Raw genomic sequence first — 70,461 nt, forward strand, 5'->3', positions numbered from 1 at the left:
TTCTCTATGATGTCCAACTCATATGGGTAGAGGATCATGCCTTGGCACTGATCTCTCCTCCTTTTATACCTCTTTTAGACACTCAGTTTGGGGGAAGATGTTCGGGAGTAGAATCTATCTCAACACAGTGTGCCATTACATTACGTATTAAGTAGCACTTAGTCCAATGTTAGTTCCTTCAGCACTGATGCCCATAGTTATTAATCTGTTGGGGCGTTGTCTTGGTAGGTCGGTTCATACCACTCCTCCTCAGTCTCCCTGTAGGTTGGTTCATACCACTCCTCCTCAGTCTCCCTGTAGGTTGGTTCATACCACTCCTCCTCAGTCTCCCTGTAGGTTGGTTCATACCACTCCTCCTCAGTCTCCCTGTAGGTCGGTTCATACCACTCCTCCTCAGTCTCCCTGTAGGTCAGTTCATACCTCTCCTCCTCAGTCTCCCTGTAGGTTGGTTCATACCACTCCTCAGTCTCCCTGTAGGTTGGTTCATACCACTCCTCCTCAGTCTCCCTGTAGGTTGGTTCATACCACTCCTCCTCAGTCTCCCTGTAGGTTGGTTCATACCACTCCTCCTCAGTCTCCCTGTAGGTTGGTTCATACCACTCCTCCTCAGTCTCCCTGTAGGTTGGTTCATACCACTCCTCCTCAGTCTCCCTGTAGGTTGGTTCATACCACTCCTCCTCAGTCTCCCTGTAGGTTGGTTTTTGTTTAATTCCCAGTACTTGTATTTCTCATGCCTTTGGCTCCCTCTGCTGGTCACCTGCTGTTGTGGCAATTTCTTATTTTATCCCCCAGTCAACAGATGGCCTTAGAGCCCATAAATGTGGCCCTGGAACTGGACCGGCCACTGAGGAAGGGGTCTGTTCTTTTTTGCCTTTTGCCACACCCTCTCCAAGATCGGACCTTCCCTTGACTCTTTTCCTGCTTTTCCTCGTTGCTGGGCCTAAATATTTTATTGCTAGAGCCTTCCCATCCTGTGCCTGTACCATCCCATACTGGTCCTGTCTGTTTCTCCTCCCTATCTATTCGGTGCCTGCTCTTTACAAACCTCCAGTCTCTGGTAAGCCCTTTAGCTACTATTCTACCTCCTAGCATAAGCTGCGTAAATGTGCTTTCAAAGGGCCAGGCTTCTTCTTCTTCCTCCCGATACCATATGCCCTTATCTCTATGACAGGTCATGTTGCAGAAGCAATGCTTACAAAAGGGACTTGTTATTTTAGTCCCTGAGGCTGACTGCCTAGTCAACTCTCCATAGGTGCCCCTGTCACACCCGGTGCACCGAGGGGTCCATCCTGTGTAATATATTTCATTATTTAGTCCTGTCATCCTTATCCTACCTGAGTCTTTATCCCACTCTATCTCTTGTCCTAAGTACACTATTCTCAGTCTGGCTTCTTCCCTATCAGTTGTCACTTCCCATGTGTTCCCTGTCTTTACTATCAACCTCATTTTAGTCCTCTACCTTCTGTCAGGCAATCTAGGTCTCTCCCTCTCCATGCCAGTCTCTACCTTCTGTCAGGCAATCTAGGCACGTACTTTCTCAGTCTCTCCCTCTTCATTCCAGTCTCTACCTTCTGTCAGGCAATCTAGGCACGTACTTTGTCAGTCTCTCCCTCTCCATGCCAGTCTCTACCTTCTGTCAGGCAATCTAGGCACGTACTTTCTAAGTCTCCCTCTCCATGAAAGTCTCCCTTGCAATCTTCCTCTAAGCTTCTTTGCACAACCCCCATTTGAATTTGTAAGATTTGTTGTTTGCATAAAATAGACGCAGACCAGTCTTTAAATAATAGGTAATAGAATTTATTCTCGGAGCGCGCTACCACTCAAACACATGCATCAGTTTATATACAGATCATGACGTCATTTCACTGCCTTAACCGAACCCCCTCTTCTCGACCGGGACAAAGTAAGGTGAAAAGTTCATTCTAACTTACTAACACACTCCCAGATAACTTTTGACCCCTCAACATTATCGATCACCACTGAACTGACAGTTTTAATTAACAGAAACCCACTCACTGCCTAATCTAAAAACCCCAGAGCTAAGTTTCAGGTTGGGTCAACCATAGGCTAACAACCTTATGTGTTTACACAGTCCACAACCCATTTGTTCCTGCCCAGTTGGAATGGTGTTCATTAACATTTTATTACTCCTTGTCCTGTCACACAATTCCTTCTTATGAACTCATATTGTTAATCAGATATAATATAACAGAGTATAAGTTTACTTACAGTTCCATTTAAAATGATTTGTTCAGTCATATTAATCATAATTTCCTAACAGGCGCCACTCTTTCTTCCCCGTGGGCCCTGTCCTCCTTGCTCCGGCATCCAACAGTAGTTCTTTCCTAACCCTTTCTGCCATCTCTCCGTCTATTAGCTTGGAGAGGTTACCTCCCCCAGAGGTGGCTGTCCTGGGCCTCTGATCCTTTGTCTTTCTGTCCTGCTGCGTTTCTTGCCTGTGTCTATGGGTGAAGCTTTTTAATTTGGTTACTGCTACTCCTGCACCCTTTCCATGCTCTCGCTTACTGACGTTCTTTCGGTACACCTCTTCCTTTGGTACCCTTCCCGCCTTTCTCTGGAGTAGCCTATCCTCCTCAGTAGGTTCCCATTTCTTAACCTCGGGCCTATTTATCCAATCCTAAACCAGGTTCAAATCCTGTATCCAACCCTACTCCCTAAAACAGGAAATTAAAAAAACATAAAAATGTATTTCTGAGTAGGCTTTCTCCAATCTGATTTCATATGGCAATAAGGACATAAACAAAACCACAAAAGCACCAACTTTCAGTCCAAAATTAGACAAATGTGGGAGCAGTGTGTTAACTCATGAACTGTAAGTTTGTGTGAAATCTCTCTCTCCACAGTGGGAGCAGCATTGGTAAGGTTTCTCTCCCGTGTGGATTATTTCATGTCATTTCAGTTGCCTTAACCAGGTAAATGTCATTCAACAGTGGGAGCAGTTCCAAAAGGCTTCTCCCTAGTGTGTATTTTCTCCCGCTGCTTCAGTTTCCCTAACTTCTTAAACCTCCTTTCACAATGAGAACCCTGGAAATGCTTCATTACAGAGTGTGTTAGCTCATGTTTTTTCCAGTTACTTGAGTCAGTGAAATTCTTTCCACACTGGGAGCAATGGTAAGGCTTTTCTCCTGTGTGTGTCCTCTTATGCGTTGCCAGGGCCCTTGATAGGATAAAACTCTTACCACAGTGGGAGCAGTGATAAGGCTTTTCCCCTGTGTGTATTCTCTTATGTACTTTCAGGTTATATAACCGGTTAAAAGTTTTTCCACATTGAGCGCATTTGTGAGGCTTGTCTCCTGTGTGCATTCTCTCGTGTGCTTTCAGGTTCCATAACTGGGTAAAACTCTTTCCACACTGGGAGCAGTGGTGATAAGGCTTCTCTCCAGTGTGTGTTCTCTCATGCGCTTTCAGTTGCCTTGACCAGCCAAAACTCTCTTCACAATGGAAACATTGGTAAGGCTTTTTTCCAGTGTGTACTCTTTCATGATCTTTCAGGTTACTTAACCGCTTAAAAGTATTGCCACATTGAGAGCATTTGTGAGGCTTATCTCCTGTGTGTATTTTCTCGTGTGATTTCAGGGAACTTAACTGTGAACATCTCTTTCCACACTGGGAGCATTGGTAAGGCTTCTCTCCTGTGTGTATTCTATTATGCAATTTTAGGGTCCCTAACTGGGTAAACTGCTTTCCACACTGGGAGCATTGGTAGGGCTTCTCTCCTGTGTGTATTCTATTATGTATTTTCAAGCTCCCTAACTTGGTAAAACTCTTTTCACACTGGGAGCACTGGTGTCGTCTTGCTGGTTTGGACGTCTCTGGCTCCTCTGAGTCTTGTCTCTCTCCTGCCAAAGACAAACAAAGTATTTCATGTAACAGATATTGGTATCTTATTCACAAGAAACGAATGAAAACAGATGGGAAATGGAGAAGGACGAGAAGCGGAACTTGTCCAATAAGAAACGCTTCTATTTGTTTTCCGATGCAAAACATTTTGCTACGTTTTTCACTAATGAATATGACCTTGAATGAAACCTCCACATGATAAAACTGTCTTCCTATTTAAAAGGGGTTTTAATCCAAATCAGATCCCTCAACCTGAGGTCAAGTTATTCACTATGACAAAGTCAAAAGCTGTACAACATCTGGAAACCAAGTCTGGTCTATAAAAGTCTGAAAAATCTACTATAATATGATACATTTGATCCATTGTTACGTTTTGTTGGTGACAAATTATTGGTTCAAGAGTATGGATGACAGGAAGTTAGTTGGTGCAGTGTTGCTAGATTTCAGTGCTGCTTTATTTACTAAATAAATTGTGTAGGTTGTTTTTTTGTTGGTAATACACGCTACTGGCTGGGGGACTTGTTGACCCGGGATCATTGGTAACCCCAATCATGACCATTAGGACTGTTCAGATGGGGGAACGTTCCAATTCTCAATTGGTAGAGGACACTTTCATTCAACATGTGCCATCCCCGGACTGCAGGGAACATCTAAAATGTTGTCAGTCACCTTTTGCACTCTCATGATAAACAAAATATGTAGTGAACTCAACTCTTGACGAAATAATGTTCTCTAATGCAGTAATGTTTTTCTAGAGGCAGATGATCACCATATAGCTTGGAGGTTAAGACTTGGAGGAGATTTGTCTTAACAGGATGAAAGTCAGCCCGCTACATCTGCAGCAGACAGGAAGGAAGATTGACCTCTGACCCAGGTTAGTGACACAAAGAGTCTGAGCATGCGTGAGAAACTGAGCCATGGAGTTTCATGAGCACAAACTAATGTATTTAAAAAGAAGAGCATGATATAAAGATGTGAATCCTTCATGTTGAGTTGAAGAAGGAGGACAGAAACCTGCAGCAGCTGGTGTACCAATAGTAGGGTAGGTTTTACTAGGGTCTGCTAGTAGGGTATGTTTTACTAGTAGGGTAGGTTTTACTAGGGTCTGCTAGTAGGGTATGTTTTACTAGTAGGGTAGGTTTTACTAGGGTCTGCTAGTAGGGTAGGTTTTACTAGTAGGGTATGTTTTACTAGTAGGGTGTTTTACTAGTAGGGTAGGTTTTACTAGGGTCTGCTAGTAGGGTAGATTCTACTAGGGTTTTACTAGGGTCTGCTAGTAGGGTAGATTCTACTAGGGTTTTACTAGTAGGGTAGGTTTTACTAGGGTCTGCTAGTAGGGTAGGTTTTACTAGTAGGGTAGGTTTTACTAGGGTTTTACTAGTAGGGTAGGTTTTACTAGGGTCTGGTAGTAGGGTAGGTTTTACTAGTAGGGTAGGTTTTACTAGTAGGGTAGGTTTTACTAGGGTCTGCTAGTAGGGTAGGTTTTACTAGTAGGGTAGGTTTTACTAGTAGGGTAGGTTTTACTAGTAGGGTAGGTTTTACTAGGGTTTTAGTAGTAGGGTAGATTCTACTAGGGTTTTACTAGTAGGGTAGGTTTTACTAGGGTTTTACTAGTAGGGTAGGTTTTACTAGGGTCTGCTAGTAGGGTAGATTCTACTAGGGTTTTACTAGTAGGGTAGGTTTTACTAGGGTCTGCTAGTAGGGTAGATTCTACTAGGGTTTTACTAGTAGGGTAGGTTTTACTAGTAGGGTAGGTTCTACTAGGGTTTTACTAGTAGGGTAGGTTCTACTAGGGTTTTACTAGTAGGGTAGGTTTTACTAGGGTCTGCTAGTAGGGTAGATTCTACTAGGGTTTTACTAGTAGGGTAGGTTTTACTAGGGTCTGCTAGTAGGGTAGATTCTACTAGGGTTTTACTAGTAGGGTAGGTTTTACTAGTAGGGTAGGTTCTACTAGGGTTTTACTAGTAGGGTAGGTTCTACTAGGGTCTGCTAGTAGGGTAGATTCTACTAGGGTTTTACTAGTAGGGTAGGCTTTACTAGGGTTTTACTAGTAGGGTAGGTTTTACTAGGGTCTGCTAGTAGGGTAGATTCTACTAGGGTTTTACTAGTAGGGTAGGTTCTACTAGGGTTTTACTAGTAGGGTAGGTTTTACTAGGGTTTTACTAGTAGGGTAGGTTCTACTAGGGTTTTACTAGTAGGGTAGGTTTTACTAGTAGGGTAGGTTCTACTAGGGTCTGCTAGTAGGGTAGATTCTACTAGGGTTTTACTAGTAGGGTAGGTTTTACTAGTAGGGTAGGTTTTACTAGGGTCTGCTAGTAGGGTAGATTCTACTAGGGTTTTACTAGTAGGGTAGGTTCTACTAGGGTTTTACTAGTAGGGTAGGTTCTACTAGGGTCTGCTAGTAGGGTAGATTCTACTAGGGTTTTACTAGTAGGGTAGGTTCTACTAGGGTTTTACTAGTAGGGTAGGTTCTACTAGGGTTTTACTAGTAGGGTAGGTTCTACTAGGGTTTTACTAGTAGGGTAGGTTTTACTAGGGTCTGCTAGTAGGGTAGATTCTACTAGGGTTTTACTAGTAGGGTAGGTTTTACTAGGGTCTGCTAGTAGGGTAGATTCTACTAGGGTTTTACTAGTAGGGTAGGTTTTACTAGGGTCTGCTAGTAGGGTAGATTCTACTAGGGTTTTACTAGTGGGGTAGGTTTTAGTAGGGTTTTACTAGTAGGGTAGGTTTTACTAGGGTTTTACTAGTAGGGTAGATTCTACTAGGGTTTTACTAGTAGGGTAGGTTTTACTAGGGTCTGCTAGTAGGGTAGATTCTACTAGGGTTTTACTAGTAGGGTAGGTTTTACTAGGGTCTGCTAGTAGGGTAGATTCTACTAGGGTTTTACTAGTAGGGTAGGTTCTACTAGGGTTTTACTAGTAGGGTAAGTTTTACTAGGGTCTGCTAGTAGGGTAGATTATACTAGGGTTTTACTAGTAGGGTAGGTTTTACTAGGGTCTGCTAGTAGGGTAGGTTCTACTAGGGTTTTACTAGTAGGGTAGGTTCTACTAGGGTCTGCTAGTAGGGTAGATTCTACTAGGGTTTTACTAGTAGGGTAGGTTTTACTAGGGTTTTACTAGTAGGGTAGGTTTTACTAGTAGGGTAGGTTTTACTAGGGTTTTACTAGTAGGGTAGGTTTTACTAGGGTCTGCTAGTAGGGTAGATTCTACTAGGGTTTTACTAGTAGGGTAGGTTTTACTAGGGTCTGCTAGTAGGGTAGATTCTACTAGGGTTTTACTAGTAGGGTATGTTTTACTAGGGTCTGCTAGTAGGGTAGATTCTACTAGGGTTTTGCTAGTAGGGTAGATTCTACTAGGGTTTTACTAGTAGGGTATGTTTTACTAGGGTCTGCTAGTAGGGTAGATTCTACTAGGGTTTTACTAGTAGGGTAGGTTTTACTAGGGTCTGCTAGTAGGGTAGGTTCTACTAGGGTTTTACTAGTAGGGTAGGTTTTACTAGGGTCTGCTAGTGGGGTAGATTCTACTAGGGTTTTACTAGTAGGGTATGTTTTACTAGGGTCTGCTAGTAGGGTAGATTCTACTAGGGTTTTACTAGTAGGGTATGTTTTACTAGGGTCTGCTAGTAGGGTAGATTCTACTAGGGTTTTGCTAGTAGGGTAGATTCTACTAGGGTTTTACTAGTAGGGTAGGTTTTACTAGGGTCTGCTAGTAGGGTAGATTCTACTAGGGTTTTACTAGTAGGGTAGGTTTTACTAGGGTCTGCTAGTAGGGTAGATTCTACTAGGGTTTTACTAGTAGGGTATGTTTTACTAGGGTCTGCTAGTAGGGTAGATTCTACTAGGGTTTTGCTAGTAGGGTAGATTCTACTAGGGTTTTACTAGTAGGGTAGGTTTTACTAGGGTCTGCTAGTAGGGTAGGTTCTACTAGGGTTTTACTAGTAGGGTAGGTTTTACTAGGGTCTGCTAGTGGGGTAGATTCTACTAGGGTTTTACTAGTAGGGTAGGTTTTACTAGGGTTTTACTAGTAGGGTAGGTTCTACTAGGGTTTTGCTAGTAGGGTAGATTCTACTAGGGTTTTACTAGTAGGGTAGGTTTTAGTAGGGTAGGTTTCACTAGTAGGGTAGGTTTTAGTAGGGTTTTACTAGTGGGGTAGGTTTTAGTAGGGTTTTACTAGTAGGGTAGGTTTCACTAGGGTTTTACTAGTGGGGTAGGTTTTAGTAGGGTTTTACTAGTAGGGTAGGTTTTAGTAGGGTTTTACTAGTAGGGTAGGTTTTAGTAGGGTTTTACTAGTGGGGTAGGTTTTAGTAGGGTTTTACTGGTAGGGTAGGTTTTAGTAGGGTTTTACTAGTAAGGTAGGTTCTACTAGTAGGGTAGGTTTTAGTAGGGTTTTACTAGTAGGGTAGGTTTTACTAGGGTTTTACTAGTAGGGTAGGTTTTACTAGTAGGGTAGGTTTTACTAGGGTTTTACTAGTAGGGTAGGTTTTAGTAGGGTTTTACTAGTAGGGTAGGTTCTACTAGGGTCTGCTAGTAGGGTAGGTTTTAGTAGTAGGGTAGGTTTTACTAGCAGGGTAGGTTTTAGTAGGATTTTACTAGCAGGGTAGGTTTTCGTAGGGTTTTACTAGCAGGGTAGGCTTTACTAGGGCTGATCTTCGCACAATTTGAGGAGTTGCCACATAAGAATGGTATCGTGAGAGAGGTTAAAGTTCTCCTCTATTAAGGTCATGTCTCAATGTGTTTCAGTGTCCAAATGACCGTTTCTATTAGACCAAACCTCAAATAGCGAGTTGAAACTGCTTGTTGTCAGATAGGAAAAAGTGATCTTTAGTCTGTTGTTGTGAGTAACAGGGGGAGAGGCTTGGTGACAGGGGGGGGGGGGCTTGGTGACAGGGGGGGGGGGGGGGGCTTGGTGACAGGGGGGGGGGGGGGGGGGGCTTGGTGACAGGGGAGGGGCTTGGTGACAGGGGGAGGGGCTTGGTGACAGGGGGAGGGGCTTGGTGGCTGTACGGTGGGAAGGTGCACAGTGAACACAGAAGAAGCGAGTGTGAATACTTATGTAATTGAGATATTTCTGTAATTAATTTTCAATAAACTGGCAACAATTTCTAAAAACTTGCGTTCACTTTGTCATTATGGGGTATTGTGATGTCATTATGGGGTAGTGAACAGTGTGTGTAGATGGTTGAGAAAAGACAAATGTATTAAATTTTGAATTCAGGCTGTGACAACAAAATGTGGAATAAGTGGTATGAATAAGTACTGAAGGCACTGTAAATTGAGGGGCTTTCATTTGTAGAAAATAAATAGACAGATTGTTGATAAACACCTTAAATCATCTTTCTATTAAAACAACAGTTTTCATTTCAGTATATTTTCTAAGAGAATCCAATTGCTTATGGATGTTAATGATATCGGAACGCTGAAAAATGATACTGAAAAGAGAGAAACCAATTATAGACCATGTAAAACCTTGATGAAAGTTAAACTTTCTCTCTAAAGCTCAAGATGATCCGAACATTACATTGCCTGTCCCAGTCAACCCCCTATCTTTACAAGACTCCAGAACAGGCAAACTAAACTCAAGACACTTCAATTTGGCCTGTATGGCTTCATTAACATCTTCTTAACTAATACTGGAGGAAAGCTGTGATTGGGGGAAAAAAGAAGCTTTCTAAAAGCCATGAAATAGGATTGACTGAACGCCTCTTTATAGACTTGGCCTCCGACTCTGTAATAGTCCAAATTAATGCAATTTCCTACTTAAAACGTCTCAAATGAAGCCCAGAACATATCGTCCTTAAAGGATAATTATGAACATTGTTTCATTTGGAAATGACTCACTTTATTTGTGCATTGCTCAGGTTGAGCTTTCCACAGAATTAACCACAGACTTGTGCTAATATGTTCAGTCTGCCAAAAAAGCTTGTCCATTTCATGTAACATCCATAAAGCTTCCATTTGTTTTTATTTCTCCAACATGCCAAAATGTAGATTCCAGATTTCTTGGGTATACACTCTGCCCAAGGGGTACTACAGACCATTTATATTTTGCCTATCTATTCTGTGAGACATAAATAAAGTTTTGATTTGCGTACAAAATGTAATGTCCATAGAACTGGAATCACCCATAACTTCAGTAGAAATACCCTTTAAAATCACATTAGTTCGACAGAAAGAGATTTTCAGAGACATGGATTCAACAACAACATAGTTTGTGCCCCAGTTTAAGACAGTACTCACTGGTGTTAATCAGATCTCCATTATTCTCTTCTTCCTCTTCTTCTTCCTCCTCCTCCTCCTCCTCCAATGTGACAGTAATCTCCCCCTCCTCCTTCACTCCAAAAACTTGTTCCGTTTCTTTTACTAATACAGTCATATTCTCCTCCTCAACAAAAACGACATTCTCTTGTTTATCTTCCTCCTCTTTCACTCCGAAAGCTTCTTCTTCTTCTTTCACTGTAACAGCTTCGCCCTTTACTTCCTTTTTAACTGTAACAGACTCCTCTTCCTTCTCCTCTTTCACAATAACTTCTTTCTCCGTCCAGCAGACCTCCTCTTCTTTAGCAGGAGGGGAGTAGCTTAATGAACTCATGGTCGGGGATGTTAACTAGCTAGTTAGCTTTAGCGACTAGCCTAGTGCTCGGCTAATTTAACCAGTCAGCTAGCTGACTAACAACGTAAATATTAAATGGAGTAACTAGTAAAGACGCAGACACTATGTTAAAAACACTGAAGTTAATACAAACCCAATGATCTACAGAGCTTCAATGTTTCGGTTTTATGTTGGCAAGCAAGCTACCGAGGTGGTTGAATCAGCCGTTTTGTTGTTGAGGAAGCTGTTCCGTCCACTAGTTAATACGTCACGCAAGAAGCGCCACCTGAAAGACGCATATCGCCATTTGCTGACTGGAGTGAGTAACACAGTTTAGGAAAATATTCCCACGGTTGTGTTTGTTCTGGCATGCAATATCATAACAAGTCAATTCAAAACCTGTTGTTTATTGTATTTAGCCGATTGTAATACTCAAATGCTAGTTGTACTGTTCAGCATGTTGCTGCCATTTGTACAATGTTCTGTTGAAAAAAACATGTGAAAAACAACATTCCTTCTCTCGCTCCCTCTCAAATATATATATGTTTTTTTACAGTTATATATATATATATATATATATATATAAGAGGGAGCGAGAGAAGGAATGTTTTTTTTTTTTTTTTACTTTACAGTTTATATATGTGTGTGTGTGTGTGTGTATACATATATGTGTATATGTGTGTGTGTGGCCGTAACTAAGAATATTTGACTGTAGATATGCAAAAAACGCATATCTAAGTTTCCTAATGTCCCATCCCCTTCCGAAATGTGAAATATGCTAACGCCTGCAACGTCGTGAATTGAACAAATCGCCGGAAGTAATCGTTATCTCACGCAATTTGTAAATTGCAGTGCATGGAGAATTGTGTTATTTCGATCGAAAAAAAAGAAATTCGATGTTTTTCCACTTGCTCAACTTTATTCATGGTTCCCTCGCACAAAAGGTGGTGGAATTATGAGGGAATGAAGCCAAGGTCAGAATACACAACCCTTGCCACGACTCTGCGATCTCCACTCCAAACAAACAGTTCAACGTCAGAATGTGTGAGGAAACTGCGTGAAAAGGGAATGACGTTTCATTTTCGTGTGTGTTTCTCAGGTCTGAATTCCCTCCATTATTAATAAATACTCATTGTTTAAAAAAAAGTTATTTTTAACATCTAGATGTGACCATATTCCGTGCCTGACCGTGATACGGTTGCCATATTACGGTCATATCAATGAAAGGAATCGCTGGACCACGTTGTATAATGGATATTTATAACAAACATGGTACGGTAGCGGTGGCAATGAGAAGGCCTCCTGGTGACGTCTTCCCTCATGGTCTCCCAGGTCCTGGGAGGGGCCAGATATTTTTGAAGCGTTTAATCTGAATCAGAATGAACCAGATTCTGTATTTTGTAACATTGATTTTTCAGAAAATAAACTGACACGATCTGATACCACAATATCAAGATCACAGAATCCATATTTTCCAGAACTTTGAACAGGCCTCCACTTCGATATCTACTGTACAGGTGGTGGTACTAATTCTACATGGAGATTATTTTTATTTTTATTTAACCGTTATTTAACTAGGCAAGTCAGTTAAGAACACATTCTTATTTACAATGACGGCCTAGGAACAGTGGGTTAACTGCCTTGTTCAGGGGCAGACTTTAACCTTATCAGCTCGGGGATTCGATCCAGCAACCTTTCGGTTACTGACCCAAAGCTCTAACCATTAGGCTACCTGCTGTAAACTACATGAATAAAGATACCTTGATGGAACATAATAGAACCTTTCACTTATCAATATACCAACTGACCACATACCTTTACTGCAGTCAACTTAACACAATGAACCTTTCTGTTTTCACATGTAAGAACGTTTTCTAAACCTCCTCACCTTAGTTAACATCACAGAACTCTGTCATACACCCGATAATGACATCACAGAACTCTGTCATACACCAGATAATGACATCACAGAACTCAGTCATATACCAGATAGAAGGATAAACACATCAACATTCATACAGCCACTCTCTCATACTCAGCCCTCTCATCAACATTCATACAGCCACTCATACTCAGCCCTCTCATCAACATTCATACAGCCACTCATACTCAGCCCTCTCATCAACATTCATACAGCCGCCCTCTCATCAACATTCATACAGCCACTCTCTCATACTCAGCCCTCTCATCAACATTCATACAGCCACTCTCTCATACTCAGCCCTCTCATCAACATTCATACAGCCACTCTCTCATACTCAGCCCTCTCATCAACATTCATACAGCCACTCTCTCATACTCAGCCCTCCCTTCCAGATAGTGAAGCCCTCCCTTCTAGATAGAGAAGGCAGGGCACCAGTGAAGGTCTCCCTTCTAGATAGAGAAGGCAGGGCACAAGTGAAGGCCTCCCTTCTAGATAGAGAAGGCAGGGCACCAGTGGTGTTCTAGATAGAGAAGGCAGGGAATCAGTGAAGGCCTCCCTTCTAGACAGAGAAGGCAGGGCACCAGGGAAGGCCTCCCTTCTAGATAGAGAAGGCAGGGCACCAGTGAAGGTCTCCCTTCTAGATAGAGAAGGCAGGGCACAAGTGAAGGCCTCCCTTCTAGATAGAGAAGGCAGGGCACAAGTGAAGGCCTCCCTTCTAGATAGAGAAGGCAGGGCACCAGTGGTGTTCTAGATAGAGAAGGCAGGGAATCAGTGAAGGCCTCCCTTCTAGACAGAGAAGGCAGGGCACCAGGGAAGGCCTCCCTTCTAGATAGAGAAGGCAGGTCATGAGTGAAGGCCTCCCTTCTAGATAGAGAAGGCAGGGAATCAGTGAAGGCCTCCCTTCTAGACAGAGAAGGCAGGGCACCAGGGAAGGCCTCCCTTCTAGATAGAGAAGGCAGGGCACAAGTGAAGGCCTCCCTTCTAGATAGAGAAGGCAGGGCACAAGTGAAGGCCTCCCTTCTAGATAGAGAAGGCAGGTCATGAGTGAAGGCCTCCCTTCTAGATAGAGAAGGCAGGGCACCAGTGGTGTTCTAGATAGAGAAGGCAGGGAATCAGTGAAGGCCTCCCTTCTAGACAGAGAAGGCAGGGCACCAGGGAAGGCCTCCCTTCTAGATAGAGAAGGCAGGGCACCAGGGAAGGCCTCCCTTCTAGATAGAGAAGGCAGGTCATGAGTGGCCTCCCTTCTAGATAGAGAAGGCAGGTCATGAGTGAAGGCCTCCCTTCTAGATAGAGAAGGCAGGGCACCAGTGGTGTTCTAGATAGAGAAGGCAGGGAATCAGTGAAGGCCTCCCTTCTAGACAGAGAAGGCAGGGCACCAGGGAATGCCTCCCTTCTAGATAGAGAAGGCAGGGCACCAGGGAAGGCCTCCCTTCTAGATAGAGAAGGCAGGGCACCAGTGAAGGCCTCCCTTCTAGATAGAGAAGGCAGGGCACCAGGGAAGGCCTCCCTTCTAGATAGAGAAGGCAGGGCACAAGTGAAGGCCTCCCTTCTAGATAGAGAAGGCAGGGCACAAGTGAAGGCCTCCCTTCTAGATAGAGAAGGCAGGTCATGAGTGAAGGCCTCCCTTCTAGATAGAGAAGGCAGGGCACCAGTGGTGTTCTAGATAGAGAAGGCAGGGAATCAGTGAAGGCCTCCCTTCTAGACAGAGAAGGCAGGGCACCAGGGAAGGCCTCCCTTCTAGATAGAGAAGGCAGGGCACCAGTGAAGGCCTCCCTTCTAGATAGAGAAGGCAGGGCACCAGGGAATGCCTCCCTTCTAGATAGAGAAGGCAGGGCACCAGGGAAGGCCTCCCTTCTAGATAGAGAAGGCAGGGCACCAGTGAAGGCCTCCCTTCTAGATAGAGAAGGCAGGGCACCAGGGAAGGCCTCCCTTCTAGATAGAGAAGGCAGGGCACAAGTGAAGGCCTCCCTTCTAGATAGAGAAGGCAGGGCACAAGTGAAGGCCTCCCTTCTAGATAGAGAAGGCAGGTCATGAGTGAAGGCCTCCCTTCTAGATAGAGAAGGCAGGGCACCAGTGGTGTTCTAGATAGAGAAGGCAGGGAATCAGTGAAGGCCTCCCTTCTAGACAGAGAAGGCAGGGCACCAGGGAAGGCCTCCCTTCTAGATAGAGAAGGCAGGGCACCAGTGAAGGCCTCCCTTCTAGATAGAGAAGGCAGGGCACCAGTGAAGGCCTCCTTTCTAGAAAGAGAAGGCAGGGCACCAGTGAAGGCCTCCCTTCTAGATAGAGAAAGCAGGGCACAAGTGAAGGCCTCCCTTCACATTCCCTTAAAGCTGTAAGATACAGATCCAGCCACTGTAAACAATATAGCACCATGGAAACAGCATCATGGAAACAGCACTTGGAAACAGCACTTGGAAACATTGGAAACAGCACTTGGAAACAGCTCTTGGAAACAGCACTTGGAAACATTGGAAACAGCACTTGGAAACAGCACTTGGAAACAACACTTGGAAACAGCACTTGGAAACATTGGAAACAGCACTTGGAAACAGCACTTGGAAACATTGGAAACAACACTTGGAAACAGCACTTGGAAACAGCACTTGGAAACAGCACTTGGAAACAGCACCATGGAAACAGCACTTGGAAACAGCACCATGGAAACAGCACTTGGAAACAGCACCATGGAAACAGCACCATGGAAACAGCAACATGGAAACAGCACCATGGAAACAGCAACATGGAAACAGCACTTGGAAACAGCATCATGGAAACAGCACCATGGAAACAGCACCATGGAAACAGCACCATGGAAACAGCACCATGGAAACAGCAACATGGAAACAGCACTTGGAAACAGCACCATGGAAACAGCAACATGGAAACAGCACCATGGAAACAGCAACATGGAAACAGCACTTGGAAACAGCACCATGGAAACAGCACCATGGAAACAGCACCATGGAAACAGCACCATGGAAACAGCAACATGGAAACAGCACCATGGAAACAGCAACATGGAAACAGCACTTGGAAACAGCACCATGGAAACAGCACCATGGAAACAGCACATGGAAACAGCACCATGGAAACAGCACTCTTTGCCAGAGTTGAAGAAAAGGACCATTTAATCACAGTCCAATGTGCTCTACATTCACACTGAAATATATTCAATTCAATGAGATAAAAAAATATATTCAATTAAATGTTGAGATTATTATTTATTTTTTTAAACAGAAATGTATTTTTTTTTGTAGAAATTTGATTTCATATGGCACAAACAAAAGCACAACTTTTTAGTAAAAAATATGAGACAATGGGAGCCATGTCTTCTCTCATGAATTGTAAGTTTATGTGATGGTAAATATATTTTACACACTGGGAGCAGAGGGAAGGCAACTCCCCTGTGTTTCCTTGTGTTCATTTAGGTCTCTTAACTGGGGAAATATATTTTCCACACAGGGAGCATTGACAACACTTTTCCCAGGTGTGGATTCCTTCATGCTCTATCTGTTGCCGTAACCAGGTAAACTTCAATGCACAGTGGGAGCAGTGGAAAGGCGATTTCTCAGCTGTGTGTGTGTTCTCTTATGTGATTTCAGGTTTGTTAGCTGGTTAAAACTCTTTCCACGGTAGGAGCTGTAATGAGGCTTTTCTCCTGTGTGTGTTCTCTTATGTATTGTCATGCTCCTTATAACCTGTTAAGTCTACCCTCTCCTTTTTCGAACATTCTGTTAAAAATCGCGCAACATTTCAGCGTCCTGCTACTCATGCCAGGAATATAGTATATGCATATGATTAGTATGTGTGGATAGAAAACACTCTGAAGTTTCTAAAACTGGTTAAATCACGGCTGTGACTATAACAGAGCGTGTGTTTCATCGAAAAGCGCAAGAAAAACTGGTCACTAAAAAATAGAAAAAAAATCCATGCGCCACTTGCATGTATTGTTTAAAGGACACCAAATTAAATAGTGCCAAGGGTGCAATTCCTACAGCTTCCAGACGATGTCGCCAAAAACGTCATTTTCATTGACAAAAATCCTTTGTGTCATGACCAATGGATCCTTCATTCCATCCAGCCTACAGCAATCGATTTTGGAAGAGAGAAAAATGGACATTGTTTTCTTGAGTAGCTGCCATTGAATACAGATCGCCCAGTGATCAATTTGATCGCTTATTAACGTTTACAAATACCTAAAGTTGGGTTACAAAAGTAGGTTGAAGTGTTTTGTCAAAGAATATAGGCAACTTATATAATTTTTAAAAATGACGTTGCGTGTTGGAAGAGAGCTTTTTTCCTGAACCAGACAGGCTATACAAATGGATATTTTGGGCATACATGGACGGATTTAATCGGGAAAAAGACCCAATTGTGATGTTTATGGAACATATAGGAGTGCCAACAAAGAATATCATCAAAGGTAATGAATGTTTTACATTTTATTTCTGCGTTTTTGTGTAGCGCCGGCTACGCTAATTATTTTGTTTACGTCCCCTTCAGGTATAATAAATTATATAATATATATATATAAATTGTCCAATAAGAAACGCTCGTTTCCATTTTGCGCTAATGAATACGGCCTAGATGACTCACACCAGCACATAGTTTCCTTAACAAACCTTTATAAAACAGAACAGAAGAGTGTTGGAGTAGAGCCAACAGTGTTGCATGCTATCAGATAATAGCTTCTTTTTCGCCGAAAAGCATTTTAAAAATCTGACTTGTTGGCTAGATTCACAACGAGTGTAGCTTTAATTCAATACCCTGCATGTGTATTTTAATGAACGTTTGAGTTTTAACGAGTACATTTAGCGTAGCGCATTTGCATTTCCAGGTGCCTAGTTGAGACGTCTGCGTCTCAAGTAGGATCAAGAGGTTTTAATTAACTGGGTAAAACTTTTTCCACACTAGAAGCAATGATGAGGCTTCTCACCCTTGTGTCCCCTTTCATGCCTTTTCAGATTCCCTAACCAGGTAAAACTCTTTCCCCACTGGAAACATTGGTAAGGCTTTTCTCCCGAGTGTGTCCTCTCATGTGATTTCAAAAACCATGATGAGGGAAATCTCTTTCCATGCTGGGAGCATTGATGAGGCTTCTCTCCTGTGTGTAATCTCTCATGTATTTTCAGGCTGCATAACTTGGTAAAGCTCTTTCCACACTGGGAGCATTGGTAAGGCTTCTCTCCAGTGTGCATTCTCTCATGGTCTTTAAGGTTCCCTAACTTAGTAAAACTAGAAACTAAATGGAAGAAAACAGACCGAAATGGCAAGGGATGACTAGTGGAACTTGTACATTTAAGAAACGCTTGTTTTTTGTTTTCTGTTGCAGAACTTTTGCCACGGTGTGCACTAATTAATACAACCTAGCAACAGCTGAAAACCAAGCCAAATCTAGCATTGTCTTCATACATACACCAACCCGTAGCGTGAGTAATATCCAAGACATTGGTCACCAACCTTTTCTGAGTTAAGATACATTTCTCAGTCAAACATCAAGCTTTTAACATGAAAAATAATGTAATGCTATGCAACATTAACCTATCAAACAACAGTTCTGTAGCAATGAGGTTTGTGCAGTAGGCTAAAGTCCCAGTACAGATGTAGGATCTGCAATGCAGGAATTTTAAAACCTTTTTTTTTATTTTGAAGTTTATAAAGACTTCTGAAGTTTGTAGTTTCCACTTTTACATTTCAGACTTGATTTTCCCTTACAAACACTGTTTCAACCGCTACAAATATATTCATTAATTATAATCCACATATTAAATGGGTTAAATGCGGAAGACACATTTCAGTTGAAGGCATTTAGTTGTACACCTGACTAGGTATCCCCCTTTCCATAATTCACATTTCTTGTTGCTGCAGGATTACTACTTCCTGCTGTAGCAAACTGGCTCAAATTAAGATCCTACTGAAAGGACGAAGCACCCCATTTAGCCGCGGTAAAAGTCAAGTCAGGACTTATCCTGTTAATTGAAAGGACGAAACACCCCATTTAACCACGGTAAAAATGACTGCAAACATGGACGAGTATGAAACAGCTATGAGCTCCATAAGACAATCAAAGAGGCAAAACAGACAGTATAGGGACCAAACGACTCAGACATGGGATGTATGTGGAAGAGATTACAAAGGGAAAACCACACCGATGCCTCACCTCCCCAGCCAGCTGGTCTGCACATGCTCTGAGGACGCTATAAAGGTGTTTGTATGGACACCATTGTTCCTGTACGCAAGCAAGCAAAGGTAACAGAACTAAAAATGACTGTCACTCCCCCGTACTACTCACTTCTGTCATCGAGTGGCTCCCAAGTGGCGGCAGCGAGAGGCGTCACTAGAGACACCCTGGTTCTAGTCCAGGCTGTACCACAGTGGTCTGAGACACTGCATCTCTACAGTACCTGGTTCTAGTCCAGGCTGTATCAAAGTGGTCTGAGACACTGCATCTCTACAGTACCTGGTTCTAGTCCAGGCTGTATCACAGTGGTCTGAGACACTGCATCTCTACAGTACCTGGTTCTAGTCCAGGCTGTACCACAGTGGTCTGAGACACTGCATCTCTACAGTACCTGGTTCTAGTCCAGGCTGTATCACAGTGGTCTGAGACACTGCATCTCAGTGTTTGAGGCGTCACTAGAGACACCCTGGTTCTAGTCCAGGCTGTATCACAGTGGTCTGAGACACTGTATCTCTACAGTACCTGGTTCTAGTCCAGACTGTATCACAGTGGTCTGAGACACTGCATGTCTACAGTACCTGGTTCTAGTCCAGGCTGTATCACAGTGGTCTGAGACACTGCATCTCTACAGTACCTGGTTCTAGTCCAGGCTGTACCACAGTGGTCTGAGACACTGCATCTCTACAGACACCCTGGTTCGATTCCAGGCTGTATCACAGTGGTCTGAGACACTGCATCTCTACAGTACCTGGTTCTAGTCCCAGGCTGTATCACAGTGGTCTGAGAGACTGAATCTCTACAGTACCTGGTTCTAGTCCAGGCTGTATCACAGTGGTCTGAGACACTGCATCTCTACAGACACCCTGGTTCGATTCCAGGCTGAATCACAACCGGCCGTGATTGGGAGTCCCATTGGGCGGCGCACAATTGTCCCAGCGTCGTCCGGGTTTGGCCGGTGAAGGTCGTCATTGTTCTTAACTGACTAGTTAAATAAAAGGTTAAATAACAAAAAAACACATGAAGTCTTCTCCTTTATTTATTTATTGAACTGGGCACATTGGGCTCGGGGATGGAACAACTGTTTAAGTGCCTACATCATTATATTATTCATCAATAGTGGGAATATGGGTTAAGACATGCAACATCATTTTGTATATATAGTGTATGTAAGATTACCCCTTCAAATGAGTGGATTCATCTATTCCATCTAGTTAGCACTGACTCACAAACCTACCTCAAACTTCCCCCATACTGGACACGGACACCTAAAAAAATAATATCCACGAGTTCATCGGACTCTGGTGAGGTAGATAAAGGGCCTCGTTGCCAAAATCACAAAGTATCCCTTTAATGACTTGTATACGCCCACAACATTCTGTAGTCTGGATATGCACACCGTTCCAACACAGAAAAGCTACCTTTTTTAATATACTTAATTACCATTTTTTGGAAAATGATTTCACTCATATTGTAATTAATTATACGTCATAGAAATCTGGGAAAGCCATGCACTTACTCACTCCATATTTAATTTATATTTCAAAATAAAATAAATAAATCATAGAAATGTATTTTTGAGTCCACTTTCTATAATTAGATTTCATGTATAGCATAAACAAAAACACATTCTCAGTCAAAAATATGAGACAATTGTGGGAGCACAATGTGTGTTTTCTGATGAATTTTAAGTCCATGTGAGGTGCTATATCTCTTTCCACACTCGGAGCATTGGTATGGCTTCTCCCCTGTGTGTGTTACCTCATGGACTTTCAGGTGCCCTAACTGCATAAATATCTTTCCACACCGGAGGCACTGATAACTTTTCTCTACAATGTGGATTCTTTCATGCTCTTTAAGTTGTTGAAACCATGTAAATTTAATTCCACAGTGGGAGCATTGGAAAGGCTTCTCCATTGTGTGTCTTTGCTCATGTTCTTTCAGGTTCCATAAATTCCTAAAACTCTTTTCACAATGAGAACAGTGGAAAGGTTTTTCCACAGAGTGTGTCCCCTCATGTCTTTTCAAGGACCCCGATGAGAAAAAATTCCTTTCACACTGTGAGCAGTGGTAAGGCTTCTCTCCTGTGTGTGTCCTCTCATGTGATTTCAGGTCCCCCCGTTGGGTAAAACTTCTTTCACACTGGGAGCAGTGGTAAGGCTTAGAGTGTATTTTTTCATGTTTTTTCATATATTCTGATGAATTAAAATTCTTTCCACACTGAATGCATTGGTAGGGTCTCTCCTTTGTGTGTGTCCTCTCATGTCGTTTCAGGTTCCCAAACCAGCTAAAACTCTTTCCACACTGAGAGCAGTGTCGTCGTCTTTCTGGTTTGGACGTCTCTGGGTCTGGTTCCCCTGAAGCACTCTTCAAGCTGTCACAGTGAGAGTCTGTGTCTGGTCTCTCCCCTGCTGAAGACAAACAGAGAGTTTAGTTAAACAGAGAGACCTCAATGAAACCTCCACATAATAACAGTCTTCCTATGAGGTTTAATCTAGACTAGAGCTTGTCATCACAGAGTGGCTGTAGTGCTTTGTAAGCTAATAAAAACACTATTAAACTTAGTGGTGTTGTGCATTTATTAGACCTAATGGGTAAATAGACAGTCAGTATAGGATACATGTATTAGACTAGTCAGTATAGGATACATGTAATAGACCTAATGGGTAAATAGACTAGTCAGTATAGGATACATGTAATAGACCTAATGGATAAATAGACTAGTCAGTATAGGATACATGTAATAGACTAGTCAGTATAGGATACATGTATTAGACTAGTCAGTATAGGATACATGTATTAGACCTAATGGATAAATAGACTAGTCAGTATAGGATACATGTATTAGACCTAATAGATAAATAGACTAGTCAGTATAGGATACATGTATTAGACCTAATAGATAAATAGACTAGTCAGTATAGGATACATGTATTAGACCTGATGGATAAATAGACTAGTCAGTATAGGATATATGTATTAGACCTGATGGATAAATAGACTAGTCAGTATAGGATACATGTATTAGACCTGATGGATAAATAGACTAGTCAGTATAGGATACATGTAATAGACTAGTCAGTATAGGATACATGTAATAGACTAGTCAGTATAGGATACATGTAATAGACTAGTCAGTATAGGATACATGTAATAGACTAGTCAGTATAGGATACATGTATTAGACCTAATGGATAAATAGACTAGTCAGTATAGGATACATGTATTAGACCTAATAGATAAATAGACTAGTCAGTATAGGATACATGTAATAGACTAGTCAGTATAGGATACATGTATTAGACCTAATGGATAAATAGACTAGTCAGTATAGGATACATGTAATAGACTAGTCAGTATAGGATACATGTATTAGACCTAATAGATAAATAGACTAGTCAGTATAGGATACATGTAATAGACTAGTCAGTATAGGATACATGTAATAGACTAGTCAGTATAGGATACATGTAATAGACCTAATGGATAAATAGACTAGTCAGTATAGGATACATGTATTAGACCTAATGGATAAATAGACTAGTGATGGTATTAATGACAATTTTAAAAGCGTCTATGAAAATCTATATAAATCTGAATTAAACAACTGTTGGACTGATCCTACGGCATTATTAGACTCAATACCCCTGAACAACTATCAGCAGACAAAAAATGATCCCAAAATACCCCCCCAAAAAAAAATACTAGACACTTTTAAAACATTCACGTGGAGAAAAGCACCAGACTGCTTTGCCATAGAATTGTATTTAACATTCTGGGAAAAAATAGCACCCCTATTTACTCAGACTAACAACACACATGCAACTCAACAAAAATATGAACGCTACATGTAAAGTGTTGGTCCCATGTTTCATGAGCTAAAAATAAAAGATCCCAGAAATGTTCAATTTCTGCGCACAAAAAGCTTATTTCTCTCAAATGTCGTGCACTCATTTGTTTACACCCCTGTTGGTGAGCATTTCTACTTTGCCAAGATAATCCATCCACCTGACAGGTATGGCAAATCAAGAAGCTGATTGAACAGCTTGATTATTACACAGGTGCACCTTGTGCGGGGGACAATAAAAAGCCACTCTAAAATGTGCAGTTTTGTCACAACACAATACCACAAATGTCTGACATTTTGAGGGGGAGTGGAATTGGCATGCTTACTGCAGGAATATCCACCAGAGCTGTTACCAGAGAACTGAATGTTCATTTCTCTACCATAAAGCCACCTCCAACATAGTTGTAGGGAACTTGGCAACAGGCCTCACAACTACAGACCACGTGTATGACGTCGTTTGGGCGAGCGGGTTGTGAACAGAGTGCCCCATGGTATCGGTGGGGTTATGGTATGGGCAGGCATAAGCTACGGACAACGAACAAAAACTGAATTTTATCGATGCCAATTTGAATGCATGAAAATGCACGGCTCAATGTCGCAAGGGTCTGTACACAATTCCTGGAAGCTGAAAATGTCCCAGTTCTTCCATGGCCAGCAGACTCACCCAGAACATCACCCAGTTTTACTTCACATTATGGGGCATGTCTTACCTTGCTTCAAAGTAGCCGAGGCAAAATATAACCATAGAAACATGGAGGCTATTATTTATAAAGACTGTCTCATATGTCAGTGAAACCAGCATTTATAAAGTCTGCCTCATGTCAGTGAAACCAGCATTTATAAAGTCTGCCTCATGTCAGTGAAACCAGCATTTATAAAGACTGCCTCATATGTCTGTGAAACCAGCATTTATAAAGACTGCCTCATATGAAACCAGCATTTATAAAGACTGCCTCATGTCAGTGAAACCAGCATTTATAAAGACTGCCTCATGTGAAACCAGCATTTATAAAGACTGCCTCATATGAAACCAGCATTTATAAAGACTGCCTCATATGAAACCAGCATTTATAAAGACTGCCTCATATGAAACTAGCATTTATAAAGACTGCCTCATATGTCAGTGAAACCAGCATTTATAAAGACGGCCTCATATGTCAGTGAAACCAGCATTCATAAAGACTGCCTCATATGTCAGTGAAACCAGCATTCATAAAGACGGCCTCATGTCAGTGAAACCAGCATTTATAAAGACTGCATCATATGTCTGTGAAACCAGCATTTATAAAGACTGCCTCATATGAAACCAGCATTTATAAAGACTGCCTCATGTCAGTGAAACCAGCATTTATAAAGACGGCCTCATGTCAGTGAAACCAGCATTTATAAAGACGGCCTCATATGTCTGTGAAACCAGCATTTATAAAGACTGCCTCATATGAAACCAGCATTTATAAAGGCGGCCTCATGTCAGTGAAACCAGCATTTATAAAGACTGCCTCATGTCAGTGAAACCAGCATTTATAAAGACTGCCTCATGTCAGTGAAACCAGCATTTATAAAGACTGCCTCATATGTCTGTGAAACCAGCATTTATAAAGACTGCCTCATGTCAGTGAAACCAGCATTTATAAAGACTGCCTCATATGAAACCAGCATTTATAAAGACTGCCTCATGTCAGTGAAACCAGCATTTATAAAGACGGCCTCATGTCAGTGAAACCAGCATTTATAAAGACTGCCTCATATGAAACCAGCATTTATAAAGACGGCCTCATGTCAGTGAAACCAGCATTTATAAAGACGGCCTCATGTCAGTGAAACCAGCATTTATAAAGACGGCCTCATGTCAGTGAAACCAGCATTTATAAAGACTGCCTCATGTCAGTGAAACCAGCATTTATAAAGACGGCCTCATGTCAGTGAAACCAGCATTTATAAAGACGGCCTCATATGTCAGTGAAACCAGCATTTATAAAGACTGCCTCATATGTCTGTGAAACCAGCATTTATAAAGACTGCCTCATATGAAACCAGCATTTATAAAGACTGCCTCATATGAAACCAGCATTTATAAAGGCGGCCTCATGTCAGTGAAACCAGCATTTATAAAGACTGCCTCATGTCAGTGAAACCAGCATTTATAAAGACTGCCTCATATGAAACCAGCATTTATAAAGACGGCCTCATGTCAGTGAAACCAGCATTTATAAAGACTGCCTCATATGAAACCAGCATTTATAAAGACTGCCTCATGTCAGTGAAACCAGCATTTATAAAGACTGCCTCATGTCAGTGAAACCAGCATTTATAAAGACTGCCTCATGTCAGTGAAACCAGCATTTATAAAGACTGCCTCATGTCAGTGAAACCAGCATTTATAAAGACTGCCTCATGTCAGTGAAACCAGCATTTATAAAGTCTGCCTCATGTCAGTGAAACCAGCATTTCACTCCTATTCTATTGGTTTTCATTTCGTTGTCCAGAAGTCAAAGGCACAATCCTATAGACATATTAGCAACCCATCCTAGTTGTTGCAGCTTTACAGGCAGAATCCTGGTGGCAGAAAGTTGAAATGGTTCGCCTCATTTCAGTTTGTGGCAAAACAAGTCGATGAATAGAGGATCATCATCTAAACCGCCGGGAAACATCTTTTCATCAACTAAAAATATAGTATTTTCAGCTGTTCGAAGCTTTTGTGCGAAACCCCGAAAGTAAAACGAGCAAAAAAGCGATACTTAAGAGCGAGGAAGCATAGAAATAGATAATGTCGAACAGATCTACAGCTTCTTAGACTTGCTTTAAAATGAGAATGGACTATATTTCTACGTGAATTTGGTCAGCCTAAACAGCTTCCTACTGCCCCTGTACGTTTCCAACAGAGACTTTCATATCTGTCACATACACAGAGGAAGAAAACATTAGAAACGTTCTTTCCATCACAGACGGACCAGGTGGAGACAGATGAATAGTCTTGATCCCCTACTGATGGAGACAGGTTAAAGCTATGATCCCCTTACTGATGTCACTGATGGAGACAGGTTAAAGCTATGATCCCCTACTGATGTCACTGATGGAGACAGGTTAAAGCTATGATTCCCTACTGATGTCACTGATGGAGACAGATGAATAGCTATGATCCCCTACTGATGGAGACAGGTTAAAGCTATGATCCCCTACTGATGGAGACAGATGAATAGCTATGATCCCCTACTGATGGAGACAGATGAATAGCTATGATCCCCTACTGATGGAGACAGATGAATAGCTATGATCCCCTACTGATGGAGACAGGTTAAAGCTATGATCCCCTACTGATGTCACTGATGGAGACAGGTTAAAGCTATGATCCCCTACTGATGTCACTGATGGAGACAGGTTAAAGCTATGATCCCCTACTGATGTCACTGATGGAGACAGATGAATAGCTATGATCCCCTACTGATGGAGACAGATGAATAGCTATGATCCCCTACTGATGGAGACAGGTTAAAGCTATGATCCCCTTACTGATGTCACTGATGGAGACAGGTTAAAGCTATGATCCCCTACTGATGTCACTGATGGAGACAGGTTAAAGCTATGATTCCCTACTGATGTCACTGATGGAGACAGATGAATAGCTATGATCCCCTACTGATGGAGACAGGTTAAAGCTATGATCCCCTACTGATGGAGACAGGTTAAAGCTATGATCCCCTACTGATGGAGACAGGTTAAAGCTATGATCCCCTACTGATGTCACTGATGGAGACAGGTTAAAGCTATGATCCCCTACTGATGGAGACAGGTTAAAGCTATGATCCCCTACTGATGGAGACAGGTTAAAGCTATGATCCCCTACTGATGGAGACAGGTTAAAGCTATGATCCCCTACTGATGTCACTGATGGAGACAGGTTAAAGCTATGATCCCCTACTGATGGAGACAGGCTAAAGCTATGATCCCCTACTGATGGAGACAGGTTAAAGCTATGATCCCCTTACTGATGTCACTGGTTAAACCCACTTCAATCAGTGTAGATGAAGGGGGGGGAAGACAGGTTAAAGCTATGATCCCCTTATTGATGTCACTAGTTAAACCCACTTCAATCAGTGTAGATGAAGGGGGGAGACAGGTTAAAGCTATGATCCCCTTATTGATGTCACTAGTTAAACCCACTTCAATCAGTGTAGATGAAGGGGGGGAAGACAGGCTAAAGCTATGATCCCCCTTATTGATGTCACTAGTTAAACCCACTTCAATCAGTGTAGATGAAGGTGGGGGGGGAGAAGGATTTTTAAGCTTCGATTGAAACATGGACTGTGTTCAGTGCCTTCAGAATGTATTCACACCCCTTTTGACTTATTCCACATGTTGTGGTATTACAGCCTTTATTCAAAATGGATTAAATATTATTTTTCTCTCACCCATCTATCTACACATAATACTCCATAACGACAAAGTTATTTTTTTGTTGTTGACATTTTTAGCAAATGTATTAAAAATGAAATATCTCATTTACTTACGTATTCACACCCCAGAGTCAATACATGTTGGAATCACATTTGACAGTGATTACAGCTGTGAGTCTTTCTGGGTACGTCTCTAAGAGCTTTGTATTGGATTTGCCCCAAACATAACACATCGTATTCAGGACCCTTTCTTCTTTAAGGTTGCTGCCCCTAACATCTTCAACCTTTTTCACCTGTCTCTCCTCTCTGGGGAGGTTCCCATTGCTTGGAAGGCAGCTACAGTGGGTCCTTTATTTAAAGGGGGAGATCAAGCTCATCCTAACTGTTTACAGGCCTATTTCTATTTTACCCTGTTTATCAAAAGTGTTGGAACAACTTGTCAATAATCACCTGACTGGTTTCTTGATGTCTATAGTATTCTCTCTGGTGTGCAATCTGGTTTCCGCTCAGGTTATGGATGTGTCACCGCAACCTTAAAGGTCCTCAATGATGTAACCATTGCCCTTGACACTAAGCAATGTTGTGCTGCTATTTTTATTGACTTGGCCAAAGCTTTTGATACGGTAGACCATTCCCTTCTTGTGGGCCGGCTAAGGAGTATTGGTGTCTCTTGGGGGTCTTTGACCTGGTTTGCTAACTACCCTTCTCAAAGAGGGTAGTGTATAAAGTCAGAAAATCTGCTGTCTCAGCCACTGCCTGTCACCAAGGGAGTACACCAAGGCTCAATCCTAGGCCCCACACTCTTCTCAATTTACATCAACAGCATAGCTCAGACAGAGGAAGCTGACTCATCCATTTATATGCAGATGATACAGTCTTATACTCAGCTGGCCCCTCTCGGATGTTGTGTTAAATGCTCTACAACAAAGCTTTCTTAGTGTTCAACAAGCTTTCTCTACCCTTAACCTTGTTCTGAACACCTCCAAAACAAAGGTAATGTGGTTTGGTAAGAAGAATGCCCCTCTTCCCACAGGTGTTATTACTACCTCTGAGGGTTTAGAGCTTGAGGTAGTCACCTCATACAAGTACTTGGGAGTATGGCTGGATGGCGCACTGTCCTTCTCTCAGCACATATCAAAGCTGCAGGCTAAAGATAAATCTAGACTTGGTTTCCTCTATCGTAATCGCTCCTCTTTCACCCCAGCTGCCAAACTAACCCTAATTTAGATGACCAACCTACCCATGCTAGATTACGGAAACATAATTTATAGGTCAGCAGGTAAGTTCGCTGCTGCTAGCGACTGGAACGAGCTGCAACAAACACTCAAACTGGACAGTTTTATCTCAATCTCTTCATTAAAAGACTCAATCATGGACACTCTTACTGACAGTTGTGGCTGCTTTGTGTGATGTATTGTTGTCTCTACCTCCTTGACCTTTGTGCTGTTGACTGTGCCCAATAATGTTTGTACCATGTTTTGTGCTGCTACCATGTTGTGTTGCTACCATGTTGTGTTGTCATGTGTTGCTGCCTTGCTATGTTGTTGTCTTAGGTCTCTCTTTATGTAGTGTTGTCTCTCTTGTTGTGATGTGTGTTTTGTCCTATTTATATTGCATTTATTTATTTATTTTAATCCCAGGCCCCCGTCCCCACAGGAGGCATTTTGTCTTTTGGTAGGCCGTCATTGTCAATAAGAATTTGTTCTTAACTGACTTGCCTAGTTACATAAAGGTTAAATAAATAAAACTATAGTTAATTTCTTTGCAGTTTTGCTTTAGTTCCTTAATGCAAACAGGATGCATGTTTTGGAATATTTGTATTCTGTACAGGCTTCCTACTTTTACTTGTCAATTAGGTTAGTGTTGTGGAGTAACTACAATGTTGTTGATCCGCTGGGGCGCTACTTGGCTCATCGTGCTCTTTAGTGACTCCTTGTGGTGGGACAGACGCCTGCAGGCTGACTTCGGTCGTCAGTTGAACTGTGTTTCCTCTGACACATTGGTGCAGAGTTAAGCGGGCGGGTGTTAAGGAGCGCGGTTTGGCGGGTCATGTTTCGGAGGACACATGACTCTACCTTCGCCTCTCCCAAGCTTAAGTATCTTTAAAACCAAATACTTTCTTGGCTTATTTCTCTAGTATTTTTCCATTTGAGTCATTTTCATTAAGGTATCTTTTACTCAGGTATGACAATTAGCTACTTTTTCCCCCCACCCCTACTTGTCAATTAATCCAGGAATATTTTGGTAACTTTGTCAGAATTATTGAATAGAGGAAAAGCCAACGTTGAGTTCTTGAGAGACGGTTTTCCAACCGGAGTAGGCAGCGTTTCATTTCAACAACTGTGCACCTGTATTGACTGCTGCGTGTCGGGCCAATTTGCGGTTAAACACGAGTGCAGGTGGTAAATTATTTTAGGACAGTGGGGACAAGACATTGACATTAATACATGTCAATGTACTGTCAGTAAGCATTTCACTAAGGTCGACACACCTGTTGTATTTGGTGCGTGTGACCAATAACATTTGGTTTGACGCTAATAGCTCAATAGTTAACTAGATGATTTGAATTGCCTATCTAGTTCCTCTGTTGTCTGACTATTATTTTTTTAATTTGTGCAAGCGGACAAAGCGTTAATATCGCTATTTTAAAAAAATGTCTACATTATTTTACCTTTATTTAACTAGGCAAGTCAGTTAATAACAAATTATTATTTACAATGATGGCTACCAGGGGAACAGTGGGTTAACTGCCTTGTTTCAGGGGCAGAACGGCAGATTTTTTTTACCTTGTCAGTTCGGGGATTCGATCTAGCAACCTTTACGGTTACTGGCCTAACGCTCTAACCGCTAGGCTGCCTGACCACCCCGACAGCCTTCCACATGCTTCGGTTCGGCTGGCGAACCTAACGATCTAGCAACCTTTACGGTTACTGGCCTAACGCTCTAACCGCTAGGCTGCCTGACCACCCCGACAGCCTTCCACATGCTTCGGTTCGGCTGGCGAACCTAACGATCTAGCAACCTTTACGGTTACTGGCCTAACGCTCTAACCGCTAGGCTGCCTGACCACCCCGACATAATGCTTCGGTTCGGCTGGCGAACCTAACGATCTAGCAACCTTTACGGTTACTGGCCTAACGCTCTAACCGCTAGGCTGCCTGACCACCCCGACAGCCTTCCACATGCTTCGGTTCGGCTGGCGAACCTAACGAGTGTGCTCACATAAGTACTATTAAGGAGAGTAGCCTAAAACTGCAATAGTTTGTTTGTCCATCTTGAGATGCCGGAGGCAGTATACATTTCTTCAAAATGGTCAGAATTAATCTAAGATATACTGTTTATACAAAAGTATGTGGACACCACTTCAAATTAGTGAATTTGGCTATTTCTGTAAGTCTCTCTGGAGATGATTGTCTGCTAAATGACTCAGTACTGCAAGTCTCTCTGGATAAGAGTGTCTGATAAATGACTCAAAAGTAAATAGGCCTACCCCTGGGGTACGAGAGTTGAACTAAGCTCATTGGGCTTTTATAATTATCCTAGAATCAATGGCTAGGGTTGTTGGCCACAGAATTGAGTTAAACAAAACACGCATGTACCATTGGCCATCTTTTCCTTTAACAACTCATACAGTACTGAACAACATATTCAAGTGTAGAACTTCAGTAGAATGCTCCTTTAAAAGTTCCTTTAAAACCACACATTAGTTCAACAACTGCAGAGCTTGTGTCCCCTGTTTTTAAGTCAATACTCACTGGTGTTAACAGGATCTTCAGTCTCTTCCTCCTCTCCATTTTCATCCTCCTCTGTCACTCCCAAAACATTTTCCTCCTCCTCTTTTATTGAGATAGCTTCCTCTTTTACTCCAAAAGGTTCCTTCTCTTCTTTCAATGTTATGGCCTCTTCCTCCTTTTTCATTCTGAAAGCTTCTACATCCTCCTCTTCCTCTTCCACTGTGACAGCCTCTATCCCCTCTTCCTCTTTCACTCCAAAAGGTTCCTTATTTTCTTTCCCTATAACAGCCTCTTCTTCCTCCTGTTTTATTCTGAAAGCTTCTTCCTCTCCTTTCACTGTAATATCCTCTTCTTCTTCTTTTACGACAATGTTCAGCCCCAGAGCTTCTTTCTCCGTCCAGTAGACATCCTCTTCTTTAGCAGGGGGGCAGTAGCTTAGTGAACTCATATTAGCTAGCTAGCTAGTTAGCATTAGCAACTAGCCTAGTGCTAAACTCAGTACGAATTTAACAAATATACTTATTTAAGTAAACAAGCAAATTGCATGTAAGTTAAGGAGTGTATATGTAAACAGAATTGTGTTTAAAACACAGATTCATATTAACAGAAATGGTCGAAAGAGCTTCAATGTTCAGGTTTTGTGTTTGCTTGCAAGCTAGCGAAGTGGTTGAATCAGTAGCCGTGTTGTTGTTGAAGAAGCATCACGCGCCGTCCACTAGAATACACGTCACCAAGAAGCATCACCTGAAAGACACGTCGCCATCTGCTGACTGGAGTGGGTAACGCTGTTCATTTAAATAAAAAATGTTGGCAAATAACCAGATATGTTTTCTCTTACTTCTAAGTACCTTTACACAGATGTAGAAGCTGAATATGAATATGTACATAATTAATAAATCCTGTTTTGAAAAGATAATGTGTTAGAAACAATTATCTGTTGTTGTTGTTGTCTGTTATGTTTTCACCTCCGGAGTTTTTATCTCGATGAGAGCATTTTATTACTTTACAGGGGAAATCTGCAGTTCAACCAATAACAAGTCGCTACCCCGCCACTGTTTTGGTAAAAAAAAAAAGGATTATAGTTTTAACCAAACTGTGAGAATATACAGTGTTTGTTTGGAATTACATTGTTTTACAAACAACGAGGTAAAAACAGGCTTTTATGTTCTGATGGGGTACAACAGTTGAACTAAGCCCATGAGGCATGTATAAGTTATATTTGGGTTCTGATAGGGTACGGCAGTTGAACTAAGCCCATGAGGCATGTATAAGTTATATTTGGGTTCTGATAGGGTACGGCAGTTGAACTAAGCCCATGAGGCATGTATAAGTTATATTTGGGTTCTGATAGGGTACAACAGTTGAACTAAGCCCATGAGGCATGTATAAGTTATATTTGGGTTCTGATGGGGTACGGCAGTTGTACTAAGCCCATGAGGCATGTATAAGTTATATTTGGGTTCTGATAGGGTACAACAGTTGAACTAAGCCCATGAGGCATGTATAAGTTATATTTGGGTTCTGATAGGGTACAACAGTTGAACTAAGCCCATGAGGCATGTATAAGTTATATTTGGGTTCTGATGGGGTACGGCAGTTGTACTAAGCCCATGAGGCATGTATAAGTTATATTTGGGTTCTGATAGGGTACAACAGTTGAACTAAGCCCATGAGGCATGTATAAGTTATATTTGGGTTCTGATGGGGTACGGCAGTTGAACTAAGCCCATGAGGCATGTATAAGTTATATTTGGGTTCTGATAGGGTACAACAGTTGAACTAAGCCCATGAGGCATGTATAAGTTATATTTGGGTTCTGATGGGGTACGGCAGTTGAACTAAGCCCATGAGGCATGTATAAGTTATATTTGGGTTCTGATAGGGTACAACAGTTGAACTAAGCCCATGAGGCATGTATAAGTTATATTTGGGTTCTGATAGGGTACAACAGTTGAACTAAGCCCATGAGGCATGTATAAGTTATATTTGGGTTCTGATAGGGTACAACAGTTGAACTAAGCCCATGAGGCATGTATAAGTTATATTTGGGTTCTGATAGGGTACAACAGTTGAACTAAGCCCATGAGGCATGTATAAGTTATATTTGGGTTCTGATAGGGTACAACAGTTGAACTAAGCCCATGAGGCATGTATAAGTTATATTTGGGTTCTGATAGGGTACAACAGTTGAACTAAGCCCATGAGGCATGTATAAGTTATATTTGGGTTCTGATAGGGTACAACAGTTGAACTAAGCCCATGAGGCATGTATAAGTTATATTTGGGTTCTGATAGGGTACGGCAGTTGAACTAAGCCCATGAGGCATGTATAAGTTATATTTGGGTTCTGATAGGGTACAACAGTTGAACTAAGCCCATGAGGCATGTATAAGTTATATTTGGGTTCTGATAGGGTACGGCAGTTGAACTAAGCCCATGAGGCATGTATAAGTTATATTTGGGTTCTGATGGGGTACGGCAGTTGAACTAAGCCCATGAGGCATGTATAAGTTATATTTGGGTTCTGATGGGGTACAACAGTTGAACTAAGCCCATGAGGCATGTATAAGTTATATTTGGGTTCTGATAGGGTACAACAGTTGTACTAAGCCCATGAGGCATGTATAAGTTATATTTGGGTTCTGATAGGGTACGGCAGTTGAACTAAGCCCATGAGGCATGTATAAGTTATATTTGGGTTCTGATAGGGTACGGCAGTTGAACTAAGCCCATGAGGCATGTATAAGTTATATTTGGGTTCTGATGGGGTACGGCAGTTGAACTAAGCCCATGAGGCATGTATAAGTTTTATTTGGGTTCTGATGGGGTACGGCAGTTGAACTAAGCCCATGAGGCATGTATAAGTTATATTTGGGTTCTGATAGGGTACAACAGTTGAACTAAGCCCATGAGGCATGTATAAGTTATATTTGGGTTCTGATAGGGTACAACAGTTGTACTAAGCCCATGAGGCATGTATAAGTTATATTTGGGTTCTGATGGGGTACGGCAGTTGAACTAAGCCCATGAGGCATGTATAAGTTATATTTGGGTTCTGATAGGGTACAACAGTTGAACTAAGCCCATGAGGCATGTATAAGTTATATTTGGGTTCTGATAGGGTACAACAGTTGAACTAAGCCCATGAGGCATGTATAAGTTATATTTGGGTTCTGATAGGGTACAACAGTTGAACTAAGCCCATGAGGCATGTATAAGTTATATTTGGGTTCTGATAGGGTACAACAGTTGAACTAAGCCCATGAGGCATGTATAAGTTATATTTGGGTTCTGATAGGGTACAACAGTTGTACTAAGCCCATGAGGCATGTATAAGTTATATTTGGGTTCTGATAGGGTACGGCAGTTGAACTAAGCCCATGAGGCATGTATAAGTTATATTTGGGTTCTGATGGGGTACGGCAGTTGAACTAAGCCCATGAGGCATGTATAAGTTATATTTGGGTTCTGATGGGGTACAACAGTTGAACTAAGCCCATGAGGCATGTATAAGTTATATTTGGGTTCTGATAGGGTACAACAGTTGTACTAAGCCCATGAGGCATGTATAAGTTATATTTGGGTTCTGATAGGGTACAACAGTTGAACTAAGCCCATGAGGCATGTATAAGTTATATTTGGGTTCTGATAGGGTACAACAGTTGTACTAAGCCCATGAGGCATGTATAAGTTATATTTGGGTTCTGATAGGGTACAACAGTTGTACTAAGCCCATGAGGCATGTATAAGTTATATTTGGGTTCTGATAGGATACAACAGTTGAACTAAGCCCATGAGGCATGTATAAGTTATATTTGGGTTCTGATAGGGTACAACAGTTGTACTAAGCCCATGAGGCATGTATAAGTTATATTTGGGTTCTGATAGGGTACAACAGTTGTACTAAGCCCATGAGGCATGTATAAGTTATATTTGGGTTCTGATAGGGTACAACAGTTGAACTAAGCCCATGAGGCATGTATAAGTTATATTCTCCAATAATCCATGAGTGTATATCATTATTTTAAAAGTTTGAAATTAGAGAAATTAGATGTAGCAATCCCAGATTTCCCCTTTAAAGCCACACTCTGTAAAATGTGAACATACTATTTCCTTAAAATCACACACTGGTCAGGTCACTTGCACTTTCCATTCAGCTTCAGGCAACCTGGATGTAAAGGCTTGTTCACACCTGTAGTGACTCCTTCTATCCGTCACAACCCCATTGTTACGTATCCATTGTTTACTAGATACATCAACGTAATTACACCCAACACAATGTTGAAAAATCAGAATGCTTCCCGCCACTAGATCACATGACGAGACGTGAGCTGGACGTGATCCCAGTGAACCGGTAGAGAGAGGACTCTTAACCAGGAATCATACGTGGTAAAGTAACGCCCGTTGTCATGACAGCCGAGTATTCCTCTGGGCAGAGGCAGTAGGTCTACCACGCTGGCGTGTGCCTTGTTACAACAGCCTAAGTATATAACATGATTGACGCGACCGTAATAATCATCATGAAACCGCCTTTGGAAGTGCCATAAGTGTAAACCAACATTATTCAGGATTTTACATTAACCTGTTTAACTGCATTGATATGGTTTAATTGATCATAGTGCAACCTCGTTATAGACATGGTTACATTGATCATAGTGCAGACTCATTATAGATATGTCTTAATTGATCATTGTCCAGTCTCGTTATAGATATGTCTTTATTGATCATAGTCCAGACTCCTTATAGACATGGTTACATTGATCAAAATCCAGACATGTTATAGATAGATATGTCTTAATTGATCATAGTCCAGACGTCGTTATAGATATGTCTTAATTGATAATAGTCCAGACTCATTATAGATATGTCTTAATTGATCATAGTCCAGACGTCGTTATAGATATGTCTTAATTGATCAAGTCCAGACTCGTTATAGATATGTCTTAACTGATCAAGTCCAGTCTCGTTATAGATATGTCTTAACTGATCAAGTCCAGTCTCGTTATAGATATGTCTTAATTGATCATAGTCCAGACTCGTTATAGATATGTCTTAATTGATCATAGTCCAGACTCGTTATAGATATGTCTTAACTGATCAAAGTCCAGACTCATTTTTAGTTCTAAATACCATGCAGTTGCATCAGGTGAATTTAAACCAAACATGTTTTTTTGCAAGTCTTCTATTTCCCCTTATTCATTGATAATTTCCCATCATGAAAATGTATCTCTATTCCCCAACCAAACACGATACCACAAAAAAAAAACATAACAAAAACAGCTTTTTACACCAATCTGGCAACCCTCATGAAATCAGACAGCACCAGAGTCCCAAAGTATTAAGCGAAAACAAGCATAGAGAACAGTTTTGGCTTTAATTTTAAAAAACAACGGAAGACTACTATTATAAGTATTTCGGTGACAACCTGGTTGATTAATAACAATATTGGATTGTTAACACGTTTGTTTTTTTAATATAAATAAATGTGGGACACAAAAAAAAGCCAGTGTAGAACCCCATTACCCAAAATGCACTGCTCCAATTACTTTCAAATGTTTGTCCCCCCCAATGTATTTTCCGAAAAATGAAGTCTCACAAAAACCTGTATTTTCCTACGAATTGAGTTGCACAAAAATGTGTATTTTCACACTAATTAAGCCACACAAAAACGCACAAAACAAAAAATATTTTTTTTGTACATATTTGCAGGAATTGAGTGTGAGACAGTCTTTATTCAGGAGCCTGTTGGTGTCAGACTTGATGCCCCTGTACCACTTGCTGTGCAGAAGCAGAGAAACAGTCCGTGTCTTTTGATTGGTTGGAGTATTTAGACTTGACGCTCCTGTACCGCTTGCTGTGCAGAAGCAGAGAGAAACAGTCCGTGTGTTTTGATTGGTTGGAGTATTTAGACTTGACGCTCCTGTACCGCTTGCTGTGCAGAAGCAGAGAGAACAGTCTGTGTGTTTTGATTGGTTGGAGTATTTAGAACACTGCCTATAGAATGTCTACACCTCCCTTGTATTTCTTCACATATTATTGTGTTACAAAGTGGGATTAAAATGGACTGAATTGTCATTTTTTTGTCAACTATCTACATAAAATGCTCAGTGGAAAATGTTTTAATTTTTTTATTAAAAAATGTACCATTAATATACCTTGATCAGATAAGTAATTCCCCATCCTGACTCAATGTTTTATTTTACCTTTATTTAACTCGGCAAGTCAGTTAAGAACAAATTCTTATTTTCAATGACGGCCTAGGAACAGTGGGTTAACTGCCTGTTCAGGGGCAGAACGACAGATTTGTACCTTGTTATCTTGGGGATTTGAACTTGCAACCTTCCGGTTACTAGCCCAATGCTCTAACCACTAACCCTGCCGCCCTATGGTAGAAACCAGTGGTGGGAATATTTCAGTCGCTACCTCATGTTTCAGCCGTCACCTCATGTTTCAGCCGCCACCTCATATTTCAGTAACCACCTCATGTTTCAGCCGTCACCTCATGTTTCAGCCGCCACCTCATGTTTCAGCCGCCACCTCATGTTTCAGCCGCCACCTCATGTTTCAGCCGCCACCTCATGTTTCAGCCGCCACCTCATGTTTCAGCCGTCACCTCATGTTTCAGCCGCCACCTCATGTTTCAGTCGCCACCTCATGTTTCAGTCGCCACCTCATGTGTCTAGGACATCCATTCCCCTAATGGAACGTTTGACCAGAAATTGCCTGATATGTCATTATTATAAATATTTAACTTCAATTAAATCAGAAGTGCAGCACATCAAATGAAAGCTAAACCTCTTGCTAATCTAGCCACCATGTAAGATTTCAAAAACCTTTCCAGCAAAACCGCTTATCATCAGTAGACAACACATTGGGTACAGTTACAGCAAAGTAGATTTGTCAAAAATAGCAATAAAATTCATCAATTACCTTTGAATATCTTCTTCTTTTGGCAACACTAAAGGTCACGACGAAACAATAAAGTGTTGTTTTGTTCATATAATCCATTTCTATAGCCTAACTGAAACATTTTGTAAATGGCTTGTGTAGTCAATTCCGTGTCCTCCAACTTTGGATGTAACGTTCGATGTAATTACTCAATCTAAAATGACGTTTATCGAGTCATGTTTGGTCTCATTGCAGTCCTCTGTTTGTTAGTAGAACAAACAGCATGGTTCTTTTCCGGGACATATTGACCGAAAGGAAGTGATTTGAACCCAGCAAACAATGACCTAATTGCGCACCAACGATTGGATCGGTTCTTCGTTGATTGACTGGATTTCGGACCAATGACCACTGATCCTCTTGAAATCTACCTGGTTAGATAGCCAATGAGCTCAGGTAAACGACAACATGTGATGGTTCTATCCAGGAAGCCTATCTTTTGTGGGAAAGCCATGCGTGTCGACAACCATTCTCCATTGAAAATTCTTCCAGACGCACCGACTGTGGTTACACGCAGCATTTCTTTCGGAGAGCATTTTCAAAGAATAAATATGGCAAGTCAATCTTTAAAATCGAAGACCAAGACAAAGCATACAGATCTACACGATATAATTGATGAGATTGATAGAGATAGTGACAGTGAATTACTACAAGATGAGTCAGACAGTGACAATTCTTTTGACTCGGTTTCTGAGGTTATGTTCTTATATGGAGAAGATTCTGTGTTGGATTGGTGAGTAACGTTGTTTGAAATTAATAATATTAAATAATAATATTAAATATTATTCATTTGAGTTGTTTGAGATATTTATATTTTATTTGCCATATATAAAAATATGACATGAAATATAAAGTACATATAAGTATAATGAAATGTATAAAGTAAACATTGCTCTACATTGTGGGTGTATGTCTGTGGGCCTGTATATATTACATGTTTTTTATCTAAACATGGAATGAACAACACCTCACCTTAGTGGATATTTTCTTAGTGTCTGTGTGCCTGTATATATTACATGTTTTTGTACATGTATTTTATCTAAACATGGAATGAACAACACCTCACCTTAGTGGATATTTTCTTAGTGTCTGTGGGCCTGTATATATTACATGTATTTTATCTAAACATGGAATGAACAACACCTCACTTACTCTGTATATAATCTGTGTCTTTATTTCACAGTCCCAGTGATTCTGATTGGGAGCCCATACTGCCAAGGTGCAAATCCCCCACTGAAGCTGGTCCATCCAGCCGGACCCCTGCTGTCTCCGGCACCACACCTACCCCCGCCCGGCCATCAAGAGGTGTGAAGTCGGTGACAAAGAAGCGGAGGAAGGGAAGTGTGGAACCTGCTGGCAGTGCGGAGGAGGGTCGTTGGCACTCTGTGCTGGAGGAGGATGTGGCCCCACCACCTCCAATTTTCAGACCAAAGAGGCCACCAGGTCCTCAGCTGGCCATGACCTCTAAGTACAGCCCCATGCAACTTTTTCAGTTGTTTTTCACCCCACGAGTTGTTGATTCCCTGGTGTTGAACACTAATAGGAACGGAGCTAAGAGGCAGGAAGGCAAGAAAGAGACATGGAAGCCCATTTCCAGGTCAGATCTTTTTTGTTACTTTTCTATGGTCATTTACATGGGTCTTGTGAAGCTAAAAACCCTGAAGGACTACTGGAAATCTGCACCCCTCTATCAACTGCCTTTCCCCACCACGGTCATGTCATGCAAAAGGTTTCTGACAATTTCACGGGCGCTTCATATCAGTGACCCAGAAGTTGATAAGGACAATGAGACGAAACGAGGCACGGCGAGGTTTGATAAGCTCTGCAAAATTAAACCTCTCTACCTCGACATCATTGAGGCCTGCAATACTTATTTTCAGCCTGCCCAGAACCTTTCCATAGATGAGAGGATGGTAGCCTCAAAGGCCAGAAATGGCCTAAAACACTACATGCGTAACAAACCGACTAAATGGGGTTACAAACTGTTTGTTTTGGCCGATTCTGCGTGTGCATACACGTGCAATTTTTTTGTCTATGAGGGGAAGAACAGTTGTGCGACCGGGAAGGGACTTAGCTATGACTCCGTTATGCAGTTATTAGATTTTCAGCTGCTAGGGAAGGGCTACAAACTGTTTGTGGATAACTTTTACACAAGCCCTGCCCTGTTTGCAGACCTGAGAAAGCTGGAGATGTGGGCCTGTGGCACCATTCGGTCCAACAGAGTGGGCTTTCCGAAAACCAGGGTGAACGACATGCCTAAGCAGGCTGAGCGGGGTACCATGAGATGGATCCGTGAAGATGGCCTGCTGTTTGTGAAGTGGATGGACACCAGAGAGGTGGCGATGTGCTCCACTATCCACAAGTCCTTCAGTGGTGATCACGTCGTCAGGCGTGTGAAGGACGCTACAGGGGCATGGACCACCAAAAATGTCCCCATTCCAACTGCAGTAAAGGACTACAATAAGAACATGGGAGGAGTCGACCTGTCGGATGCGCTTATAGGATACTATAATGTTCTCCACAAAACCATGAAATGGTACAAGACATTGTTTTATCATTTCATTGACATTGCTGTGGTGAATTCCTTCATCCTCCAAAAGGAAATGGCCAAGAGCTGTGGACAGCCCCCCATCTCACAGCTAGCCTTCAGAGAGCTGCTCATCCAAGAGCTTGCTAGCTACAGCAAGACCACTGTAGCACCTTCATTCCCCTCTACCTCTGTCCCTTCTGCTCCTTCAACCAGTGGTGTGCACATGCTTAAATTCCTTATTGCAGGCAGGAATGAGTGCAAAAGGGGCTCAGTAAGGAGGCTTCGTTGTGCTCTTTGCCACAAGAAATCCTCTGTCGGCTGCACCACCTGTTCAGTGACCCTCTGCTTCACAGCAGAAAGAGACTGCTATGGGCTATGGCATCAGCAGCACAATATTGTGTAGAGGGTCTTCACATTATTGAACATTGAGTGTAAATAGTTACCCTTGTTATTTAAACATTTTGGAAATGTTCATTTTTTTCCTTCAATTTTCCAATATATATTTTTCCGGGTATGTTTGAATATTTTTTTTGTGTTTTGTATATAGTTATTTGCATCAATGTTTCGATGTTCCAATTCGGCCACATTTGGGAAACTTGTGAGGGACACCTGGGTGACTTCATGCCCAATGGCATGTGCCTCACTCATTCCTAGAGGTATCTGTCTGAAACTTTGGGCAAATACTGTTGCCTACTTATGCTCTTATTTGAAATTATCCCCAGTATCATAACTGAATGTTTGGCTGTTCTTGTTTATTTTAAAGATGCAACAACAATAAAAGAACTGAAAAATGTCTGTTTATTTCCTTGTATTTTCTTCTACCAGATCTATGGTGTTATATTCTCCTACATTCAATTCACATTTACACAAACTTCAGAGTGTTTTCTATGAAATGGTAACATGCATATCCTTGCTTCTGGGCCTGAGCTGTTAGAATTGGGTATGTCTTCAGGCGGAAATTGCACAAAGTAGGGGGGTAGCCGTAGCCTTAACAGAAGAACAAATTCTTATTTTCAATGACGGCCTAGGAACAGTGGGTTAACTGCCTGTTCAGAGGCAGAACGACAGATTTGTACCTTGTTAGCTTGGGGATTTGAACTTGCAACCTAGCCCAATGCTATAACCACTAGGCTACCCTGCCGCCCCATGGTAGAAACCAGTGGTGGGAAAAGTACTCAATTGTCAGACTTAAAGGTAAAGACACCTTAATAGAAAATGACTCAAGTAAAAGTGAAAGTCACCCAGTAAATTACTACTTGAGTAAAAGTCTAAAAGTATTTGGTTTTAAATATGCTTAAGTATCAAAAGTCAATGTAATTGCTAAAATATACTTAAATAATCAAAAGTAAAAGTATAAATAATTTCAAATTCCTCAAATTGTGTGGGCAAGAGGCTCGTTTCAGCCGTCACCTCATGTTTCGGTAACCACCTCATGTTTCAGCCGCCACCTCATGTTTCAGCCGCCACCTCATGTTTCAGCCGTCACCTCATGTTTCAGCCGCCATCTCATGTTTCAGCCGCCACCTCATGTTTCAGCCGCCACCTCATGTTTCAGCCGTCACCTCATGTTTCAGCCGCCACCTCATGTTTCAGTCGTCACCTCATGTTTCAGCCGCCACCTCATGTTTCAGCCGTCACCTCATGTTTCAGCCGCCACCTCATGTTTCAGCCGTCACCTCATGTTTCAGCCGTCACCTCCTCATGTTTCAGCCGCCACCTCATATTTCAGCCGCCACCTCATATTTCAGCCGCCACCTCATGTTTCAGCCGCCACATGTCACCACCTCATGTTTCAGCCGTCACCTCATGTTTCAGTCACCACCTCATGTTTCAACAAGACAAAGATAAAACGATGAAAATAAAACCTAACATAACTCAAACGGAAAGCATTTGCATTTCTGCGCAGTCCAGGCAGTGCTGAGAGGGAAAGTTTGGCCTGCTATTTGTTCTGGTTCTGGTTGGATGTCTTGGGGACACGCCCTGTTAAGAACTCTTTTTATTTTTTAAAATATGTTTTTATATATATTGACTTTCAATGTTTGTTCTGGTTCTGGTTGGATGTCTTGGGGACACGCCCTGTTAAGAACTCTTTTTATTTTTTAAAATATGTTTTTATATATATTGACTTTCAATGTTTACAAATCACTTTACAAATCACATTATTCCCTGAAATGTTAAGTAAATTTTTAAAAAAAGTGACAAACGCATTACAAGACTTAATGTTGCAACTAGACGACACAGCACTGTTACACAATTCCTGGAAGCTGAAAATGTACCAGTTCTTCCACGGCCTGCATACTCACCAGACATGTCACCCATTGAGCATGTTTGGGATGCTCTGTATCGACTTGTACGACAGTGTGTTCCAGTTCCCGCCAATATCCAGCACTCCATGCAAAGGAGATGTGTCGCACTGCATGAGGCAAATGGTGGTCACACCAGATACTGACTGGTTTTCTGATCCACAACCCTACTCCTTCTTTATGGTATCTGTGACCAACAGATGCATATCTGCATTCCCAGTCATATGAAATCCATAGATTAGGGCCTAATGAATTAATTTCAAATGATTATTTTCCTTGTAGAAAAAAAAGAGGAGGAAAGGAAGCACTGCTTAGGAACACAACATTGTGGTAGATAGAAGGTGCTCTTTGGTGAAAGGGGTAAATTGGTCATTAAAAAGAAAGGAGGACCAATGCACTCTTCATATAATGAATTAAAATGGCTTTATTTTTATGGCATGTTCAATTGGAAACAAAGTTTAAAAAAATATTTCACACGTTTCGGCTGCACGGCTTTCGTCGGGGAGTACAGAGAAATGTTAATACGTTGTCCTCTTTTGAACAGCTTTTTCCAATCGGCCCTAATTGGAAGAGGGAGTGGTTACACAATTGATTGGACAACACCTAGTAAGAAATACTATACACGTTAAAATGTGAAATACTGTAGATATGTTATTAAAACAAAATTAAACTCAAAGCTAGAAGCATCAGAATGCCTGGAAAGGTAGATCAAACCTTAAATATGACTTTGCCCAGTCATATATAAGGGTGGAACTAATGACTTTGCCCAGTCATATTTAAGGGTAGAATTAATGACTTTGCCCAGTCATATTTAAGGGTAGAACTAATGACTTTGCCCAGTCATATTTAAGGGTAGAACTAATGACTTTGCCCAGTCATATTTAAGGGCAGAACTAATGACTTTGCCCAGTCATATTTAAGGGTAGAACTAATGACTTTGCCCAGTCATATTTAAGGGTAGAACTAATGACTTTGCCCAGTCATATTTAAAGGTTAGAACTACCTTTCTAGGCACTTTGATGCTTCTAGCTTCGAGTTGCATTTTTTAAATAACATATCTACAGTATTTCACATGTTTAACGTGTATAGTATTTCTTACTAGGTGTTGTCCAATCAATTCTGTAACCACTCCCTCTTCATGTGATGTGAAATATCAATTTCCACACTGGAAGTAGTGGTAAAGATTCTATCTTGTGTGTATTCTCTCATGTACTTTAAGATTCTGTGATGTGGTAAAACATTTTCCACACAGAGAGCATTGGTAGGGCTTCTCCCCTGTGTGTGTTCTTTCATGCACTTTTAAGTGCCCTGACAGGGTGAAACTCTTCCCACACTGGGAGCATTGGTAAGGCTTCTCCCCGGTGTGTGTTCTCTTGTGTTCTTTCATGTGCCCTGACCGGGCAAACCGCTTTCCACACTGGGAGCATTGGTAGGGTTTCTCTTTTGTGTGTATTCTCATGTGTATTTTTAGGCCTCCTGATTGTGTAAAACTTGTTCTACACTGGGAGCAGTGGAACGGCTTCTCCCCTGTGTGTTTACTTTTGTGTTCTTTCAATTGAACTAATGTGGTAAAGCTCTTTCCACACTGGGCGCATTTGTAAGGCTTCTCCCCCGTGTGTGTTCTTTCATGCACTTTTAGGTGACTTGACAGGGTAAAACGCTTCCCACACTGGGAGCATTGGTAAGGATTCTCCCCTGTGTGTGTTCTCTTATGTTCTTTCAAGTGTCCTGACTGGGTAAAACTCTTTCCACACTGGGAGCATTTGTAGGGTTTCTCTCTTGTGTGTGTCCTCGTATGGGTTCTCAAGTACCCTGACTGGGTAAAACGCTTCCCACAATGGGAGCATTGGTAAGGCTTTTCTCCTGTGTGTATTCGTTCATGTATTTTTAAGTTCCCTAACTGAGTAAAATGCTTTCCACAGTGGGAACAGTGGTGTGGTCTTGCTAAATGCTTCTCACCTGTGTGTGTTCTTTCATGCACTTTTAGGTGTCCTGACAGGGTAAAACGCTTCCCACACTGGGAGCATTGGTAAGGCTTTTCTCCTGTGTGTATTCGTTCATGTATTTTCAAGTTCCCTAACTGAGTTAAACTCTTTCCACACTGGGAGCAGCAGTGTCGCCTTGCTGGGTTGGATGTCTCTGGTTCCTCTGAAGGACTCTTCCCACTGTCAGAATGAAAGTCTGTTCTCTTTCCTGCCAAAGACAAACAGATTATTTAACTCGAAAATGAGATTTACTGAAGAAATGTGTGTTTAAAGTATTTATGGTTGTGAAACAATCTTGGTAGTGGTAGGATGGCAGTAGTCATGGTAGGGTGTTAGTATTTATGGTTGTGAAACAGTCTTGGTAGTGGTAGGATGGCAGTAGTCATGGTAGGGTGTTATGCGGATAAAATAAACATTGCTTTTAAAGCTGATACAACATACTCTCAGAAGCACAGTGGACTTTGTTTCACGTCTTTAGGCCTTACCATTGCTGAGATATTGCAATTGGTGTGACCGAAGTCTGGGTCAAAAGGTCATTAAATACGATGTCATATCTGGGCAAGAGTATCTGCTGGCGTCGTGCTTGACTGCCGCGTACTGCCTGGTACCTGTTTAGTTAACAGTGTTTGTTTTTCATTGTTTTTTTTTGTCTACTTTTAGGCCTGTTATTTTTTGTCAACTTTTAGAGCTAAGTGAGTTTTGTGACTTTTACCACCTTGGTTTAATAGTGCTAGCTAGCTTGCGTATTGGCTGTTTTTCCTACGTCTGAGTCTGGACTGCACTGGTTTGATAATATCCACCTGTTTAGCTTCTTCCTCTGATTGCTGGCCTCCTGGTTCCCTGACCCAGCTCTGGATTATTGCCTTGGGAATGTGTTTATTTGGGATTTCCCTCGCCATACATACTCTGACTCTCCCTCGCCATACATCTCTCTGGAATACCCATCAGATTACCCTCTGACTCTTCCTCGCCATACATCTCTCTGGAATACCCATCAGATTACCCTCTGACTCTCCCGTGGCCACACATCTCTCTGGAATACCCATCAGATTACCCTCTGACTGTCCCTCGCCATACATCTCTCTGGAAAACCCATCAGATTACCCTCTGACTCTCCCTCGCCATACATCTCTCTGGAAAACCCATCAGATTACCGTCTGACTCTCCCGTGGCCACACATCTCTCTGGAAAACCCATCAGATTACCCTCTGACTCTCCCTCGCCATACATCTCTCTGGAAAACCCATCAGATTACCCTCTGACTCTCCCGTGGCCACACATCTCTCTGGAATCTCTCCCGTGGCCACACATCTCTCTGGAATACCCATCAGATTACCCTCTGACTCTCCCGTGGCCCGGCGTAGCTCCTGCCTCCCCCCTCTGCTTATTTGCCGGCTAGCTCTACGGCCCCTTCCTTGAAGCGCTTCTCTTCCTGGCTGTTGCTCTGGTAACCCAGCCCCTATGAAGCAAGGTAAGACAAAGCAACCCTAACATTTCATCAGTCCTCTGCCTCAAATATTGTTCAAATGAAGCGGAAGATGTTAATCTGTGTTGTTGTTTGTGTCAAATTGCTTTGCTTTATCTTGGCCAGGTCGCAGTTGCAAATGAGAACTTGTTCTCAACTAGCCTACCTGGTTAAATAAAGGTGTTCTCAACTAGCCTACCTGGTTAAATAAAGGTGTTCTCAACTAGCCTACCTGGTTAAATAAAGGTGTTCTCAACTAGCCTACCTGGTTAAATAAAGGTGTTCTCAACTAGCCTACCTGGTTAAATAAAGGTGTTCTCAACTAGCCTACCTGGTTAAATAAAGGTGTTCTCAACTGGCCTACCTGGTTAAATAAAGGTGTTCTCAACTAGCCTACCTGGTTAAATAAAGGTGTTCTCAACTAGCCTACCTGGTTAAATAAAGGTGTTCTCAACTGGCCTACCTGGTTAAATAAAGGTGTTCTCAACTAGCCTACCTGGTTAAATAAAGGTGTTCTCAACTAGCCTACCTGGTTAAATAAAGGTGTTCTCAACTAGCCTACCTGGTTAAATAAAGGTGTTCTCAACTAGCCTACCTGGTTAAATAAAGGTGTTCTCAACTAGCCTACCTGGTTAAATAAAGGTGTTCTCAACTAGCCTACCTGGTTAAATAAAGGTGTTCTCAACTAGCCTACCTGGTTAAATAAAGGTGTTCTCAACTAGCCTACCTGGTTAAATAAAGGTGTTCTCAACTAGCCTACCTGGTTAAATAAAGGTGTTCTCAACTAGCCTACCTGGTTAAATAAAGGTGTTCTCAACTAGCCTACCTGGTTAGATAAAGGTGTTCTCAACTAGCCTACCTGGTTAAATAAAGGTGTTCTCAACTAGCCTACCTGGTTAAATAAAGGTGTTCTCAACTAGCCTACCTGGTTAAATAAAGGTGTTCTCAACTAGCCTACCTGGTTAAATAAAGGTGTTCTCAACTAGCCTACCTGGTTAAATAAAGGTGTTCTCAACTAGCCTACCTGGTTAAATAAAGGTGTTCTCAACTAGCCTACCTGGTTAAATAAAGGTGTTCTCAACTGGCCTACCTGGTTAAATAAAGGTGTTCTCAACTAGCCTACCTGGTTAAATAAAGGTGTTCTCAACTAGCCTACCTGGTTAAATAAAGGTGTTCTCAACTGGCCTACCTGGTTAAATAAAGGTGTTCTCAACTAGCCTACCTGGTTAAATAAAGGTGTTCTCAACTAGCCTACCTGGTTAAATAAAGGTGTTCTCAACTAGCCTACCTGGTTAAATAAAGGTGTTCTCAACTAGCCTACCTGGTTAAATAAAGGTGTTCTCAACTAGCCTACCTGGTTAAATAAAGGTGTTCTCAACTAGCCTACCTGGTTAAATAAAGGTGTTCTCAACTAGCCTACCTGGTTAAATAAAGGTGTTCTCAACTAGCCTACCTGGTTAAATAAAGGTGTTCTCAACTAGCCTACCTGGTTAAATAAAGGTGTTCTCAACTAGCCTACCTGGTTAAATAAAGGTGTTCTCAACTAGCCTACCTGGTTAAATAAAGGTGTTCTCAACTAGCCTACCTGGTTAGATAAAGGTGTTCTCAACTAGCCTACCTGGTTAAATAAAGGTGTTCTCAACTAGCCTACCTGGTTAAATAAAGGTGTTCTCAACTAGCCTACCTGGTTAAATAAAGGTGAAATAAAGAAATAAATAAAAACGCAATCTTAGCGAGAGGGCAAACCCCAGAAATATATGTTGGGTATCTCAGATTGTTCTGGTAATTCTCACATAGAAACTTAATGTGGAGACCTATTCATGCTTCCATTAAGACCCTATGATCTGTGAACCGTTCATGATACGAACAACATCTCGGTGTCTTACACTCCTTATAGCAGCGTTCCCCAACTTCCGGCCCGCGGACCGAATTTGGCCCACAGGTGTTTTTATTTGGCCCACCAAGTTTTCTGTGAAGAAAAAAATAATATTTATTTATATATATATATATATATATATATATATATATATATATATATATATATATATATATATATAAAAAAGTGTTATTGTTGGACATGAGACAACAACAAAAAACACCAGAAAAATCAGCTCCAAGTTTTTAATTTAAGAAATGACCCTTTTTGCTTCTTTTTAGGATCGTTTCTTTTAAACACGTCACATCTCTCTGAAGATATCTCCCATTTTATACATAGAAATGTACATTGTAGGTCATTAACCAATCACATCCCTCCTTGACGATTGCACGTTCAGCAAATCGCCAACAGAGAGAGGTCCCTTTTTTTTAATGCATTTTCACATTCACTGTGTTGGTGAAGCTCATAAAATGAAGCACAGCTTCAAAATGAACAAGAGAGCCCACTCTGGACATGTGAAGTAGGCCGAATTGAGGAGTACACTTTGACAAACAATATGCCTTCAAATGAACCAAATTAAAAAGGAGAACTTTTGAGATAAAATGAATATTTGAATGTTGAATAAATTGAAACTGACAGTATAACGACGCCTAGATGTTGTCTGCATCATGTAGGGGTCAGAGGTCATGGGGTCTGACAGTATAATGACTAGATGATGTCTGTATCACGTAGAGGTCATTGGGTCTGACAGAATAATGACGAGATGTTGTCTGTATCATGTACGGGTCAGAGGTTATGGGGTCTGACAGTATAATGACTAGATGATGGGTTCAGAGGTCATACGGTCATACAGTTTAATGACTAGATGTCTGTATCATGTAGGGTTCAGAGGTCATGGGGTCTGACAGGAGGCATGTAGAGGTCTAAAATGGCCACTTTCATCCTGATTTTCTCAAAAACGGTTTGTGATACAAATGTTTAAAAAAACATACATCCTTCCTCCTAATTACGTTTTTATGTGAGAATGACCAATACAATCTGAGATGCCCCCCAACATGTTGGGCTATCCTGGTGTAGAATCACTACTACACATGGCTTCTATCCTGGTGTAGAATCACTACTACACATGGCTTCTATCCTGGTGTAGAATCACTACTACACATGGCTTCTATCCTGGTGTGGAATCACTACTACACATGGCTTCTATCCTGGTGTGGAATCACTACTACACATGGCTTCTATCCTGGTGTGGAATCACTACTATCACTACTACACATGGCTTCTATCCTGGTGTGGAATCACTACTACACATGGCTTCTATCCTGGTGTAGAATCACTACTACACATGGCTTCTATCCTGGTGTAGAATCACTACTATCACTACTACACATGGCTTCTATCCTGGTGTGGAATCACTACTACACTTGGCTTCTATCCTGGTGTGGAATCAGTTCTACACATGGCTTCTATCCTGGTGTAGAATCATTACTACACATGGCTTCTATCCTGGTGTAGAATCATTACTACACATGGCTTCTATCCTGGTGTAGAATCACTACTATCACTACTACACATGGCTTCTATCCTGGTGTAGAATCACTACTAAACATGGCTTCTATCTTGGTGTGGAATCACTACTACACATGGCTTCTATCCTGGTGTAGAATCACTACTACACATGGCTTCTATCCTGGTGTAGAATCACTACTACACATGGCTTCTATCCTGGTGTGGAATCACTACTACACATGGCTTCTATCCTGGTGTAGAATCACTACTACACATGGCTTCTATCCTGGTGTAGAATCACTACTATCACTATTACACATGGCTTCTATCCTGGTGTAGAATCACTATTATCACTACTACACATGGCTTCTATCCTGGTGTGGAATCACTACTACACATGGCTTCTATCCTGGTGTAGAATCACTACTACACATGGCTTCTATCCTGGTGTGGAATCACTACTACACATGGCTTCTATCCTGGTGTAGAATCACTACTACACATGGCTTCTATCCTGGTGTAGAATCATTACTACACATGGCTTCTATCCTGGTGTGGAATCACTACTACACATGGCTTCTATCCTGGTGTAGAATCACTACTACACATGGCTTCTATCCTGGTGTAGAATCACTACTACACATGACTTCTATTCTGGTGTGGAATCACTACTACACATGGCTTCTATCCTGGTGTAGAATCATTACTACACGTGGCTTCTATCCTGGTGTAGAATCACTACTATCACTACTACACATGGCTTCTATCCTGGTGTAGAATCACTACTACACATGGCTTCTATCCTGGTGTGGAATCACTACTACACATGGCTTCTATCCTGGTGTAGAATCACTACTATCACTACTACACATGGCTTCTATCCTGGTGTAGAATCACTACTAAACATGGCTTCTATCTTGGTGTGGAATCACTACTACACATGGCTTCTATCCTGGTGTAGAATCACTACTACACATGGCTTCTATCCTGGTGTAGAATCACTACTACACATGGCTTCTATCCTGGTGTGGAATCACTACTACACATGGCTTCTATCCTGGTGTAGAATCACTACTACACATGGCTTCTATCCTGGTGTAGAATCACTACTATCACTATTACACATGGCTTCTATCCTGGTGTAGAATCACTATTATCACTACTACACATGGCTTCTATCCTGGTGTGGAATCACTACTACACATGGCTTCTATCCTGGTGTAGAATCACTACTACACATGGCTTCTATCCTGGTGTGGAATCACTACTACACATGGCTTCTATCCTGGTGTAGAATCACTACTACACATGGCTTCTATCCTGGTGTAGAATCATTACTACACATGGCTTCTATCCTGGTGTGGAATCACTACTACACATGGCTTCTATCCTGGTGTAGAATCACTACTACACATGGCTTCTATCCTGGTGTAGAATCACTACTACACATGACTTCTATTCTGGTGTGGAATCACTACTACACATGGCTTCTATTCTGGTGTAGAATCACTACTACACATGGCTTCTATCCTGGTGTGGAATCACCACTATCACTACTACACGTGGCTTCTATCCTGGTGTGGAATCACTACTACACATGGCTTCTATCCTGGTGTAGAATCACTACTACACATGGCTTCTATCCTGGTGTAGAATCACTACTACACATGGCTTCTATCCTGGTGTAGAATCATTACTACACGTGGCTTCTATCCTGGTGTAGAATCATTACTACACGTGGCTTCTATCCTGGTGTAGAATCACTACTATCACTACTACACATGGCTTCTATCCTGGTGTAGAATCACTACTACACATGGCTTCTATCCTGGTGTGGAATCACTACTACACATGGCTTCTATCCTGGTGTAGAATCACTACTATCACTACTACACATGGCTTCTATCCTGGTGTGGAATCACTACTATCACTACTACACATGGCTTCTATCCTGGTGTAGAATCACTACTATCACTACTACACATGGCTTCTATCCTGGTGTAGAATCACTACTACACATGGCTTCTATCCTGTTGTGGAATCACTACTATCACTACTACACATGGCTTCTATCCTGGTGTAGAATCACTACTATCACTACTACACATGGCTTCTATCCTGGTGTAGAATCACTACTATACATTATTAACACATGGCTCCACACCATAACTCGCAGCTCAGACACTTGAGTCAGGACAAAGTGGAGTTAATCTGCCTCCTGATTGGCCCTTAACCTGCCTAGGAGAAGATTTGAGTTGAATGATTTGTTGCCATAGAAACTTAGCTGGCTAAGAGGTAAGCCACCTTCAACGGTTATCCTTAGTTGAATTCAGAATTGACTCTGTCCAGGACTTTATATTTAATATTCCCCTCCATCCACATTGACTGATGGACAAGACTCTGTCCAGGACTCTATATTTAATGTTCCACTCCATCCACAGCGACTGATGGACAAGACTCTGTCCAGGACTCTATATTTAATGCTCCACTCCATCCACTGATGGAGAACCTATTATATTCATACAGAGCGCAGGAATGTAAATCAGCTCTCTACCTTTATCAAAGAAAGAACAGTAGAATGCATTTAATCCATTGTTACGTTTTGTTGGTGGTCTCCACTATTTGTAACTTCAACAATCCCTACAGTACAGAAGAACAACATATTCAACTGTACAATATCAGTACAATACCCCCTTAAAAAAACACACACACACACACACACACACACATATTCAACGTTTTTACCCGTTTTTGAGACAGTACTCACTGGTGTTAATGATATCTCCAGTCTCCTCTTCCTCCAACGAGACAGTCATCTCCTCCTCTTTCACTCTAAAAACGTCTTCCTCTACCTTTACTGTCATCGCCGCCTCCTCTTTCACTCCAAACAACGCATCGTCTTGTTTCTCTTCAACCTCTTCTTTCACGGTAAAATCTTTCTCCTCTTTCACTCCAAAAAACGCATCGTCTTGTTTCTCTTCCTCCTCTTCTTTCACGGTATAATCATTCTCCTCTTTCACTCCGAAAGCTTCTTTCTCTTCTTCTTTCAATGTACCAGCTTCACCCTCTACTTCTTGTTTTACTGTAACAGCCTCCTCTTCCTTCTCCTCTTTCACGGGAGTTTCTGTCTCCGTCCATCCGACCTCCCCTTCTTTAGCAGGGAGGGAGTAGTTTAGGGAGCTCATATTCGGAGATGTTATCTAGCTAACGTTAGCTAGTTACCGTTAGCGACTAGCCTAGTGGTAATGTAACCATCCAGCTAGCTGACTGACAACCACAACGTAAATATGCTATTAAATGGGGTAACTGGTAGATACGACGAAAGTGTGTTGCTAATAATCACAGATAGCGTCTAAAGGGCTCCAATGTTTCTGCTATGTTTGTTAGCAAGCTGCTGAACAATGGTGGCCGACTAGCTGCTGTTGTGGTTGCCAGGTCTAGATACAATTTCTATCTATAACAATGACCACTCCAAACCCGCCCAGAAGGCCTGAAAACGAACGCACCCTCTAAAAAAAACTAAAACAACATTTCGCAGCAACATCGGAGTTGCCAGATTTAGTCAAACTCCTTTTCCAGGACGTTATCGAGCGATTTAACGATTTAAGTAGGAATATCAACTTAACTTGCAACAATGTAAGAAGCAACATTCGGTTTCCCATTGAAACAATAATTCTTGCGAGCTAAAGGTGACTAAAAATAATTTAATTATGTCGCAAGAGAAATTATAATTCGCCATCATTAAATTTGCCGTATCATTTTCCATCAATGGATGTCGATTTAACTCGTTTGTCTGTTATGATTGTAAATAAATCCCGTATGGCACGTGCATAATAGCTACAGATAAATCCAACAGGAGAGTGTGAGGGATGAAAGTTGGACAGAGGATCTCAACCTCTGTGCAAGAAACACTTGGATGAATTATAAAAACGAATGTTAGGCAATTTTCTGGCAATTGTGACGTTATTGTGTCCCAGATGTTAAGACTACAAACGTTAAGACTACAAACGTTTGTCATTTCAACAGGCATAGATTTACTGACTAAACTCTGGGTTTATGACTGCAATTAACCTTTGCCATGGGTTGGTTAGCTAGATGCAGGTCCCCGATAGGCCTACATCTAATTTCAGATAGCCTTTCAGTAACCTAGGCAATATGTAAAATGATCGATTTAGCGGCTTGCTTAGTTCAAATGGACAGACTCATTTATTCGACATGAAGAGTGAGGCGATTTCGAGGTAAGAAGCGCTTCCGTTGCCCTGCTGGGATAGGCTACTGAGGATGAGGTCGCATTAACATGGATATGAACCGAATAGGCTACTGAGGATGAGGTCGCATTAACATGGATGACTCATGAATGTTCTCATCAGTATTATTAAAACATGGGAACATTCATGAGGTAGTGAGGGTTTTAATACTGATGGGACATGAGGTAGTGAGTGTTTTAATACTGATGGGACATGAGGTAGTGAGGGTTTTAATAATACTGATGGGAACATTCATGAGGTAGTGAGGGTTTTAATACTGATGGGACATTCATGAGGTAGTGAGGGTTTTAATACTGATGGAACATTCATGAGGTAGTGAGGGTTTTAATACTGATGGGACATTCATGAGGTAGTGAATGTTTTAATACTGATGGGACATTCATGAGGTAGTGAATGTTTTAATACTGATGGGACATGAGGTAGTGAATGTTTTAATACTGATGGGACATTCATGAGGTAGTGAGTGTTTTAATACTGATGGGACATGAGGTAGTGAATGTTTTAATACTGATGGGACATTCATGAGGTAGTGAATGTTTTAATACTGATGGGACATGAGGTAGTGAATGTTTTAATACTGATGGGACATTCATGAGGTAGTGAGTGTTTTAATACTGATGGGACATTCATGAGGTAGTGAATGTTTTAATACTGATGGGACATTCATGAGGTAGTGAATGTTTTAATACTGATGGGACATGAGGTAGTGAATGTTTTAATACTGATGGGACATTCATGAGGTAGTGAGTGTTTTAATACTGATGGGACATGAGGTAGTGAGGGTTTTAATAATACTGATGGGAACATTCATGAGGTAGTGAGGGTTTTAATACTGATGGGAACATTCATGAGGTAGTGAGTGTTTTAATAATACTGATGGGACATTCATGAGGTAGTGAGTGTTTTAATAATACTGATGGGAACATTCATGAGGTAGTGAGGGTTTTAATACTGATGGGACATGAGGTAGTGAGGGTTTTAATACTGATGGGAACATTCATGAGGTAGTGAGGGTTTTAATACTGATGGGAACATTCATGAGGTAGTGAGGGTTTTAATACTGATGGAACATTCATGAGGTAGTGAGGGTTTTAATAATACTGATGGGAACATTCATGAGGTAGTGAGGGTTTTAATACTGATGGGACATTCATGAGGTAGTGAGGGTTTTAATACTGATGGAACATTCATGAGGTAGTGAGGGTTTTAATACTGATGGGAACATTCATGATGTAGTGAGTGTTTTAATAATACTGATGGGAACATGAGGTAGTGAGGGTTTTAATAATACTGATGGAACATTCATGATGTAGTGAGGGTTTTAATACTGATGGGAACATTCATGATGTAGTGAGTGTTTTAATAATACTGATGGGAACATGATGTAGTGAGTGTTTTAATACTGATGGAACATTCATGATGTAGTGACTGTTTTAATAATACTGATGGAAACATTCATGAGGTAGTGAGTTTTTTAATACTTTTATGTCAACAACTTATCAATGTTATCATAACGTCATCACATTTTCATACACCTTTAGCTTGATGACAAGTTACACAAATTATCTCAATGAAACACAATGACTAAATTAAAGAGGTTTCAAGGTTAGAATAAATAAAATGAAAATGATATTAATCTATTTGTTAATTAGAATTTATAAATATCCAAATGATGAACATGAAGGGTTTATATCCAAATCGTACAATGAGCATCTAAGGGTTTATGTACCAATCATACAATGAGCATCTACGCGTTTATGTACCAATCATACAATGAGCATCTAAGGGTTTATGTACCAATCATACAATGAGCATCTGAGGGTTTATGTACCAATCATACAATGAGCATCTAAGGGTTTATGTACCAATCATACAATGAGCATCTGAGGGTTTATGTACCAATCATACAATGAGCATCTGAGGGTTTATGTACCAATCATACAATGAGCATCTGAGGGTTTATGTACCAATCATACAATGAGCATCTGAGGGTTTATGTACCAATCATACAATGAGCATCTAAGGGTTTATGTACCAATCATGCAATGAGCATCTAAGGGTTTATGTACCAATCACACAATGAGCATCTAAGGGTTTATGTACCAATCATACAATGAGCATCTCAGGGTTTATGTACCAATCATACAATGAGCATCTAAGGGTTTATGTACCAATCATACAATGAGCACCTAAGGGTTTATGTACCAATCATACAATGAGCATCTAAGGGTTTATGTACCAATCATACAATGAGCATCTAAGGGTTTATGTACCAATCATACAATGAGCATCTAAGGGTTTATGTACCAATCATACAATGAGCATCTAAGGGTTTATGTGCCAATCATACAATGAGCATCTAAGGGTTTATGTACCAATCATACAATGAGCATCTAAGGGTTTATGTACCAATCATACAATGAGCATCTAAGGGTTTATGTACCAATCATACAATGAGCATCTAAGGGTTTATGTACCAATCATACAATGAGCATCTAAGGGTTTATGTACCAATCATACAATGAGCATCTAAGGGTTTATGTACCAATCATACAATGAGCATCTAAGGGTTTATGTGCCAATCATACAATGAGCACCTAAGGGTTTATGTGCCAATCATACAATGAGCACCTGAGGGTTTATGTACCAATCATACAATGAGCATCTGAGGGTTTATGTACCAATCATACAATGAGCATCTAAGGGTTTATGTACCAATCATACAATGAGCATCTAAGGGTTTATGTACCAATCATACAATGATCATCTAAGGGTTTATGTACCAATCATACAATGAGCATCTAAGGGTTTATATCAAAACAAAATACACATTAAATTTCCCAATCTGATTTTAGATGTGATCATGTCTCAACATGAAACAAAAACAAAAGTAGGTCTAGATTTCATATATGGAATTAGATGTCAGAGATATATTAATTAGATGTCAGATATATATTAATTAGATGTCAGAGATATATTAATTCGATGTCAGAGATATATTAATTAGATGTCAGAGATGGAATTAGATGTCAGATACAGAATTAGATGTCAGAGATGAAATTAGATGTCAGAGATATATTAATTAGATGTCAGAGATGAAATTAGATGTCAGAGATATATTAATTAGATGTCAGAGATATATTAATTAGATGTCAGAGATGGAATTAGATTTAATATATATATAATTTGTTTTCATGTGGCATGAACAAAAACACACTCCCTTTAAAAAAAAACTCCCTTAAAGATAGAAGCAAAAGAGAGGTAGAAGTAAGCAGTGAACACAGTCTGTTGATCAGGAAGATGTCTCTGAAGTTCAACTGGGGGAGAGAGAGAAAAAGAACAACCGGTTTAGACTCTGCCAAGTTGAACCACCCAGAGGCCAGGCGTCAGTTCAACATCATCCCTAAACAATATATTTAATCGTCCCCCACAAGGAAGTGGATAGGACCACCTACGCTTTTGAACCGGCCAATGGAAGAGGCTGGCAAGACAGTTCTGGGCTGTAGGAGGGAAAAACAGTCGCTATCATCCGCAACATGGAAGACAATGGAACAATGGAACAATGTCAAGAAACGCATCAGGTGCATCAAATCTGAAAGACAAAAGCCCCCTGAATAGCCATATAAAAAACACTTTTGCCACTATGGAATCTCTCCCAAAATAGTCAATGTCATTGAGACTTTCTACACCGATTTCTGCTGTCAGGTTGTCTGTAATGGACAAGGATGCCCCCCCCCCCCCCCCCCCCCCCCCCCCCCCCCCCCGACCCAATGACTGGTTTATGACACAGATCCTGAAAAATGGCAAGAGGGCCATCAGATGGACCAGATCACCTCAACTCTAGAAGACCTGGTTTATGACACAGATCCTGAAAAATGGCAAGAGGGGCATCAGATGGACCGGATCACCTCAACTCTAGAAGACCTGGTTTATGCAGATGAACCTGCTCTCCAGCAAGAAAAAAAAGTTGACAAGCTCAAACACATCCCTCCAAATTGGTTTGAAAAATCAATTAAAGAAAAGCAAGCTCATGAAGAAAAAAAACATAAAACAGACACATCCGTTAACACGGTCCAGTGTGGCTCAGTTGGTAGTAGCTTGCAATGCCAGTGTTGAGGGTTTGATTCCCACGGGGGACCTGTACGAAAACATATGCACTCACTGCTGTAAGTCTCTCTGGATACGAATATCTCTGGATATAGATACTTTTGTACCTGTTTCCTCCAGCATCTTCACAATGTCCTTTGCTGTTGTTCTGGGATTGATTTGCACTTTTTGCACCAAAGTACGTTCATCTCTAGGAGACGGGTCTCTTTTCTGAGCAGTATGACGGCTGCGTGGTCCCATGGTGTTTATACTTGCGTACTATTGTTTGTACAGATGAACATGGTACCTTCAGGCATTTGGAAATCGCTCCCAAGGATGAATCAGACTTGTGGATGTCTACATTTGTTTTCTGAGGTCTTGGCTGATTTCTTTTGATTTTCCCCTGATGTCAAGCAAAGAGGCACTGAGTTTGAAGGTAGGCCTTGAAATACACCCACACCTCCAATTGACTTAAATTATGTAAATTAGCCTATCAGAAGCATCTAAAGCCATGTCATAATTTTCTGGAATTTTGCACAGTCAACCTAGTGTATGTAAACTTCTGACCCACTGGAATTGTGATACAGTGAATTATAAGTGAAATAATCTGTCTGTAAACAATTGTTGGAAAAAATTACTTGTGTCATGCACAAAGTAGATGTCCTAACCGACTTGCCAAAACTATAGTTTGTTAACAAGACATTTGTGGAGTGATTGAAAAACAAGTTTTAATGACTCCAACCTAAGTGTATGTAAACTTCCAACTTCAACTGTGTGTATATATATATATACTACAGCAAGATAATGACCCAAAACATACCTCCAGGCGATGTCAGAACTACCTTAGAAGAAAAGAACAAGACGGTAGTCTTCAAATCATGGAGTGGCCAGCACAGTCTCTCCAGCCTTAAACCCCATGGTGCTGTTTTGGGATCAACTGTGCCAAAGGGCGAAAGCAAAGAAACCAGTGCAACACATTTGTGAGAATTTCTGTAACAATGTTGGGAAGAACATTCCAAACAATAATTTTATTTCCATTGTAGAAAGAATGCCACGAGTTTGTTCGGCTGTTATGTCTGCAAAAGGTTCTAGAAGAAAAAGAAACGCACACCTATTGAGGCGAGGTGCTGGCTAGCGGAGTAGAAAACTTGAAAACTCAAGAGAGCCGCACACTCTAGGAGCTCAGATGCGAAAATGTAATTACCAACAGCCAAGCTGTCTTCATCAGGGTATAATCACAAACACTGCGGGATGACTCGTTTATGTCGTGTCAAAAGACACAGGTGTCTGTAATCATGGCCAAGAGTGGCCTAATATCATTGGTTAATTATCAAATATTAAAATGTCACACAAAGAACAGCATACAAACAACAAATGGATAGCATACGATCATAGATTAATTTGACTACACAAGCTTACAAACAATTACAATGGCAAAGTCACAATAATCACAAGAATGGCTTCAGATCAAAGTCTACGTTGAGACAGAAAGGGAGCAAGGGTCTTTAAGTTAAAGATCCAGGCAGCCTCTCGTATTAACAATAAATTATCAAGGTCACCCCCTCTCCTAGGGAGGGTGACATGTTCGATGCCAATATAACACAGAGACGAAATCGAGTGGCCTGTCTTGGAGGCATCCCGCAGTGTTTGTGATTATACCCTGATGAAGACAGCTTGGAGCTCCTAGAGGGTGATTATACCCTGATGAAGACAGCTTGGAGCTCCTAGAGTGTGATTATACCCTGATGAAGACAGCTTGGAGCTCCTAGAGTGTGATTATACCCTGATGAAGACAGCTTGGAGCTCCTAGAGTGTGATTATACCCTGATGAAGACAGCTTGGAGCTCCTAGAGTGTGATTATACCCTGATGAAGACAGCTTGGAGCTCCTAGAGTGTGATTATACCCTGATGAAGACAGCTTGGAGCTCCTAGAGGGTGATTATACCCTGATGTGCGGCTCTGAGTCAAAAAATGTTGATTACATTTTGATAAATAAAAAGATTCCATTATTTATTCATTTTGTCTCCAATTGTTTATTTGTTCGATGCTTTAATTTCAGAGTACATGAAAAAATTAGGTGTTCTAAAAGTTTTGAACAGTAGCAGGCTGGTAAGGCTAACGTTAGCAGGTTGGTAAGGCTAACGTTAGCAGGTTGGTAAGGCTAACGTTAGCAGGCTGGTAAGGCTAACGTTAGCAGGCTGGTAAGGCTAACGTTAGCAGGCTGGTAAGGCTAGTTAGCTAGAAACCTTGCAAGTTGATTTGTAACAATAAATTCATAAAATATTTGTTTGTTAGTTTGATGAAAATGTCAATTGAAACCAGTAGTCATGAGTGAAAATTATTGTTTAACTTAAAGTCATACATGTTAATGTATTTCTGGTGGAGTTTACTACCTAATTATCCCCAACATCATTCTGAGATAACAGTATATATGTACATTTACCCCCCAAAATATATGGGTAATTGGAAATGATGCAGACAATTACATTGATGGAATCTACAATCTATGATCAATAGTAAAGCTGATCATCCCCCAAGGACCGAGTTGAGGAAAAACTGCTCTAATTGGATTTTTTCTCTCAAATTGAGGACAGAGTACGATATACAAAATATGATATACGGAGTACGGAAAACACTGGAAAGTCAAGACACATTCAGAGTCTCTGGGGACTACTGACCCACCATGTATTGGACCTTTATCTGTCCCACTGTTCAGAAGCCTTCATCTTCCCGATGTCATACTGTTCAGAAGCCAACATCTTGATCTCCTCTGTGTTTTATCTCATGTTTTCTCGTGTTACCTAACTCTGTAAAACTCTTTTCACAATGGGAGCAGTGGTAAGGCTTCTCCCCTGTGTGTATTCGTTCATGAGTTTTCAGGTTACACAAGTGGGTAAAACTCTTTCTACACTGGGAGCAGTTGTAGGGCTTCTCCCCTGTGTGTATTCTATCGTGTGTTTTCAGGTTACTTAAGTGGGTAAAACTCTTTCCACAATGGGAGCAGTGGTACGGCTTTTCTCCTGTATGCATTCTCTCATGTATTTTCAGGCTCCCTAACGTTGTAAAACTCTTTCCACACTGGGAGCAGTGGTACGGCTTTTCTCCTGTATGCATCCGCTCATGTATTTTCAGGCTCCCCAACATTGTAAAACTCTTTCCACACTGGGAGCAGTGGTGAGGCTTCTCCCCCGTCTGTATTCTCTCATGTCGTTTCAGGTCCCTTAACTTGTTAAAACCCTTTTCAAACTGGGAGCCGTGGTGAGGCTTCTCCCCTGTGTGTATTCTCTCATGTTGGTTCAGGTGGGCTTTCTGGTTAAAACTCTTTCCACACTGGGAGCAATGGTAAGGCTTCTCCCCTGTGTGTATTCTCGCATGTTGTTTCAGGTATCCTTTCTGGTTAAAACTCTTTCCACACTGGGAGCAGTGGTACAGCTTTTCTCCTGTATGTATTCTCTCATGTATTTTCAGGCTCCCAAATGTTGTATAACTCTTTCCACACTGGGAGCAGTGGTAACGCTTCTCCCCTGTGTGTATACGCTCATGTGTTTTCAGGTTACATAACTGGGTAAAACTCTTTCCACACCGGGAGCAGTGGTAAGGCTTCTCCCCTGTGTGTATTCTCTCGTGTTGTTTCAGGTCCCTTAACCGGTTACAACCCGTTCCACACTGGGAGCAGTGGTAAGGCTTCTCCCCTGTGTGTATTCTCTTATGTGTTTTCAGGTTACGTATGTGGTTAAAACTCTTTTCACACTGGGAGCACTGGTGTCGTCTTGCTGGTTTGGACGTCCCTGGCTCTGGTTCTTCTGAGTCTGGTCTTTCTCCTGCCAAAGACAGAGTGTTTATTTAAATAGAGACATGAATGAAACCTCCACATGATAAAGGGTCAATCCTATTGAGATCCCTCAATAACCTGGGGCCAGTTTTAATCTTGGTGTGATTTTAAAACAAATGATGTTGTAGAGCTTCCTGGTAATTACTGCTATGTTTACATTACTTATTATTCTTTCTGTTTTAGAAATCAGAACACAAAAAAATTAAACAGTTCTCGGACACTGAAGACACAGACGTCGCTGGATTCCAATCGAGCAGGTGGTTCTAAATATATAACATTCATAGCTGTATGATACAGAATGTGACGTACACACTTCTTTAAACCTAAAATAAAGTAATTTTGTGTGGAAGTCCAAAGCTTGTTTTCACGCCGAAGACACAAAGCACATCAGTAACATCTCCCCGTTGTTGAAAGGGTTTCTTGAGATGTTCATACATTTTCTACATTTTTGACTAATCGCTGATGTTATGACTTTTCGGGTAGAGTAAAAAGTCTGGTGAAATATTTTGGGGAGATGTTCCTAAAACTATATAGCCACATTACAAAATATGAAAAGGCTTGTTCATTCACATGTTATGAATTCGCTAGGACATCATATGTTCCTAAAACTGATAGCAACTATACTGAACAAAAAAATATAAACGCAACATGTAAAGTGTTGGTCCCATGTTTCATGAGCTGAAATAAAAGATTGCAGAATTTTGTTGCACAATGTTGTTTCTGTCCCTGGTAGTGAACATTTATCCTTTGCCAAGATAATCCATCCACCTGACAGGTGTGGCATATCAAGAAGCTGATTAAAAAGCATTATCATTACTCAGGTGCACCTTGTGCTGGGGATAATAAAAGGCTACTCGAAAATGTGCAGTTTGTTCACACAACAATGCCACAGATCTCTGAGGGAGCGGGCAATTGGCATGCTGACTGCAGGAATGTCCACTGGAGCTGTTGTCAGGGAATTGAATGTACAGTACCAGTCAAAAGGTTGGACTCACCTACTCATTCAAGGGTTTTTCTTTATTTTTTTACATTGTGGAATAATAGTGAAGACATCAAAACTAGGAAAAAACAATATGGAATCATGTAGTAACCAAAAGAAGTGTTAAACAAAGGAGTTCCCACACCCTTGCTTTCTCTCAACCAGTTTCACCTGGAATCCCTTTCCAACAGTCTTGTAGGAGTTCCCACATATGCTGAAAACTTGTTGGCTGCTTTTCCTTCACCCTGCGGTCCAACTAATCCCAAACCATCTCGATTTGGTTGAGGTTAGGGGGTTGTGGAGGCCAGGTCATCTAATGCAGCACTCTCCTTGGTAAAATAGCCCTTACACTACCTGGAGGTGTGTCGGGTCATTGTCCTGTTGAAAAGCAAATTACAGTCCAACTAAGCCCAAACTAGATGGGATGGCATATCGCTGCAGAATGCTGTGGTAGCCATGCTGGTTAAGTGTGCCTTGAATTCAAAATAAAATCACTGATATAGTCAACAGCAAAGCACCCACACCTACACACCATCACACCTCCTTCTCCATGCTTCACGGTGGGAACCACACATGTGGAGATCATCTGTTCATCTACTCCGCGTCTCACAAAGACATGATGTCACAAAGACACTTGGAACCAAAAATCTCAAATTCGGATTCATCAGACCAAAGGACAGATATCCACCGGTCTAATGTCCATTGCTCATGTTTCTTGGCCCAAGCAAGTCTCTTCTTCTTATTGGTGTCCTTTAGTAGGGTTTTCTTTGCAGCAATTCAACCATGAAGGCCTGATTCACACAGTCTCCTCTGAACAGTTGACGTTGAGATGTGTCTGTTACTTGAACTCTGTGAAGCATGTGTTTAGGCTGCAATTTCTGAGGCTGGTAACTCTAATGAACTTATCCTCTGCAGCAGAGGTAACTCTGGGTCTTCCTTTCCTGTGGCAGTCCTCTTGAGAGCCAGTTTCATCATAGCGCTTGATCGTTTTTGCGACTGCACTTGAAGAAACATTTTCCTGATTGACTGACCTTAAAGTAATGGACTGTCATTTCACTTTGCTTATTTGAGCTGTTGTTGCCATAATATGGACTTGGTCTATTACCAAATAGGGCTGTCTTCTGTATACCACCCCTACCTCATCACAACACTGTATACCCCCCCTACCTCATCACAACACTGTATACCACCCCACCTCATCACAACACTGTATACCCCTCCTACCTCATCACAACACTGTATACCCCCCCTACCTGTATACCCCCCCTACCTCATCACAACACTATATACCCCCCCTACCTCATCACAACACTGTATACCACCCCTACCTCATCACAACACTGTATACCACCCCTACCTCATCACAACACTGTATACCCCCCCTACCTCATCACAACACAACTGAGTGGCTCCAACGCCAACTCCAATTAAGAACTAAATAAATTCCACAAATTAACTTAACAAGGCACACATGTTAATTGAAATGCATTCCAGGTGACTACCTCATGAAGCTGGTTGAGAGAATGCCTAGAGTGTGCAAAGCTGTCATCATCAAGGCAAAGGGTGGCTACTTTGAAGAATCTTAAATATACAATTTTACTCAATTTTGTTGCCAGCGGTTTAGACATTAATGTCTGTGTGTGGAGTTATTTTGAGGGGACAGCAGATTTACACTGTTATACAAGCTGTACACTCACTAATTTACATTGTTGCAAAGTGTCATTTCTTCAGTGTTGTCACATGAAAATATATACTCAAATATTTACAAAAATGTAAGGGGTGTACTCACTTTTGTGATATACTGTATATTTTGATTTGTTTAACACTTTTTGGTTACTACATGATGTGCTATTTCGTAGTTGATGTCTTCACTATTATTCTACAATGTAGAACATAGTAAAAATAAAGATAAACCCTGGAATGAGTCGGTGTCCCCACACTTTTGACTGGTACTGTACATTCCTCTACGCTACGCTGCCTCCAACGTTGTTTTAGAGAATTTGGCAGTATGTCCAAACTGGCCTCACAAACACAGACCACGAATAACCGCCCAGGACCTCCACAGGAGGACCTCCACAGCCAATAGTGTTTTATTATGTAATCGATCACATGGGTTGAAAAGTGTTTTTTCTCGCAGATAATCAAACAATTCAAAGCCAAAGGCCTATAGCTTTAATAAAAGAACAAACACACTGCGGATTTCTGAATAATTCATTAACTGGCAAAGTAGCAAAGGGACGGCCGCATCCAGAAACAAGCCACAAGTCACGTGACACTACAGGGAGAGAGCAGCTGTTTCAGTACAGCACTACAGGGAGAGAGCAGCTGTTTCAGTACAGCACTACAGGGAGAGAGAGGGGGAGCAGCTGTTTCAGTACAGCACTACAGGGAGAGAGAGAGGGAGCAGCTGTTTCAGTACAGCACTACAGGGAGAGAGAGGGAGAGCAGCTGTTTCAGTACAGCACTACAGGGAGAGAGAGGGGTAGAAGGAAAACTCCACTGGACTAGTTTCAATGTATGGAATCATTGGTTGTCCTGGTAACAGATACCAGTCTATCTTCCTGTCAACTAACATAACTCTGCTGGTTGTCCTAGTAACAGATACCGGTGGGCAGATCTATTGTATTTGTTCAAACTAAACTACAGCACTTACTTTGATGTGTCAAATCTGATCCTTTCTTCTCTTCTCCTCCTCTCACAGTTCCACTCAGCCCCGTTGTTTTCCTGCAGTCCACCAGCAGCACAGACAACCTCTTTATACCCAGCAGTAAGGCGCTACCGGGAAAGGCATGACACGGGGACTCCAGGAGGGAGGAAGGGCTAGCGTTGTCCTGGTAACCACAAAGAGGGGACACAGACACATATCATTATGGATGCTGATGCCACTGTTGTCATAAAGTGCTTTACAGAAACCCAGTCCAGAGCCCGATAGACAAAGCTGTATGCTAGACCAGACCAAGCTGTATGCTAGACCAGACCAAGCTGTATGCTAGACCAGACCAAGCTGTTTGCTAGTCCAGACCAATCTGTACCATCTGGTGTTCTGATCTGGAGAGACTCTTCTCTGCCTCGTCAGCATCAGGATGTTGTTGAGGCTCCCCAGAGGATCCACCATAGTCATGTCTCTCTCCTGTGTGAACTAGAACATCAAACAGGTGGTAAACTTATGATCTACTATTACAATCACAAAGGGTCTTAGAAGAGGCATTAATATCTCTAAACAGGGCCTAAAATGCAAATGTAAAAGCATTGTTCGACAAAATGGCCTTTTCCGTCCCTTTGATATTTTAAGTAGAGATTTTGTTTCAATATTGAATTTTAAAAGCCTGTTATACTAGATGAGGGGAACTTTAATATAGACAACATGGAGAATTCAATACATCGAATTGAAAAGTCCCTAAAATATATGAACCAATGGCAGATTGACCCTTTAACAATTCCTACAGTACTGAACAACATATTCAAGTGTAGAACTTCAGTAGAATGCCACTTTAAAACCACACATTAGTTCAACAACTGCATAGTTTGTGTCCCTGTTGAAGACAGTACTCACTGGTGTTAATCTGATATTCTGTCTCTTCCTCTTTCACTGCCAAAACGTCTTCCCCCTTCACCTTTATTGAGATAGCATCCCCTTCCTCTCCAAAAGGTTCATTATCTTCTTTCACTATAACAGCCTCCTCTTCCTCCTTTTTCATTCTGAAAGATTCTTTCACTATAACAGCCTCTTCTTCCTTCACTATAACAGTCTCCTCTTCCTCCTTTTTCATTCTAAAAGGTTATTTCTCTTCTTTCACTATAACAGCCTCTTCTTCCTTCACTATAACAGTCTCATCTTCCTCCTTTTTCATTCTAAAAGGTTCTTTCTCTTCTTTCACTGTAACATCCTCCTCTTCATCTTCCACGACAATGTTCAGCGCCAGAGCTTCTTTCTCCGTACGGCAAACCTCGTCTTCTTTAGCAGGGGATGAGTAGTTTAGTGAGCTCATGGTCAGGGATGGTAGCTAGCTAGCTAGTTAGCTATTATTAGCGACTTGCCTAGTGCTAACCTCAGTATCAATATATAACAAGTTTGCAAATTAGGTTACAGTTAACCAGTTAATGCGTCAACAGATTTGTGTTTAAAACACTGAGATTAGATAATGTACATTAAGATGATCTAAAGCGTCAATCTTTCAGTTTTATGTTGGCTAGCAAGCTAAAGAGGTGGTTGAAAGAGTAGCCGCCTTGTTGTTCCTGAAGAAGCGTCCGTCCAGTACATTATACGTCACGGAAGAATCATCACCTGAAAGACGCTCGTCGCCATCTGCTGGCTGGAGTGGGTAACGCAGTTTGGAAACAGTACACTTTTTGTATTGAAAGAACGTCATAATAATTTAACAATGAGCTGATATATTTTCTCTTACGTTTTACAACTAATACTTTCCTGTACACTGACGTAGAAGCTTAATATGAATATGTAGATGATGCATAAATACTTCCATGAATAGGTAGTGTGTTAATACACATTTACTCTGTTAATTTTATATCTAGATGTGACCATACTATTGCCTTAAAGCTACAATACAAAGCTACAACAGGTGTAGTAGACATTACCGTGAAATTCTTACTGACAAGCCCTTAACCAACAATGTAGTTAAGAAAAATAAGAGGTAAGAAAATAAGTTACACAATAAAAAAATATACCGTGGCTACAGAGTCAATGTGGAGGCTATATACAGGGGGTACCAGTACAGAGTCAATGTGGAGGTTATATACAGGGGGTACCAGTACAGAGACAATGTGGAGGCTGTATACAGGGGGTACCGGTACAGTGTCAATGTGGAGGCTATATACAGGGGGTACCGGTACAGAGTCAATGTGGAGACTATATACAGGAGGTACAGGTACAGAGTCAATGTGGAGGCTGTATACAGGGGGTACCAGTACAGTGTCAATGTGGAGGCTGTATACAGGGGGTACCAGTACAGTGTCAATGTGGAGGCTGTATACAGGGGGTACCGGTACAGTGTCAATGTGGAGGCTATATACAGGGGGTACCGGTACAGAGTCAATGTGGAGACTATATACAGGAGGTACAGGTACAGAGTCAATGTGGAGGCTATATACAGGGGGTACCAGTACAGAGTCAATGTGGAGGCTATATACAGGGGGTACCAGTACAGAGTCAATGTGGAGGCTATATACAGGGGGTACCAGTACAGAGTCAATGTGGAGGCTATATACAGGGGGTACCAGTACAGAGTCAATGTGGAGGCCACATACAGGAGGTACAGGTACAGAGTCAATGTGGAGGCTATATACAGGGGGTACCAGTACAGAGTCAATGTGGAGGCTATATACAGGGGGTACCAGTACAGAGTCAATGTGGAGGCTATATACAGGGGGTACCAGTACAGAGTCAATGTGGAGGCTATATACAGGGGGTACCGGTACAGAGTCAATGTGGAGGCTATGTAGAGGGGGTACCAGTACAGAGTCAATGTGGAGGCCACGTACAGGAGGTACCAGTACAGAGTCAATGTGGAGGCCACATACAGGAGGTACCAGTACAGAGTCAATGTGGAGGCTATGTACAGGGGGTACCGGTACAGAGTCAATGTGGAGGCTATATACAGGAGGTACCAGTACAGAGTCAATGTGGAGGCTATATACAGGGGGTACCGGTACAGAGTCAATGTGGAGGCTATATACAGGGGGTACCGGTACAGAGTCAATGTGGAGGCTATATACAGGAGGTACCAGTACAGAGATAATGTGAAGGCTATATACAGGGGGTACCGGTACAGAGTCAATGTGGAGGCTATATTCAGGAGGTACCAGTACAGAGTCAATGTGGAGGCCACATACAGGAGGTACCAGTACAGAGTCAATGTGGAGGCTATATACAGGGGGTACCAGTACAGAGTCAATGTGGAGGCTATATACAGGGGGTACCAGTACAGAGTCAATGTGGAGGCTGTATACAGGGGGTACCGGTCCAGAGTCAATGTGGAGGTTATATACAGGGGGTACCAGTACAGAGTCAATGTGGAGGCTATATACAGGGGGTACCAGTACAGAGTCAATGTGGAGGCTATACACAGGGGGTACCAGTGCAGAGTCAATGTGGGGGCTATATACAGGATGTACCAGTACAGAGTTAATGTGAAGGCTATATACATGGGGTACCGGTACAGAGTCAATGTGGAGGCTATATACAGGGGGTACCGGTACAGAGTCAATGTGGAGGCTATATACAGGAGGTACCAGTACAGAGATAATGTGAAGGCTATATACAGGGGGTACCGGTACAGAGTCAATGTGGAGGCTATATTCAGGAGGTACCAGTACAGAGTCAATGTGGAGGCCACATACAGGAGGTACCAGTACAGAGTCAATGTGGAGGCTATATACAGGGGGTACCAGTACAGAGTCAATGTGGAGGCTATATACAGGGGGTACCAGTACAGAGTCAATGTGGAGGCTGTATACAGGGGGTACCGGTCCAGAGTCAATGTGGAGGTTATATACAGGGGGTACCAGTACAGAGTCAATGTGGAGGCTATATACAGGGGGTACCAGTACAGAGTCAATGTGGAGGCTATACACAGGGGGTACCAGTGCAGAGTCAATGTGGGGGCTATATACAGGATGTACCAGTACAGAGTTAATGTGAAGGCTATATACATGGGGTACCAGTACAGAGTCAATGTGGAGGCTATACACAGGGGGTACCAGTACAGAGTCAATGTGGGGGCTATATACAGGATGTACCAGTACAGGGTCAATGTGGAGGCTATATACAGGAGGTACCAGTACAGGGTCAATGTGGAGGCTATATACAGGAGGTACCAGTACAGAGTCAATGTGGAGGCTATATATAGGAGGTACCAGTACAGGGTCAATGTGAAGGCTATATACAGGAGGTACCAGTACAGGGTCAATGTGAAGGCTTGCTCGTGTTTCTTGGCCCAAGCAAGTCTCTTCTTCTTTTTGGTGTGCTTGAGTAGTGGTTTCTTTGCAGCTATTCGACCATGAAGGCCTGATTCACACAGTCTCCTCTGAACAGTTGATATTGAGATGTGTCTGTTCATTCAACTCTGTGAAGCATTTATTTGGGCAGCAATTTCTGAGGCTGGTAACTCTAATGAACTTATCCTCTGCAGCAGAAGTAACTCTGGGTCTCAATAAAATGCTAATTAATTACTTAAAAATCATTCAATGTGATTTTCTGGATTTTTGTTTTAGATTCCGTTTCTCATGGTTGAAGCCTGCTATAGACCACCCTCTGCCCCCAGCTGTGCTCTGGACACCATATGTGAACTGATTGCCCCCCATCTATCTTCAGAGCTCGTGCTGCTAGGCGACCTAAACTGGAACATGCTTAACACCCCAGCCACCCTACAATCTAAGCTTGATGCCCTCAATCTTACACAAATTATCAATGAACCTACCAGGTACCTCCCCAAAGCCTGAAACACGGTCACCCTCATAGATATCATCCTAACCAACTTGCCCTCTAAATACACCTCTGCTGTTATCAACCAAGATCTCAGCGATCACTGCCTCATTGCCTGCATCCGTAATGGGTCAGCAGTCAAACGACCTCCACTCATCACTGTCCAACGCTCCCTGAAACACTTCAGCGAGCAGGCCTTTCTAATCGACCTGGCCGGGGTATCCTGGAAGGATATTGATCTCATCCCGTCAGTAGAGGATGCCTGGGTATTTTTTTTAAATGCCTTCCTAACCATCTTAAATAAGCATGCCCCATTCAAGAAATTTAGAACCAGGAACAGATATAGCCCTTGGTTCTCCCCAGACCTGACTTCCCTTAACCAACACAAAAACATCCTATGGCGTTCTGCATTAGCATCGAACAGCCCCCGTGATATGCAGCTATTCAGGGAAGCTAGAAACCATTATACACAGGCAGTTAGAAAAGCCAAGGTTAGCTTTTTCAAGCAGAAATTTGCTTCCTGCAACACTAACTCAAAAAAGTTCTGGAACACTGTAAAGTCCATGGAGAATAAGAACACCTCCTCCCTGCTGCCCACTGCACTGAAGATAGGAAACACTGTCACCACTGATAAATCCACCATAATTGAGAATTTCAATAAGCATTTTTCTATGGCTGGCCATGCTTTCCACCAGCCTACTCCTACCCCGGTCAAC

General features: G+C 41.7%; 4 protein-coding genes across 5 annotated transcripts; 1 reads left to right on the plus strand and 3 right to left on the minus strand.

The window, feature by feature from the left end:
* Positions 1-2,940: 2,940 nt before the first annotated feature.
* Positions 2,941-10,660, minus strand: LOC139370402 (zinc finger protein 180-like). Its single transcript, XM_071109853.1, has 2 exons — positions 10,097-10,660; positions 2,941-3,860 (listed from the first exon to the last, which is right to left on the minus strand). The coding sequence occupies exons 1-2, from the start codon at positions 10,446-10,448 to the stop codon at positions 2,941-2,943; spliced, it is 1,272 nt and encodes a 423-aa protein (XP_070965954.1). The 5' UTR covers positions 10,449-10,660.
* Positions 10,661-20,175: 9,515 nt separating this feature from the next.
* LOC139370121 (zinc finger protein 79-like) lies at positions 20,176-30,973 on the minus strand. Its single transcript, XM_071109445.1, has 2 exons — positions 30,547-30,973; positions 20,176-20,958 (listed from the first exon to the last, which is right to left on the minus strand). The coding sequence occupies exons 1-2, from the start codon at positions 30,971-30,973 to the stop codon at positions 20,183-20,185; spliced, it is 1,203 nt and encodes a 400-aa protein (XP_070965546.1). The 3' UTR covers positions 20,176-20,182.
* A 3,868-nt stretch (positions 30,974-34,841) lies between these two features.
* Positions 34,842-40,403, plus strand: LOC139370411 (piggyBac transposable element-derived protein 4-like). Its single transcript, XM_071109875.1, has 2 exons — positions 34,842-34,879; positions 38,654-40,403. Exons 1-2 carry the CDS (start codon positions 34,842-34,844, stop codon positions 40,401-40,403), a joined length of 1,788 nt encoding a protein of 595 aa, XP_070965976.1.
* Positions 40,404-43,486: 3,083 nt separating this feature from the next.
* LOC139370056 (zinc finger protein 585A-like) lies at positions 43,487-66,074 on the minus strand. 2 transcript variants are annotated; one of them, XM_071109365.1, is made up of 5 exons: positions 65,858-66,074; positions 65,337-65,434; positions 64,958-65,135; positions 60,251-61,317; positions 43,487-44,440 (listed from the first exon to the last, which is right to left on the minus strand). In XM_071109365.1, exons 1-5 carry the CDS (start codon positions 66,072-66,074, stop codon positions 43,490-43,492), a joined length of 2,511 nt encoding a protein of 836 aa, XP_070965466.1. In that variant the 3' UTR covers positions 43,487-43,489. The 2 variants fall into 2 exon arrangements, with proteins under 2 accessions (XP_070965466.1, XP_070965467.1); XM_071109366.1 differs by lacking the exons at positions 60,251-61,317; positions 64,958-65,135; positions 65,337-65,434; positions 65,858-66,074 and adding an exon at positions 51,906-52,323 and having other exon boundaries at positions 43,487-44,496.
* Positions 66,075-70,461: the final 4,387 nt, after the last annotated feature.

The sequence above is a fragment of the Oncorhynchus clarkii genome, chromosome 17 (genome assembly GCF_045791955.1).
Source record: "Oncorhynchus clarkii lewisi isolate Uvic-CL-2024 chromosome 17, UVic_Ocla_1.0, whole genome shotgun sequence".
Classification (NCBI taxonomy): Eukaryota; Metazoa; Chordata; class Actinopteri; order Salmoniformes; family Salmonidae; genus Oncorhynchus; species Oncorhynchus clarkii.

What these genes read in the sequence shown, in the direction of transcription:
- LOC139370402 (XM_071109853.1), bottom strand. Translation starts at nt 10,448, where the DNA reads ATGAGTTCATTAAGCTACTCCCCTCCTGCTAAAGAAGAGGAGGTCTGC. An exon ending in TGGAGATCTGATTAACACCA is followed by an intron (nt 3,861 to 10,096) that starts GTGAGTACTGTC and finishes TGTCTTTGGCAG; the next exon opens with GAGAGAGACAAGACTCAGAG.
- LOC139370121 (XM_071109445.1), bottom strand. Translation starts at nt 30,973, where the DNA reads ATGAGTTCACTAAGCTACTGCCCCCCTGCTAAAGAAGAGGATGTCTAC. An exon ending in TGAAGATCCTGTTAACACCA is followed by an intron (nt 20,959 to 30,546) that starts GTGAGTATTGAC and finishes TGTCTTCAGCAG; the next exon opens with GGGAGAGACCAGACACAGAC.
- LOC139370411 (XM_071109875.1), top strand. Translation starts at nt 34,842, where the DNA reads ATGACGAGACGTGAGCTGGACGTGATCCCAGTGAACCG. An exon ending in GACGTGATCCCAGTGAACCG is followed by an intron (nt 34,880 to 38,653) that starts GTAGAGAGAGGA and finishes TTTATTTCACAG; the next exon opens with TCCCAGTGATTCTGATTGGG.
- LOC139370056 (XM_071109365.1), bottom strand. Translation starts at nt 66,074, where the DNA reads ATGAAAAAGGAGGAAGAGGAGACTGTTATAGTGAAGGAAGAAGAGGCT. An exon ending in AGAATATCAGATTAACACCA is followed by an intron (nt 65,435 to 65,857) that starts GTGAGTACTGTC and finishes TAGTTCACACAG; the next exon opens with GAGAGAGACATGACTATGGT. An exon ending in CCAGATCAGAACACCAGATG is followed by an intron (nt 65,136 to 65,336) that starts GTACAGATTGGT and finishes TGTGGTTACCAG; the next exon opens with GACAACGCTAGCCCTTCCTC.